We start from the raw sequence: 72,089 nt of genomic DNA on the forward strand, positions 1-72,089 counted from the left end.
CTTGTTCCACTGCAAATATCACCAGGAAAAAAAATACCTTGCCTCCTATCTCTGAGTTGTTATCTTATACCTCTCGAAGGGACCTGGTCGATTATCCATAATCCAGTGTCTAAACTGCCAACAGTAAGGTCCACTCTCATCATTTTGCACTTCTTTGAGGCACTTTAAAACGTAGAATTGTTTTCACTATACAGTTGTTGCCTTCTTTATTTTTTAATTTAAAGAAACTAGAAGAACATGACATACCATTTGGATGTCACTTCACGTCTTTTTAGGAACACAGGTTGTAGAAAATATGTTCATTAATCTAAGTAATTACCAGCAACAGCAGTCCCAAAGCAGGAACTGAGTGATCTACTAGAAAGAACACAGGACAAGGACTCAAGACTCCTGAGCTCTCATTCTGGCTCTATAGCCAACCAGTCACATGATTGGGGCAACAATACTCAACAATTGTCCTGGAACCCAAAAGGTACACCATGAATACTTGGTGAGTGCATGGATGAACTCAGCCAATATTTATTACATGTCCACCATATTCAAGACAGTGTTGTAGTTGTTAGGGTTACAGTGGTAAAGCAAAGATTTATAGTCCCTACTCTTATAGAGCAGAGATTCTGACTAAAGACAGACAACAAAACAAGTGAATCAATGGTGTGGCAGATCTGGTAACCATGCTATGGAGAATAATAAAGCAGAGAAAGGAGGTGAAGTAGGTTGAATTTATGGTTTATGGTTCCTGCAAATTCATGTGTTGAAACAATCTCCAAAGTGATGGTCTTTGGAGGTGAGGCTTTGGGAGGTGATCAGGTCATGAGGGTAGAGCCCTCATAACCGGGGTTAGTTCCCTTTTAAAAGAGGTCCAGAGAGCTCCCTCACCTCTTTTGCCATGTGAGGAGACAGGGAAAGATAGCTGTTTATGTACCAGGGAGGAAGCTCTCACTAGACATTGAGAAATAAATTAATGTTTTTTATAAGCTACCCAGTCTATGGTTCTATTAGAGCAGCCCCAACTAAAACAGGGGAATAGGAAATACCAGGCAAGGAATAGTTACTGTATCATATACGGTGGTCTGGAAAAGTTGACATTTGAGTAGATGCCTCAAGGAAGTGAGAAAGAACACTGAGTCAGAGAGAACAGGTACATAGGCCCTGGGCAGGAGTGTTAATGGCAGGTTCAAAGAAGAGTAAGGATTTGTATTTCCCTGATGATGAGTAATGTTGAGCATCTTTTCATGGGTTTGTTCACCATCGAGATATCTTCTTGGAAAAGCATCTATTCATGTATTCTGCCCATTTCTTAACTGGGTTGTTTGTTTTTTGGATGCTGAGTTTGAGAAGTTCTTTATAGAGTTTGGATACTAACCCTTTATCGGATATGCCATTTATAATTATCTTCTCCCATTCTATAAGCTGCCTTTTAGTTTTGTTGATTGTTTCCTTTGCTGTGAGGAAGCCTTTTATCTTGATGAAATCCCAATAGTTCATGTTTGCTTTTGTTTCCCTTGCCTTTGACAACATGTCTAGTAAGAAGTTGCTCTGGCCAAGGTCAAAGAGGGTTCTGCCTATATTCTCTAGGATTTTCATGGTTTCCTGTCTCAAATTTAGGTCTTAATGATAGCGAACAAACTGAGGGTTGGTGGAGGGAGGCGGGTGAGAGATGGGCTAGATGGGCGATGGGTATTAAAGAGGACACTTACGATGAGCACTAGGTGTTGTATGTAAGTAATAAATCACTGAATTCTATTCCTGAAACCAATATTGCACTGTATGTTAGCTAACTAAAATTTAAATTAAAAACATTTAAAAAGAAGAGTAAAGACATCAATGTGGCTGCTGTGCAGAGTGAGGAGAGAGGAGGGAATTGGGAATGTGTCAGTAGCAAGATGTAATACCTGTAGGACAGAAAATTGACTTTCAGATTTAATGATATGGTGGTATTAGACTACCTTAATGGGAGTGGTTTCAGTGAGGTACTGGGGAGTGAAAATTCTAGTCTGGCTTTAGTCTGAACTAGATAGAAAGCTTTTGGGGTTGGGAGCAAAGCTAAGCAGAGAAGAATGATCTATCTGATTTATCCCAAGAAGAGGTTCTGAGGAAATAAGGACAGAAGCAGACAGGTTATTACAGTGATGCAGGGGAGAGATGATAATGGTTTAGACCATGACAGTGGCATTGGATATGGAGAGAAGTGGTCAGATTCTACATGTATCTTGAAGGCGGTAGAATTTGCTAACGTGTTAGAAGTTGATTATGCAAGAGAGAGAACGCAATGGTGGCTTCAAGATTTTTGTTGTGAGCAACTGAAAGAATGGAGTTTGTCATTAACTGACCTGGGGAAGCTTTGGGAAAGGTAGGGTTTGGAGTGGAGGCGGCAATATCAGAACTTTAGTTTTGTTTATGCTAATCTGAAGACAGCCACTAAACATCCAAGTGGACTTATCAAGTAGGAAGCTGCCTATACAAATCTGAAGTTCATACAAGAAGTCGAGACAAGCAATGTAACTTTGGCAGGCATCAGCATACAGAGAAAATTTAAAGCCACGAGACTAGATGGCATTATTTCAGGAGTGAGTATAGAGAGATGAGATAAGAGGTCTGAGCACTGAGCCCTAGGGTACTCCAATGTTTAGGGGTTGGGAAGATGGAGGGCATCCAACAAAGGGAGCTAAGGAGAGGAAGAGGGAATAATAGCCCCCAAACCAAGAGAGGACAGTGTTTCATGACGAAAGGAACGATCATATGTGTCAAATACTACTGACAGATTTAGAAAGGACAGAACACTGACTGTTAGATTTAACAACATGGTAGCCATGGGTAAACTTGATAAGGCTGGATTTAGTGGAGTGCTGAAGTGAAACATTCCAACTAACTGCTGGATACTGTACATATGGCATTCTCTATAGGGCAGTGTTTTTTTTTTTTTTTTTTTTTTTTTTACCTTCTTTCAGTTATGCAGTAATGACTGCAACAGGGTATTTATTTGCACTTCAGGGGCTCATCATCACACCAGGAACCACAACCGTAGGCAATTATGTGGTGATATAATAGAAATATTTACAAGGTGCAATAGAACCATTGATGTTTGGTTTGTTTATTGTATTATTGTGGACATACTGGTTTTTAATATATTTGATGGGCTTTGATCCATTATAGTCATTTTTATTGTTCAAATGGCACGTCTTCGGTTGGTGGGAACCCCTTCAAGGTGGCTCCTGAGTCTTTGGTAATTTCCTTGCCTTCTGGTATTACAAGAAATACCAGACTCCCCTTGTATATATCCTGCTTCGGAGCTGAGGTCATCCATTTCTCCAGTGAGCGTCTGCTCTTTCCAGTGGCTAATAGTAGTTAGAAATTATAATGTGGGCACTTGAGTCCATCTTGCTACCAATGCTTGCTCATTTTTTTCCGAGGCATTTTTAGTGGAAAGAACTAGAAAATACATATTTTAAGAGAAAATACATTGTGGGTTCATAACGATATTTCTAATTTAATATAGGATTATGTAGTTTCTACTTAACTTCTTTGATTTGATATCTATATCTGTTTTTTCACCAGAAAAAAAAAAATCAAGGTTTCTAATGACATTGACATTAGGTTACAAGGCATTCAAATTGCAAAGTGAACCTGAAAGGCCCTTCCTTCTATAGATCACTGTGGGGCTGAAGTGATCTGAGGACTCTAGGGTGCACAGTACTGTTTGGCATGTCAAATGAGACACCCGGTTGGAAGATGGACAGTAAGAATTTTGAAGGACACCTATCAAGGTTGGTGTAGGTTGTTTATATGATTTGGAGCTAAATGTGTTCTTATGCAAGTTTCATTTGGAAATTCATGGATCGTATCAGAAGGAAGGGCCATACTCTGAATTAATGGAAAAAAGGGAAATTTTGCTGCTTATCAAATACTAGGGGCTTTACAGGAAATTCATGCTTTTCAGTGTTTTCTTATCCAGGGCTGGGTTTTACGGAGTTGGAGGTATGGAGTCTGTTTGTATGTGCATGTGTGTACGTGTGTGTATGTGTGCATGTATGCGTGTGTGTGTGTGTGTGTGTGTGTGGTGAGGTAGAAGCAGGATGGTATAGGGGATTTAAAAAATTCCTCTCAGTGCTCAATTTACAAGCATCACAGTTTAAAAGGTATGATTACATGTGGCCCCTGGCTGGAGGTGGTAGTTAATAGCTTTGTAAGACCAGCTTATTAATATTAGCACATAGGATGGAAGGGACATATTTATTCATATCCACTTTGTTTTAGGTTTATTTATTAATATTGAGAGAGAGAGAGAGAGAGAGAGAGAGAGAGAGTGAGCACATGAGCAGGGGAAGGGCAGAGAGAGAAGAACAGACAGAATCCCAAGCGGGCTCTGCACTGTCACCCCAGAGCCTCATGTGGGGCTCGAACTCATGAACGGTGAGATCATGACCTGGGCTGAAATCAAGAGTCAGAAGCTTAACCTACTGAGCGACCCAGGCGCCCCTCTTCACATCCGCTTTTTATCAGGTCCCTTTGCACACCACATATTTGTTACCAACCTCTAAAGGGGAAGAAAAGCAGGCCGTATCCTGATTTTGTTTTCCCCTTTTGATTTGATGGTCTTACTACGTGTGGTCTTACTGCTTACCCCTAATTTTGGCACAGCTGGTTTCTTGGGAATCACAGTATTTGGAAAAAGATAAACTAGAAATCCTTTTGACTAATTCATAACTCTTTAGAGTTGAAGGTTGTGGCCAGATCACTTCATGGAAGTGCTTTTGAAGAGATTCTGCAGTTTGGGGTGAACATTAGGGATAAGAAAAGCAGGCCATTTCTCTTGCTGTCCTTAAGTGGTCAGTTGTATTAGAGGAAAGTTATAACGCACAGTGATGGGTTCTCTGGATTAACACCAGCCTAATTTATTTGTTTCCAACTGCTGTTGTGAGCTGAATAGCTTATAATTCGTTTTGGATGTACTGGGGTTTATCTGAATTTATTATTCTATTTGACCTATTGACACTGATTTACATCAGACTAAAAACGGAAAGCTGACATCCAAAAAATAATTTCTCAAGCAGTAGTCTTGGAAACAAACTAATGCTTCCCTCTAAAGTGATTTCTTGGCTCACACTTTTATTGGTGAAGGCAAACTCAAAATGTTTTGTTAGAGTACATGTCTGTTCGACAATATCTGTCTGGATAGTAGGCAAACGACGTTTACAGAAGAAAATAGAAAAACAAATCTAATTTCATTATACTTTCAGTCACTTTCCTTTTCCCTAAAAGAAAGGCCACTTATCCATCTAGGTGATCTGAGTTCAGGTCACGTTGCTCTATTTATGATGAGTAAGACGTGGTGTTTCCCTACACCACTGAGTTCAGAATACGCTCCGGGCTTGAGGAAAGATGAAGAAGTAAGTACACTACTGGAAAATCTCATCTCATCGCTCTCACTGACTGTAATCTATGGATAAAAGAAAAGAAATCAATTCAGGAAAGAATTATAAAACCACGCAATTTGTTAGAGGGAAAATTTTTTTGAAAGCTTCCAGATAGTTGGATTATTTATCCAGAACAAGAGAAAACTTAAGGCTGAAAGAACAATTGCTTAAAATTATTTTAGAGAGTATTTCTTATAGATGTTTCACTCATTCAATAGACATTACTTGGCCACGTGTGCCAAGCATACAATGGTGAATAAGGTAGATGAGGACCCTGGCCTGAAAAAGTTTTGCCTGGGAGAGCCTCCCACCCCCAAATCAAATAAGGAATGAATAAATCACAAATTGTGATAAGGGCTGTGAAGGAAGCTTGCAAAGGGCTCAGATAGAAAATAAGAGAAAGAGTCCAATAGGAGAGTCCTTTCTTTTCAGTCTCAGCTTAAAATGTCCCCTTTAGAATGGGATATCACCTTTAGAGGAGGTAACATTTAAACTGGGATCTGAAGGGCTCTTGGGTGGCTCGGTTGCTTGAACGTCTGACTTCAGCTCAGGTCATGATCTTGCAGTTCGTGAGTTTGAGCCCTGCGTCAGGCTCTGTACTGACAACTTGGAGCCTGGAGCCTGCTTTGGATTCTGTGTCTCCCTCTCTCTGTGCCCCTCTTGCACTCTGTCCTTCTCTCTCTCAAAAATAAACATGAAAAAATAAATAAATAAATAAATAAACAAACAAACATTAAAAAAAAGAGAGAGAGAAAATAAAATAAAAATAAATAAACTGAAACCTGAAAGAGCTAGCCATGCAAAAAGTGGCAGGGAGTGGTGGGGAGGAAGCGTTCTAACTTCTCTGTAAGTGCAAAGGCCTCGGGGCAGGAAAGTGGTTGGCTTTGAAGGCCCATAGGAAAACTACCGTGCCTAGACGATGGAAAGCAAAAGGGAGAGTGACTCAAGATGTGGAAAGCTAGAAAAAATCTACATCATGCAGACATCATAGCTCATGTTAAAGATTTTGGATTTTATTTCAAATATAATGAGAGCTTATTGACGAGTTAAACTCAAGTAGTGACATGATCCAACATACATTTAAAATATTACAATTTTATAAATATGGAAGTAGAGAGACCAACCAATAGGCAGATACAATATCCAGATGACAGCAGTTCTCCTTCTTAGGGAGAGGCATGGAAAGGAGAAGATGCATGGGTTTGAGAGACACAGTGGAGTAGAACCCAGAGGTAGAACTTCCTGTTGCATTGGGCATGAGAAGTGAGGAGAAGGAAGAAATCAACGTTCTTTTGAGTTATTGGGGGCTGGTAGTACTCTGCATAACAGGGCATACTCAGAGTGGTGGCGTGGAAAGCAGGTGTGGTGAGAAAATGAAGTTTTATTTTAGATACGTCAGGTTTTCTATGTCCATGGGATACCCACGCAGAGATGTCAAATAGGCTGTGGTAAAGAGAAATGTGGAGGGGCGCCTGGATGGCTCAGTCTGTTAGGCATTCCAATCCTTGATTTTGGCTCAGGTCATGATCTCAACAGTTTGAGTTTGAGCCCCACATTGGGCTCTGTGCTGACACTGTGGAGCCTGCTTAGAATTCTCTCTCTCTCTCTCTCTCTCTGCCCCTCTTCCACTTGCACTCTGTCTCTTTCAAAATAAATAAATAAACTTAAGAAAAGGTTAAGATGGCAAATAAAAAAAGAGCAAAGTGGAGCATGGCCCGGGGTGGGGGCTGGGTTAATGATATAAATGTGGAAGTTAGCAGCTGCCTCAGTGCTGTGGGATTGGATTTCATCCGGTACGAAGAGAAGGAGGGAGGGAAAAGACCAAGGCTCCATAGAGCACAATAGAGGCTGGGTCAGGAGCCACAGGACCCTAAAACAGGCTGGTCAATGAAGCAGAATGAAAACCAGGACATGGGGCACAGGAGTCATGGGGAGAGAGTTTAAAGGAGGGGAAGCTGGTCAGTCGTGCTGAGTGCTCGTTAGCGGTCTCAAGCACAGAGTAAGAACTATTGAGTTTGACAACACTGAGTTTTGGGTGATCTTGACACAGGTGTTTCAGTGGAATGGTAAGTCTAGAAGACTATTTGCATTAAGTTGAAGAATTAAATGGGAAGGAAGGTCATGGAAGATAACCTTCTGTCCTACTCTCTTCAGACCCGATATGTTCTTGATACATGGAATAATTTTATGACAGTCAAAATCAATTTCCTCTTTAAAAGAAATGTAAACTCTCTCTTTTTTTTTTTTTTTTGAAAGCATTTTAAAGCTACTCAGCTCCTGACGTATCTGGAATGCTTAATGGAAAGTCAAGCTACCAATATTAATTATGTTATGTGACCTAGAATTTAAAATTTGCCATCAGTCACTAATTGTAGAGTTTGCCTGCCTTACCCAAGTCATCTCCCACAAAAATTTACATCTGCATTTAAGTGATTACGAGCTGGTAAGGTTAGAAAAGATGCAAAGGCATAATCACCAACTTCCAAGGAATTTACAGTTTAAGTTCAAGCTGCCACCCAATATTTATAGAAAGCAATTCTATAGGTAATTCTTATAATAATCTCAACAAATTCCTTGTTGTCCCTAACATGGTTTATTATATATAAGGAGACTATTCTGCATGACCAGCAAATTAAATAGAAGGTATTTGCAGCACTCCAAAATATATTTTGTAAATATATGATTATATGCATCTTAGTAACAACTTTTCAGAGGCAACAGGATGAGAAAACAGACAGGAGTGAAAATTAATCAAGAGTTGTCTCTTTCCTCCTCCTCCTCCCTTCCTCCTCCTCAGTCTGTCTCTTTCCCCTCCTGTCTAAACCCCATCTCTCCTATGACTTCAATTCCATCTCTTCACACTTTCTCAGATTTTTCTTCTCTCAAATATCTCCCTTCTTCTGTATCTCCAACCTCTCCCTCACTAGCAATTTGCCTCCATTATTAATGTAAACTCTCTCCAGACTCTCGTGTGTTGATAAAAAAAAGTTGAATGCTTTACAAGTCCCTTAAGCGTAAGAAGTGTCAAGTTCAATTCACGTAAATACTTCTGTTTTCACTTCTGGCACACACACATGCACATCCTTTAAAATAATTACAGGCTGCCCTCCAATAATCCTGTTGGTGCTCTACAGTTAAGTTTGGAGGGGAGGTGGGTGGGGGGGAGGGGATGGGCTACATGGTGATGGGCATTAAGGAGGCACTTGTGATGAGCACTGGGTATTAGATGCAAGTAAAGAATCATTAAATTTTACACCTGAAACAAATATTGCACCGTATGTTAACTAACTGGAATTTAAATACAAATCTGGAAAGAAAAATAATAAAATAATTACAGGCTGGGTTTTCCTTGTGTGGCATCACCCATGCTCAAAACCTAGGATGGGGGTGGCTGGGTGGCTCTGTCAGTTAAGCGACCAACTCTCGACTTCGGCTCAGGTCCTGATCTCATGGTTCATGGGTTTGGCCCCTGCATCAACGCAGAGACTGCTTGGGATTCTTGCTCTCCCTCTCTCTCTGCCCTTCCCTGCTTGCATGCATTCTCTCTCTTTCTCTCAAAATAAATGAATAAACTGAAAAAAAAAAAAAGCACTGACTCTTTTCCCTTTCATTCATCACTAGGTCAGTTTATTTACCTTCTTTATATCTCTATAGTCCAGCTACATCTTTCCAGAATAATCACCCTAGTCTAGGGCACAATATCTCTTACCTTAATCACTTATGACCCTTTAACTGGTTTCTGGGACTTCACTTATGCTTTCCCTCCATTGTCCACAGTGCATCCATGGCGATCTTTCTAAAAAAAAAATTTTTTTTTTTCAACGTTTATTTATTTTTGGGACAGAGAGAGACAGAGCATGAACAGGGGAGGGGCAGAGAGAGAGAGGGAGACACAGAATCGGAAACAGGCTCCAGGCTCTGAGCCATCAGCCCAGAGCCTGACGCGGGGCTCGAACTCACGGACCGCGAGATCGTGACCTGGCTGAAGTTGGACGCTTAACCGACTGCGCCACCCAGGCGCCTCCATGGTGATCTTTCTAAATGCACCTCCTGGATTAAAAGCCATTAGTGTCTCCCAATTGCTACCCAAGTCAAGTCTGAACTCTTCAGTATATAAATCCCTTTCTGAGGTGGCTTTTTTTTTTTTAAAACTCACCTATCATTTTCTCCTTGCCTCTGTTGACACACACACACACACACACACACACACACACACACCCCTTCGGTGGTCATACCCTCTTTAATCTCTGTGCTATGTACATGGTGTCCTCTCTCCTGGAAGAACTTTCCCTGTTCTTGTCCTCTTTTGGCTAGCTTCTACTCACTCTCAGACTTCAGCTTAAATGTCTCTCACCCTAGGAAGCCGTCCTTAAGTGCCATTGATTCTGGGCTCCTCTGTGTTTTCCTATCAGAGTTCTTACCAAACTCCATGTCATGGGATTGAGTTTTGGTCTACGGACAAAAATAAATGAACAGCTGCGCTTATTTAAGATTTATTACTTTGTTTTCTCCACAATCTTTTAAATATGTACTAAGACAATGAATTTCCAAATTGACTACAGTATCAATTTAAGCAATTGAATTATAGCTTTCCTGGTCTGAAAGTGTACCAGGATTATGCTTATCCATGGATTCTTGGTTATACTATGTTTCAACCTCTTGGAAAAATCATTTCTGTAGTACCACCTATAATGTATTGAGATGAAATTCAGTTTCAACTATCCTTCAGTTTTCTTTTCCACCATGTCCTTTGGTTTGCTAAAGAGTTTAAACTTGCAAGAATAAATTTAGGAAGGCACTTGAATTCGCCTGTTTATTATATTGAACATACTGTAGTTTTAAAATCTGCTTTGGGATTTATGTGCTTAATAGATTAGTCAACACGACCAAATGCTTCCAAATTGCCTGTTTAGTAAAGTAACCTGTTTATACTTCTGTCAACTCCGAAGAACCCAGATACTCAGCATTAATAAATATCACTGTGATTAAGAAGCATAAAAAATCTAACCAGAATGGCTACAGAACTTATGATTCAAGATGTGTCCACATGCTTCGCTGTACTTCTATTCCATTTTTTAAAATTAATTTTTATATTTATTAAACTAGTATATGTACCTAGTTTCCTGTAATAATGCTTATAATGAATAATAGATGCTTCCTGCCCCTACCTCAAATCCTTTGGTCTCATGAATGCCACACCCCTAAAATAATGACATTTTTTTCTCATTTTTTCATAGACTTTTCTTATTTTTCATGTTTTAATAGTTTTCCCTTCATGTTTCTAAAGAATATATGCTTACTGCTGTTTCTTTATTTCTAAATTGGATGCTGTCTACAGACTTCCTGTTTCTCTTTACTTTTTATTTTTATTTTTTAATTTTTTAAATATTTATTTATTTTTGAGAGAGAGAGAGAGAGTGCGCACGCGTGCGTGCAAGTGGGGGAGGGGCAGAAAGAGAAGGAGACACAGAACCTGAAGCAGGCTCCAGGCTCTGAGCTGTCAGCACAGAGCCTGACGCCGGGCTCGAACTCACAACCCGCGAGATCATGACCTGAGCCAAAGTCAGACACTCAACCTACTAAACCACCCAGGCACCCCTCTCTATACTTTTTAAATTGTGAAATATAACACATATACAGAAAAGGGTGTAAGATATGTATACTTAAAGAAATATTAAAAATAACAAAGAACTTTCTGACCCAAAATGTCAATAGTGCTGAGGATGAGAAGCCTCTTGTAGAGCATGCCATTGTGTGGATCAATCCCCAAATTTGGCTCTTTAAATGATTACTGATGGAGTTTGAGTTTTTCTATTTTTTATGGAAACAAACAATACTTCTGTGAACATTCTGGTATCTATTTATTGGTCATAAATTTTAGTCCTAGGCTAGCATATCTCCAGCTTTCCCAGATGGTTCCCAATTGTTTTCCAAAGTGGAGATTAAATTTTTATCATAGAAAACTAAGATTTCCTTTTCTTGCATCACTTTCCTTCTCCCTTTTCTTCCAGTTTATTTGTATAACAAATCTGGTTAAAACAAACTTCCATGTTTATTCTGGCAAAGAAAATTTGCTTAAATCCAAGTCATGTATCTATGATTATATATATATATATATATATATATATATATATATATATATATGTATTTTTTTTTCCCTACAAGAGAAAAACTTTTTATGTGTGTGTGTGGGGGGGGTATTAATAATTGCTTAGTTACTTTTTGTTTGACTTTCCATGGAACCGTCATTCGTTTATCCTTGTGCTTTCCTGGAACGACAAAGTCCTATAAATATGGTAAGATAGCAGTCAGTCTCTGTTCTGTTTTTTTCCTTGGAACTATTCTTTCTTTGCTCTTCTGCTCTGACCCAGACTGACCACCTTGTAGACTGGTTGAATATAAGCCACCTGTCCCTGCCATCATCTTGCAAATCGTTTTTGAGTCTTTCCTGTTCTGGATTCACCTGTTTCCTGGTTTTCTTAATTTCCTCCCTTAGTTTGCTTAAGCATCCTTTGGTAGAGTAGCTTTACATTCTACTTTTCCTCAATGTCACCTTCAAAATTCTGTTATTATATTTTATTTCTGTGAACATATTTTCAATTAACCAAGGTGCTTTCTCAATCTTTGAATGCTTCTTTTGTTCACATAGCATTCTGTTTTTGCTTCTTGTTTCTTATTGCTCTTGGAAAATTTATTTTAATTTTCTTGAATTTAACTTGTTCCCCCTGTGCTTTTTCTGTTTTCTAAGTTCCCCTGTTGTTTGTTCGTTTGTTTCAGGTTCTGTCTTTAACATTAGACGATTTCTTAAAGGGTCTACTGGCCTTAGTCTGCTAATTCATATTGAAAAGTGTGGCAAATTGGAAATTCTACTTATGTGGGCAGAATGAAGCAGGCATACAACTCATTTTGATGAGAACCCTCCTCACCCCTGTATTGACACCTATGGGTATCTTCTTCTTGAACTGATTTTTTTTTCCCTGGAACAGAATCTTCAATATTTTGCCTGGGGTGTCTAAGGCTGCTGGTTGCTCTTTTGGTGGGATGAGAGGTAAATTCTGACTGCCTATGAGGCAGACGTTTCCTTAATCCTTTGATTCCAGTAAGAGACCTCATTTCCACCTTCAGCCTGTCCTCATTGTGACCAAGTCCATGGATAATCTGGCACAACACTCTAGAGAATAAGCCACCTGTCTTTTAGCTGGTTAGGGAACAACCACCCATTGTACAGGCTAGAGATGGATGCTAGAGTCTAATCTTTTAGAGTTTGAATCAATTCTTTTATTTTTGGCCTCACTTCAGACCCTGGCCTCCAAAGGTACCTGCCACCTCCAATTCCTGAGTCGCTTCTGAGATGTGAAACATGGGTACCCTGCCTCCCTGGCAGACATTTAGCAAAGAGAACTGAAATCTGAGTAAGTTGTCCTGTACCATCTGGTGTTTATCTTACACAACGTTAGTAACATTTCTAGTCATCTTGTGTCTGCCTTTCATCTCTGTCCTCGTGGGTTTATACCATTTTTTTAATATTTTTTTTTGTCATTTTAATGGAGTGTTTGGAAGGATGACGAGAAAAGCATATATGTTTAATACACTATTTTTAACCAAAAGCTTTACCCTTCGCTATTGTTAAGGTAACATGATACATGAGATATATATACAGTATATATATCTATATCTATATATATATATAGATATATATACTGTATATATAGTAGACATTACTGAGTGAATAGGAGTTGAGGAAATAGAGATACATCATCATCACACCATCACACATACGTGCAGTAGCTGCGCTGGATGAAATTTCTGACACGTCTCGAATTACCAGTTTCAAAGGTAGCTTCTCATTCTCCCATTCCTCTTATTCGCATCCCATCCATGTTTTTGCTCGGGCTCCCCTGACTTCCATGGGACGGGTTTCTCTTGCTCCCTGCAGCCTCCTGAATTTCTCTGCCCACTCCTCTTGCCTTGGTGACCCCTGTTGTTTTATTTCTCCATCTCTTCTTTCCTTTTTTCCCCCCCTACTTTTTCTGATTCTCCTTGAGCATTTCATTCATCCCCTCTAATTGGCGTCTCTAAACCACTCGAAGCACATTTTTGTCTTTTACCCAGATAGACGTAAGTTTCTCCACGGATGCTCCATGGTACCTGAAGCTCATTATATCCCAAACAGAATTCATTCTATCCTCAGAACTCTTTCCTTCTCTGCAGTTCAATTGCTGTCTCTCTTTTCCCTTATTATTTATCTAAGTCAAGGATCAGCACATTTTTTCTATAAAGGCCAGAGAGTAAATATTTTAGCCTTTGTGGGCCGTAGGGTTTCTGCTACAACTACCCAACTGTGCTGTTGTCGTGAAAGGCAACTATAGTCCATATGTAAACAAATAGGTGTGACTGTGTTCCAATAAAACTTTACTTACAAATACAGGCCAGCAGGCTGGATTTGACCTTGAGCCATAGTGTGCTGATCTCTGATCTAAGTTCATGATCATTCCAGCCAGAAACCTCTAAATTGAGCTTTATTTCCACATCAACCTGGTCAGTGTGTCTGGATGACTATCTTTTCAACAGACCAAACCTGTTTCTACCATCCCCACACATTTCCTGTCTCAGACCCTCAGCTTTTTGACCTGTCAGTTGCAGGAGTTGTTTATCCAGTCTCACTGCTTTCTGCCTTGTAGTCCTCTGATCCTGCTCCACACTGCTTCCAAAGTAGTCTTACAAACACCCAACTCATTTTGTTATTCCTTGTTTAAAATACTCCGGGCTTTGCAAATATCTACACTCTAGGACTTCCCCAAGTTTAGGTCCATAAGAGCTATTTGAAGTCTTTGTTAAATTAAATACTTCTGGGCCTCACCTCAGAGGTTCTGATTGTAGGAATCCAAGTTGGAGGCCAGGAATCTGTGTTATAAACAAGACATCCCAGATGAGTCTGTGGTGTGCAGTCCTCAGACGTTTGAGAAACACTGGTCACGGGGGAGGGCAAGCCCCACTGTGTAGAACACGGCCGCTCCCCCTCCCGGCTTGCCTATCTCTCCAGCCCTACCTCTCATGGCTCTCCCTCAGCCTGCTAGCACTCAGGCCCTTTCCCTGAACTGGCCATGTTGCTTTACCCCTTTTGGTTCTCCCACTTGACATTTAGCCAGCTGTGCCATGGATTCTTTGTTTGACAAACTTCCTTTAAGGTCAAGTAACTGACTCTTCTGGTGAGTTTCCCTAAACTTCCTGATTCTTACCATGCATGTATCTATATACCAGTACCTATAACTTGTTAGCTGCCTTGTTTGTCTCCCTTATTAGACTGTAAATTTCTAAAAGGCAGCGATTATGTCTTCTGCATTTGTGTATGCCTATATGTTAGAGGTTACACTGAAATTATATAGTAAGTACACTAGAAATTTGTTGATTTGATAAAAGAATTAGACTGGGGATATTAATATATATTTTAATAACATTAACCTGAGATAATTAAACTGAGGCTCTGAGATGTTCACTGACTTGTTTGAGGTCACATTGTCAAAACAACTAAGGACATATTTTTCCTTCCTTCCTTCCTTCCTTCCTTCCTTCCTTCCTTCCTTCCTCCTTTCCTTCCTTCCTTCCTTCCTTCCTTCCCTTTGGTGATTTTTCCATTACACATGCTGCCTTCTTAACATGATGCACTTATTCCCTGTGCTCACATGAACCTTGAATCCTGGAAGTGTCCAGTGGGATTTACCAATTTGGGTATATTTATTCAGTCTGTTGATTACTTAATGTTGTCATTTCTGAGGATGACTAATGACCGAAAGCAAGTCATTCAGAATCATTGCTCTTATAAAGAGCTTGGCCTCTGCGCTGTTTGGATTTCTGGCCATTTCCATCTTTTGATTTTCTTCCAAGAATCTAAATTATATTTATTCTGCCTACTGTCTATAATAAGTTGTGCATGCATTATTATTATTGTAACTTGACAAGTGACTGTTCAAGAGAAGGTAGGATCTTGTTGGTGACGGCTTAAAGAGAGTAACACTTATGTTCGCTCTTCCTGTACTTCTCACATAGCCCCTGGAACTCTGAACACCTATATCTCAAATGCTCAGCTGAGATCAGGCAGTTGAAATCCAGCAAAGGTCAGGGATCGCTCAGAAGGGTCTGGAACACTAGGCTGGGTTTAACATCATTGTATGGGAAAACAGTAAATGCTAATTCTTGGTTATTTTGGTCAGAGAGAGAAAGAGACACAACACATGAGCCTTGAGGGCAGTGAGTTTGTGGTTACTCAGGACTCATTTCATTTTGCCTTGTATGAAAATTTTGTTATTATTTCTTTCTCCTATCAAATAGGAAACTTGCATTTTATTAATTTCATCCTACTTCACACATAGCAAACACTCAAAAGAAGCTTGTGAAATGAAGCGAGTAATCCCAAAAGCTCATTTCAACCTTTCCCCTTTGACCTTTGGTCCAATAATTATCAACCAGTGAAATGCTCCAAAGGCAGGCAACCAGGGATAGGAAGACAGGAGGGGCCATCGCAAACTATCAACCAGATCATCAGCCTTGGAAAATTGAATGTCTTGTGTGTATATCTGGTTATTCACAACAATAAAACACAACCATAATGCAGCCCGGAGACCAGAAATTTAACAACTCTTATCCTTCCATGATCATTGTATGCTTAACATAAATAATGTCTACCCATAACATTTGTATAACCTTTAAACACTTAATCAATTGGTATTTAATAAATTATTGCCTGCACAGTGAAAAATAAGCTGGTCTTTTTTTTAAAACAATTTAACTTTTTATTGATTTTGTTTACTTAATAAGGAATCAGCAACTACAGTAGTTGCCACTTTAAGTGACCACAAGAAGACAAAATACATAATTATTTTACATGTTTATATTACAATTTTATAGAGTTAACTACAGCATACCCATGTTTTGCTGCAACCTGAATTCCTTTGGCCATATTGGTTTTAATTATGTCCAGAAATCATATTTGCTTCTTACCAACTTTTATCAGATGTTAACATTTTCAAATCAAACATTTTTAGAAAAGCTACTGAAAGCAATTTCGTTATAAATAGTCCATGTACATACTCTTTGCGTGCGGTTTCAAAATTTGGCAAGATGATTACAGACCACAGTCTGATATGGAAAAGGAAAGGGTATTGGGATGTAAGTGAGGAGGAAGAACCAAAACTCAGTACATGGTAATAAAAATGAGCTAAAACTTAAGTGGGAATAAAAAATATATTAGTTATCCAAAGTTAATTTAAAATCCAAAGTTTGAAATGTCTTTTGTGTTGACAAGTGTCTGAGAAAGTGATTGGGAAGAAACTAATAAACAAGACCGTGAGTGATCTGTAAATAGAATCCATGTGGCATGTGAATTAATTATTGTCATTTCTTTTTGGCCACATCTTGGGGTTTTGGTTTGCTGTATTGTCACATTAGATGCTGGCAGAAAACAACATTGCTAGCTCATTTCCAGCACGTGGCCCAGGGTTACTAAAGGAAAAAAAAAAAAGTAGAAACTCTGCTATATTTTAAGACAGAGTTAAAGCTCTTGGGCCCAATTTATTCCTGCAGTCACTCTGAGAACATTGCACTGTGTTTTGCTGGAACAGAATCAGGACCTTTTGCATTGATGTGACGGGGCAATGACGAACGTCAGGCTAAGAATGGGAATCCGTCCCTGTGGGTTTCCTCCCACCCCACCTCATTTCCTCTCTCTTCCGTTCTCTCTTGTACATAGTTTCACACACATATCATCCCAAGTTAACCTAAGGCGCTTTGCTGGGGAGATGAAAGAATTAGGCAAGAATGCACAAAGAAAGAGGTCCTTACAGTCCCCAAAAGCACTTTTGCCTGTATGTGACAAAAAAGCACCACATCAAAAACTGTTTTTTATTAGTTATTTATAAAAATGATATAAAAATTAGTAATAAGCTTTACAAGCAGTTGTTAAATTGATTAATTTGTGTGATTTCAAAAAACAGTGTTTTAATTATCATATTACACCTACGCCAGAGACCATTTTGACTGCAGCAGGTGGGAGAGGACCCTGCTTTCTCCTGCGCCCTGTGGGCCCCGCTCCAGGCAACTCACGTCCTGTCCCTTAGGTGGTTACTGGCATCTCTCCATTGTAAAGGTACTAAACGCTGGGGCTGGCCCTTTGTTGAATCATCTGCATGTCCTATAATTGTAGCTAAGTACTTGCAGATGACAAAATAAACAAATAGCGTTTCAACTACAGTAGTGAAAGGAGAATATTTTAATAATCTTGAAAAAAAATCATAGGTAGCATTTTCTTCGCAGAATACATGAGTAGGAGACTTCAAAGCAGTCTTTTGGGAAAGCATTCCAAACCTTCTGTCTCCTTCCCTTTGTGACATTTGGCCTTATCTGAATGGAGAAAGATTAATGATTTTCAAAAACCTCAATCTCTCTGATGCTACCTCCTGATCCTTTAATTATGTTTCTAATGTGAAAAAAAAAAAAAAAAAAAAGATACACCAGCTAAACTTGCTTTCACATTTTATAGTCCAGCCAATGGTTTGACACCATGAATTAAGAAAAGGTTCTTTTAAAGGATTTTTTTAAATTTTAAATTGAGCCATTTAAACTTTACTTAAAGATTCCATTTTACAGTGACACAATTTTCCTTTATATCAGATTCACATGAATTTAAAACATAAACCTCTTGAACAGGAATTCAGAGTGAGTTCAACCTAAACCTAAGCGGTGCAGGAATGTACTGGAAGTTATTAAGAGCTACACTGGAGTGCTGGCTGTGTAAAATTAAGTGCTTTCACGAGGAGGCTTTCTTAATTCTCAAGGCTTTTGTTTTCTCAGGCAATAAATAGCTCATAGAGAGTCATGGGTCACTGTGAGTGTTAAGAAAATCATCACTCTTACACTTTTACATTGTTTTGTGCAAGCACACAGTTGTTTTGTTTTGGCAAACGCCTCCTTGTTTTAGTGACTTCTGTCCACAATAAAGAAAATGAAATTAAGTGACTATTCCTTCTCCTAAGATGAGCTGTATTTATTACTGGAGCGGAAGTTGTCATATCCGTGATCATTAGCTTTGAACTTCAGGCATGACTGCTTTTCCTCCAAGGACTGTTTTTCTTCAAATGACTGGCACCAGCAGCATAGGCATGACTGTACAGAGCAAAGTAACTCGTTAGCCGTTCACATCAGTTACTGTCATGACTCTTCCTACTTTCTAGGGTTCTGACTGTCTGGGCACGATCGGGAGTTCTTGGCCACTTCCTTTCCATGCTCTCTTATTTTTCCCTTTAACAGCATATAATTACACAAGTAGTATATGATAGTTTTTTATACTAGAAAATACGGGGAAAGAAATGTATATCACTAAAACTCACCTTTTCATTAAAATTAAAAGGGAAAAGCACTCATTCTTGATATTTACTCTTGCTTACTTGAGAAATTCTCTTAATATTTGATAAATATATAACTCAAGACTTCTTCCTATGCAAGTAGAAATATTACCACACACCATACATATAAACACACGACCGTGTATGTGCATGTGTGCATGAGTGTGTTATCTTAATAAAATTGTACTATATGTACTACTCTGTAGCCTGCTTTCTATGTCAGTGAATTTAATGTTGTATTGATGTTTTTGTCAGCCACGTGTTATGCTCGTGTGCCTTTTTAATACCGTCACACAATGAACTTAGAAAGTACATTAATGTCTCGGTTTGATCCATCCAATTTCTTTTCTTGGATTTTTTTTAAATCCCCAAACTTTGTTCATACTGTTTGCTTTCTGAAGATCTGTATGTATAAGGAACTGAGAGGTCCATTGTTTTCTGTTCTCTAAAAAGAGGGAGTCGATCTTGATGAATGTTCTCTTCTAGCTCTACAATTCAAGAGCTTATGAGTGGGCAAAGAACTTAAGACTGATTTAGATGTTTTGAGGAAGCTGAGTTCTTTCCAGTAATGAGCTACCAGGGACAAATGGATCATTCCCATATAAGGGAAGGGAATATGTCATTCATATTAGATTGTCGAAGGAGTGAATGAATGGATGGATGTTACAATGCAAGTGGCCAAACGAAGAATAATACACGTATTCCATATCAAGTAGCACAACTCTGCTCTACAAGCAAGGTGGCAAAGAGGAGGTAGAACCTGAATTAAGTGTCTCCATTAGACTTGCTATTCTCATGTCCCATATGAAAAAGATACTAAGTTAGTTATAATCCAAGCCATGCTGCCTTAGTCCAAAACCTACTGAAAATGGGAACAAGGCATTTAACTCATGTTTAGCTCTTATCATATGACATCTGTCAGACATCAATGCATGTCCTTTTTGTTAATTTTCTGAGCATTTCTCCAAGTACAACTGACTGGTTGAGGCAGAAGGGAGTGGTTGATGAGGATTTATAGGCAGAAATCAAGTAGAGTGAGTTTTGAGCAGAAGTCATATTTTAAAACATTATCTGTGATGTAACGCAAGGGAATACTGTAAAATAATTGACTAAATCTCTTTAGATATAAATCTGAATTGTTTGGAAAGGTTATGTTTGATGCCAGGCTAAAAAAGAGCTTTTTTATTTTGAAATACTCTCACCTTAAAGCAGTTTTTGAATCTTTTGCTCACCAAATACAGAGCTATAGGATTAATGCAGGAATTCAGGGAGGCCATGTTGATGCCAATGTAGTCCAACACCAACAAAAAGCTGTAAGAAACATTCCAAAACATGTCTTTGTTGCTTTAAGCCTATATTCCTTGCAAACTCCTGAGTTTTGGGGGAAAAACATTACTCATATACAATAGTTTGACTTTGTCACTGGTCTTTGCTCATAATGATCTCTCTCTCTCTCTCTGTCTCTCTCTGTCATCATGCCCCTCCCTCCCATGCCCAATTCTCTCTTTGACAATAAAATCTCATTCGGAAGTGCTGAGGCTGGCTGAGAAGGCTTTGCAAAGTGCCAAGGAGAATCGGAGCTTATATTTTCAATAGTGCCACCCACTCAACATTTCGATCATTTTATGATTGAATGGAGAGAGCTCTGCCTCTCGATTCTCAGTGTTCTTATTAGTCTGCTTTATTCCTTCCTCTACAACAGGAGTGAAGGGGGAAAAGTGAGAATCATAACTGCTCCCTAAAGACCAGCAAAATGGTACTCTGTCTCTGCAAGGGACCAGTGTAAAAAAACTTCTGAATGGCGTTTACCTACAAAAATCGGTCTAGTTTACTTTTCTTACCTCAAAAGTTCACATCTATTAGGATCATTCTGATCATAAAGAGTGAGCTTCAAAATCCTGCTGAGGTGAAGGGGAAGCCAGCACAGGGCAAAGACGAGGACCAGGCAAAAGACCGTTTTGGCCACTTCCCGTCTCTGTAATAAAACCATAGTCAGGGACTAAATAGAGGATTCAGATAATCACAGTGTTCCCACTTCCCAAACAGAATATTTAATATTGTTTACAAAAAGCCAGTGGCATTTGTACAAATTCAGAACATCAAGCTTTAAATCGAATAGTTGATGTGAATTAGAAGTAAAGTGACTAGAGATTCACCTTAAAAAGGTAATGGATCTTTCTAGATCTTTTTAGATTACATAGAACAGAATTATCTCTCGATAGATAATATAAAAAATATTCTTTGTATTTTCAAAAATACTGGAAGCAAGAGAAAGGAAGTATGGTCTAGTGTATAATAATTTTAATTTGTTGTCATTGTAATAATTTTCTTATTCATAATTATAATCGTGAGTCAGCACATATTTCTATTTTCTTACCTGCTTTTTTCTTTTTTTTTTTTTAAATTTTTTTTTTCAACGTTTATTTATTTTTGGGACAGAGTGAGACAGAGCATGAACGGGGGAGGGGCAGAGAGAGAGGGAGACACAGAATCGGAAACAGGCTCCAGGCTCTGAGCCATCAGCCCAGAGCCTGACGCGGGGCTCGAACTCACGGACCGCGAGATAGTGACCTGGCTGAAGTCGGACGCTTAACCGACTGCGCCACCCAAGCGCAGCTTTCTTACCTGCTTTAAGTGGTCATTTAAAGCAATCTGCATGCCACTCTTCTTTCTCAACATTTCACAGGTCATCAGCGTATAAAAAAATGCAGTGATGGCCAATGGCAAGCAGAAATAGAAACTAAATAGCCACCAATCTTTAGCTGTCTTGTAAAACTATGGAGAAGAGAAAATTCTATGAGTTAACATTCCTCTGTAAAAAAGTCTTCTACACCACACGTTAAATTAAAAAAAAACAACAACATACTCATCTACTTCTAAAGTAGATACATTTCCTAAACACTATAGAGAATATTTCAGGCCACATCTATTGAACAAATAACTAAATACTTATACTAAGTATAACAAACATTCCTTAAAGGGCATTTCAATTCTCTAAGGCAGTGTGCTGTAATTCTGCTCAAGAATTGAGGCAGTTGGGCAAAATTAAAAATATTTGGTAATTCAAATATTTTTGCCTTCACATAAGCAAATTATCCTTAAGCAAAAACATTCTTAAGGTACTCTTTCTGTGAAATACCACATCTGAATATGTGAAGACATCCTAGTGTTTAAGGGAAGCATTCACTTTTTAACAAGTGTGTTTCCCAGACAAAAACAGATGTGGAAAGGTCTGCATTAATTATTTAGCTAAGAAATGTATGAATCTCACTTATCAATTAGAAAATCAAAGCTGCTTATGACTTAGGCCTTTTTTTTTTTTTTTTTTTTTTTTTACTTTATTTCTGCTCTTTTTTTCCAACTGTGTTGGAGCAGAATTTATGTAATCTATGCAGAAAACTTTTTCCTTTTAACTAATAAGACACAAGAAGATAGCAATCTCATTCTCAATTTCACATTAATGTCCCTCTTTTTTCTTAAAAAAAATTTTTTTTAACATTTACTTATTGTTGAGAGACAGAGACAGAGCATGAGCAGGGGAGGGGCAGAGAGAGAAGGAGACACAGAATCTGAAGCAGGCTCCAGGCTCTGAGCTGTCAGCATGGAGCCTGACGGGGGGCTCGAATCCATGAATCACGAGATCATGACCTGAGCCAAACTCGGACGCTTAACCGACTGAGCCACCCAGGCGCCCCACTTCTTTTTTCTTTTAATTACCGGGATACATATAATCCCTAAAGTTGTATATAGTCTTCTTATATGTGAAATAGAAAATAACCATTGGTGACACCTGCATTAACACCTCTTAATCCATTCTGTTGGGAAGAGTCTTTTATACTGAAGATCTGTCTTCAAATACCAACATTGCCCTTTTCCCCCATTTCCTGATTCAACGTTCTTGAATAAATGGCCAGGACGAAAAATTCTTTGCAATGGCAGCTTTCCCTTTAGATAGAGGGCAGGCTTGCCATTCAGAATCCTTCCACATCCGGGCATCTCCTACTTGATCACTCACTGAACCATCCACTCCCTCTGATGGCTGCTGTGTTGTCTTATGAGGAATACGTAGTAGTTGGCAGTCCTTATGGAGGAGATGAGTAGAAAAGCTATACGTCCAAATCGATCCTCTCATGTGAACTTGCTTTATCTGTATCCCTGAACACCAGGGAATTCTTGTGGAAGTTGTGACCTAGCTTTCCGCAGCATGGGTCATTAGTCACCGTTAGCCCCCCGGTCCAGAGGCTTACACTCTTAATTTATGCCAAGGACAGTCATAAATCAATAGCTTCCCAAGAAGGGAAGATCAGGCGGAAAGTAGCTAAATATTTATAAGGCAAGAACGGAAAGGAAAGGAAAAGGTAAAATTCACCTGCATGAAGGCTGTTTTCTGAGTGGGACGAAGCAAGCAGATTCGCAGGTAACGCCCTTTGTAGTCGATGGTTATCATATCAAAACCCACGGCTTCAGGGACTGCCAGAACCACAGAGACCACCCAAATTAAAACAATTTCGACTGCTGTCCATTTTGGAACCCCGATTCCTTTAATTCGACTCCAAGAAGCAACGGCTCGATATCTGAAGTACAAAACAGAATTATTTGTCAAGCTGCAGAGCCTGCTTTTATTGAATTACATAGTTTAGTTTCTAAGGAACATAGCAATCACTAGTATAGTGTTCAGGATATACCTGGCTTCAATATACGCTCTTACCTGTCAATACTTAGAGCACATAGACTCAACACAGTGATTCCCACGGAGGCCTTCTGGATAAAAGGCACCAGCTTACACATCTCAACTCCAAAGGGCCAGTCCTCGGCAAGCAGCTGCATTGAGAAGACATGAAGCTCTGTAAGCAAGATTTTCACATGGTGCCCTCTGAACTGCATTACTTAGTGGACGGTAATTAACATGCAGAGTTAGATAACCAATTCCAGTTCTTCTTCTTTTCCTCATGGATTACTCCTTTGAAAAGCATCAGTGTTCGATATATGGATCAGGAGAGCGGTTGGGAATAATGAAAATGCAGCCAGTTCAGGAGAATTTGTTATGCATACACAGTAGCGTAGGATCTGAAACTCCACCATGGGGCTAACTGGGGCCGATCTTGTAAGTTCCCCTTGGAAAACTGAATGTGGTGCACTGAAAACATCTCTTCTACTGTCGTGGAGCCTCACATGCTCAGGTCATGGCCAAACCAAAATATAGATGATAAATGTTAAAAACAGATGACAAATGTGTATTTGCATATTTCCACTTTACTGTAGTCAACTTGAGTGCCCAGAAACTCAGCGGGAATACGCACACTGCTCCTTGAACACCCTAGACACACTGCTGTGTTAGGGCTGTACTCCAGGTGTTTCCTTATTCTGGAAGGCTCTTTCCCCACAGATCCACTGGGCTAACTCCCTTACCTCCTTCAGATTTTGCTCAAACCTCATCTTTTCAACATAACCTACTTTAACCCCATTATTAGTACAGTAACTAGCCAGGTTCCTGTCTCTCTTACCCTACTCGACTTTCCTTTTTATCCATAGCACCTGTCAACAACTATGGCATGTATTATAACATTTACTTGTTTGTTTTGTTCAGTTTTTGCTCTCTTGAATCCCTAGAGTATAAGGCAGAATATGGCCTCTGCAACTGCCTAATTCAGTTCCTGCCATGTTGTGGATGCCATATTCAAACCCCTAAAACATATAGGCACTGGCTCTACCATGAGTAAAAAGACATAAGTTCTTGCTATTATACATATATGTCTCTCCTTCCGGCTTTCACAATAGATGTACAACCATCTATTGTGAAAACCAGTTAATTTCTTTCTTAGGACAACTGGGTGTGCCCACACTGGCTAATGAATCACTTTAGGTGAACATCTGGATTGAATGTTCCTGAGGTTTTGAAAATAAAGAAAAGTATTTCAAATCAATGTTTTTTTTTAAATGTTTTAAAAAATAATCTTCCAAAAGTGAAAACTATTTTGAAACACAATTGAGTCTTTCTGTCCTTTCACTTTAGTGAAGTTTCTTTGTGGAGTCGGTCAAGATGTGTGATTGTTCCAAAATGGCACCAAAGGCTGAAATGTGTGTCTAGTATGAATACGACTTCGAGCTCCAACATGAGACCAATTTCGTTTCCAAGTTAGATACAAAAAGTTACTCTGACATGTAGGACAGATGTTGACAAGCTTACCACAGACATGCTTCATCTAGGGTCCTGAAGATCTACAGGGCCAGGCAGGTAACACAGAGGGGTAGAGAAGCCGGGTATAAAGAAGTCATTGGTGTCAGGAAGATAATAGAGAGTGGTAGGGTGTGGGGTAAACCCCATCTAAAAGGGGAAGCTGCTTAAAGACCATGATATGATTTTTGCCAAGGAATCCCACATTAAAAACCAACAACAAAACACAACTCTTGATTTTAACTAAAAAAATCGAATTTTTATATAAAACCTCATAATTATAAAAGTTTTTAACTCATTTTAAAATTTGTTTTTTAACGTTTATTTATTTTTGAGACAGAGAGAGACAGAGCATGAACAGGGGAGGGTGAGTGAGAGAGGGAGACACAGAATCTGAAACAGGCGCCAGGCTCTGAGCTGTCAGCACAGAGCCCGACGCGGGGCTTGAACTCACGAACTGCGAGATCATGACCTGAGCCGAAGTCGGCCGCTGAACCAACGGAGCCACCCAGGCACCCCAACTCATATTTTTAAAAAACACTGTCAAATAACATTGTATCAAAAAAAATATATCTGTAGATCAGACTACTTGTGACTTCTGGATTAGTCAATTGGGTCAGAATTCTGCTTGTTCATTCATTCATTCATTCATTCATTCATTCAATAAGCATTTATTGAGCATTCACTATATGCCAGATACCATTCTGAGTACAGGGTGCATATCAGTGAATAAGGCAAACTCCCTGCTCTCCTAGAGATTACAGGCTAGTGAAGGAGGCATATAAAAAAACGCACACAACTATTTAATATGGTGTCAGTCATATGGTTATTGCCATTATATGAAGAGGGTATAGTGGGATTTGGAGTAATTTCTTGATAAGCTTCTCCAGCAACATCTTTCTGAAGAGGCAACATATGAGTAAGGGATCTGACTACAGTAAGAAAGTAAGCCATGCAAAGTGCATTCAGGGCAGAGGAAGGATCAAGTGCAAAGGTCTCGGCATAAGAAAATAAGCCTAGTGTGCTGACCTTACACAAAGAAGTCTATCAAGACCCAGGCCAAGTGTCTAAGAGATGATGTTGTAGAAGGAGTCGTCTGAATAATTTTCGAGGAAGTACATTGTCCGTTTTTAAACAGGGAAATGGCATGGTCTTATTTATGGTTGAAGAAGATCACTGTCAGGGGAGCCTGGGTGGCTCAGTTAAGCGTCTGATTCTTGATTTGGGCTCAGGTCGTGATCTCACGGTTCGTGAGTTTGAGCCCCACATCAAGCTCTGTGCTGACAGTGTGAGCTTGCTTGGGGTTCTGTTTCCCTCTTTCTCTCGGCCCCTCCCTGCTTGTGCTCTCCCTCTCAAAAATAAGTAAACATTAAAAAAATAAAAATAAGTAAAAAGATCCGTGTGGATGCTCAATGTAGAATAGAATGTGGGGTCGAGAAAGGAAGCTTTGATGAGAGATTGTGGTCAGCTGGACCCGGTGGTAACCTGGGGCTGAACGAATGGGTTGCAGACCAAATATATTTTTATATTTGAAGGTGGAGCCAGGAGGATTTGTTATGGTTTGGATATAAGACACGAGGAGTCAGGGAACTAAGAGGTTTGTCACATGAATGATGGAGCCATTCAGACTCATTCCTCAGACTCAGGATGCCTTAGGTCTGAACCGGCTATGAACTTAAGATACTTTAAAGGAACCGCCAATTGCCCTTGGAAACATAAGAATAAAAAAGTTCCAACCAGTTCCAAGGACTCTACCAGAACAGCTTCTTATGAATTATCCAGACAATATTTCTAATTCTGATTGCTCTTAGAGGTATCAGGAAAAAAAAAAAAAAAAAAAGAAGAAAGAAAACAAAACCAGCAGTTATGTGGCACTTGCAAATGGGTTAGGCTTTATTCTAAGCACTTTGCACATACCATATCATTGACATCTCTGAAGAAATCCTAGGACATAGTACTACTGATCCCCATTTTACAGATAAGAAAACTGAGGCACTTAGAAGGTTATTAACCTACTGTGTTGGTTTTAAATACGTCCACAAATTATTTGCTGCTCTTCCCTTCACAAGGTGAAGAAGCCTCGTTTCCCTTTCCTTGAATGAGGGTTGGCTTTAACAATTTGCTTTCTACGAACAGAATGTGGTGAAAGGGATGATGTGTGATGTCGGAGACTAGTCACAAAAGGCATATGGCTTTCTCCTTGTGGTCTGGTGGATCACTCATTCTCAGGAGACCAGGTGCCATGTCAGGAGGACACCCAAGTGTCTGTGGGCAGGCCAGCATGGCGAGGAACTTAGGCCTCCTGAAAACGACTAGCAAAAATTTGCCAGGGGCACCTGGGTGGCTCAATCGGTTAAGCATCCGACTTCGGCTCAGGTCATGACCTCACAGTTTGTGAGTTCGAGCCCCGCATCAGGCTCTGTGCTGACAGCTCAGAGCCTGGAGCCTGCTTCAGATTCTGTGTCTCCCCCTCTCTCGGGCCCTCCCCCACTCACACTCTGTCTCTGTCTCTCTCTCGAGAATACGTAAATGTTAAAAAAAAAAAAATTGAAAGAAAGAAAAGAAAAAAAGGTGAGACTAGCACAAATTTACCAGCTGTATGAATGAGAGATTCCTCCAGCTTTAGGCAAATCTTCAGAAAACTGAAGCCCTTGGCAAATACCTTGACTGCACCCTCATGAGAGACACTGGACCAGAAGCACCCAGCTAAGGGGTTCCTGAATTCTAGAGCCACAGACAAGGTATGAGATAATGAAAGTTTATTGTTTCAAGCCACTAAGTTTTGGGGTTATTTACTATTCATCATTTGACAAGTAATATATCTGTCCTTGCTTTACTCACTTGGTTACTTGTCCTGGTAACTTGGTTTATTACTCACTGAAGTAACCGATCCACGTTTGAACCCACATGGTCTGATTTTAGAGTCTATATAGCGTTTTGGAGAAACCGACCATAGAAAAAAGATTGTTTAGAATTAAATCAATATTCGCATTTTGACCCATACCTATGTGTCAATGGTAAAAATATCTAGATGCAAAATAAAATCTCTCCTAATCATGTAGCCATTTCATTCACATAACATCCAAAAATTAACATATTTCCAAATATCTTATTTGCCTCAAACTATTTCCAGATATGCAAATATTAGGATCACCTAGGTGCAGGCATCAGATGAATCAAGATGAATGAGCGTCCAGGCCACTGAAGGGAAAGAAGTCTGGCCAATGGAAAGGAGCCCTGTACTGAATCCAGGCCCTGTTTTGAGGTTACTATTGTTTTTGGCTCAGCCCAGAAACTGGAGGATTGTTCTTCATACCACTGGGAGGCCTGCAGCTCAACCTCTGACCCAAGTTATCACAGGGGATAGGGAAACACAAACTGAAAATTGTAACCATTCTCTTCACGTTCGACACAGAGATAGTCAGAAACCGAATCATAACTGAGGGCTTACAATTTTCTAATCTACCCTTCCAAAGGGAAAGGAACTGCAAACCAGGGAGCATTAACCTTCATCAGCTTTTTTAGCTTTGCAGGCTTTCAATCAGGCCCGAATGCTGCTGGTCCTGGAAGGCCACAAAAGATGAGAGACAAAGTGCCCACTGTCACTTCTGTTATTTTGTAATGAGAAGGGTGACTTTGGCAACCCCTGCCTCTCTCCAACCAGAAGGCTTTGTGGAGACTCTGAGAAGCCAGCTACCCAGTGGCAGAAACCATGCCCACTTCTGACGCTCATCTTGGTCTTAATGGCTTCCGGTAAGTCTTGGGCAATTTAGTGCTGGGAGCTTATGTAAAATGCAAAGACATCAACCCCTTGCTTAACGGTGAACAAAACCCCAAGTGGAAGTGAGGGAAGATTTACTAAAGTTTAAAAACAAACATCACTCTCAACCAAGGTGCCATCTTTAAATTTCAGTGGAAGAATGTTCTTATAGATTTTTGTGATAACTGGAAATTAATTATTTCACTCTTTGTTGACAAAAATCCTGACATCCAACACCTAATTTGAAGTCCAACAATATAGCTTTCCTCTTGTAGGGGAAATTGATTCTTTTTATTGCAAGAGGAAGTAATTCTAACTTTCAACCCAGCAATAACACATTCTTATTCCTCATGTTGAGTTTTTTCTTTGGACTTCACTCCATTCAATTAGATAACTTAAGGGCAAGATCTGAATACTGAAAACAAATCAAGCACGCAATCAGACAAGTCTCTCTAATTGCAAAATCAATGTTAGAGTTTGTATTGTTTCTTGGTCTCTGTCACAGGAATTAAATGTCTAGGTTCTGCTTAAAAGTAAGTTTGAATATATATTACCTACCACTAATTAAATGTGAACCAGTTAGAAATTACTCCCATAACTGTTACTGGTTTTCATATTGCGATGACTCAACCAACCAAGAGCTTTTGACACTGTTAGATCCTACAGCGTGGTGTCCATTCGACACATTATAGCCCACGCTTGTGCTCATCCCCTTCCCCTATGGTTTACACTGCTTCCCGAGAACGTTTCTTTTGTATGAATAAAAACAAATAAGTAAATCAACACTAGACTGAAAAAAGACGTGATCGTACCGATTATAAGATTTCTACTCAAGGATGACCATGACTGCATAACTTTATGTTGGAATGGCTGTTTACGAAAGAAAAAAGGCAATAGCATACAGGGGCACCTGGGTGGCTCAGTCGGTTGAGCGTCTGACTTCGGCTCAGGTCACGATCTCATGGTTTGTGGGTCCGAGCCCCGCATCGGGCTGCCTGCTTCGGATTCTGTGTCTCCTTCTCTCTCTGCCCCTCCCCCACTTGTGCTTTGTCTCTCTCTGTCTCTCAAAAATAAATAAGTGTAAAAAAAATTTAGAAAAAATACAAATACATTATTTTTCTATTACATTTAACAATTATTTTTATATTATATATTTTTTTCTTAATTTCTAAAAGGATAAATAGCATGACTAGGAAATAAATATCCCCGTTTTATAAGTATTGTTAATGATTCCTACAAAATCTCTCCAACTGGGAGATTTACATTTTTCATTTCTCTTTTTAATTAAAAATCACATTCCTGAGAAATTAAATGGAGAAAACCCTGTTAATACATACCATTGTTAATGCCCAAAGGAATTAAGCCCCATAAAGTCAGGAAATTTGAAAGTTAACCGTCTTGCACTAATAAATGTCCAATCGCTTCATTAACCTTATATACTATTTTCTTTTCCTATTTTTTAAATCAAGAGTATATACTGAGTTTTAACTATTTACTTGTTTCAGAATACTCTATCACATTTTTAATGTCCAGCATAGTGCCTGGCACACAGTGGTCACTCATTAAATGCCTGTTGATTAACAGTGAATGAGTGTGCAATGGATGAATGCATGAATGCAATCATAAGGCAGACATCTTATGATAAAACTATTGTCATGAACTTTCAGTTCTCATATTTGGAACAAAGTCTTTAGAGAACTGAGATGGCTACGCATTTATTGTTTGTTTGCGTGTTTGTTTTTGTATTGTCTATTCCATGCCCTTCCTTCCTCTTTCCAGAGGATGATGTCTTCTTGACACATGGAGCCAGGGCCCTGAGGGACTGCGGGGTGATGGTTGGCTCTTCTCTTTTTGGAGTTCCGCCTTCCAAATAGGCTAGAAAAAGTGAAAAGCAAAAGTTCCTCTCCCATCCTGTCGCTCCTACTCAAAGCTGCCAAGGAAATGACTGACATAAAACAGAACTTACTGTTTCTCAATATCTAATGGGATCCTACCAGGAGCTTTAGTTGTAAATTTGGTGGAGATGGCTGCCTAAGCATGGAGATGCTGTAGGACATGATTGTTTAAAAGGCTGGGTGAGCAATGTATTTACAACAACAACCAGGGTTACTTTGCCAGACGGCTGTGATGAAGTGCGAACATTTCTTTCAAATGACTGGTATTATAGAAATGTTTTTACAGTGAGAGTCAAAAGAGGGAAATAATGGAGTGGTTGTGTTTCACAGCTTTGGGAAAGGGTGTATTCTTCTGCTTTTATCTCTGTTTCCTGCAGCAGATAAGAATTTTTCTGCATTTGAACTGGCATTTTAAAGATAGAGCACGCTTATTAAGGGATTTTCATTTCTTTTTTAATCGTACGTATGGACAGAATTTAAGGTAAGCTGCTGGTCAGGTACACAGAAAATATTTTCTTGACGTATGTCGTACCTGTGCCCTTGGGGACAGGTATCAATTACAAGTTCCATTCTGCATCCATTAAAATGCACTTAATCACCTAAAAATTAGGTCGTGAGGATTAGAAATATGTGGGTCAGAAATAATGCCAGCATAACCCCAGGGGTGACACTTCAACAGACCACAGTGTGAACAACGCCCCCTGGAGTTGGGCGAGACAGAGGTTCTGTCTCCAAGAATCTGTTGCGTGCACACCCGCAGAACAGAGGGTTTTTCCTGCTCTGGAAACATTCCTATGACTTGCTTAAATACAACATTGACTCCATGAAGGTGAATGGAGTTTCCTGAAACAAAATCTCCAGAAGCAAAAAGAAAAGATTAAAAAAATATATCTTAGGAGAAATTTAAGTTTACTTTAAATATATTCTCTGCTAGTGTTACAATGAAATCTATTTCCAAGTCTGTAACAGGTCAATAAATAGATTGCTACTCTCCTATTATTCGAATTTGAGAATAATCCACAGTTTGTGCTTACAAACTCACTGACATGTTATGTATTCTGAAGAGTCCAACTAAGAGCATTAAGAAATGCTGTTTACAGACCTAGTAGATTTTTTGATTCATGTAGTTGAACTGTATCTTCTATGATCACTGTGACACGTGAAAAAATGTCAGAATTACAAGCCGATGGTCTCGCGGCTCAGAAAGAGACTCTGAAACTTCATGAAGTCAACAAATCTTATTAAATCATCTCATGTCTTACTTAAACCTAATTCTATCCAGAAAATATCTTTGGGACACCGGTAAGCTACTATGAGAAGACATTTGATTACCATGCAATCTCAAAGCCCTTTAAAATAATTTGAAAACACTGAGCGAGGGGGAAGAAAGATACGTACAACATAAACATCCAGAGGATAGTTTTCCTCCTTTCTGGAAACTACAATTGAGCTAAAGAGGACAGAAGTAGAGAGAGGACACAAATCAGGGGGCATGAAAGTGGCTGTGAGTCTTAGGGACAGAGAATTGCTCGACAAATTCTCTGTCAACCTTGCTAATAAATTTCTGACTCAAGCCTGAGCCTCTTTCTTGCTCTTCTACCACCACACTTGGGCTATTTTCTTCGTTTACATTTTCCCCAGAGGGTCTATAGGGGGAAAGAGAAGTAATCAATCTCTAAAATAAAAGCACTGGCAAGAGGAAAGGACAGAAGTCTAAAATTAGAGAAGTTGTTGGGTAAGGTGTACCCGATATACCACACTGAGCTGCCTCCCAAACGTAACCAACCTCGTCAAAGTCTTGAAAGAGATTGTTTCACATCATAAATTACATCTTGAATCTTATTTAAGCTCAGGCTTCATCTGTCAACACCCTTTGAAGCACTTAATCATTTATTAGCATTTGGCATGTTTCTCTAAAAATAATCAACTATAGCATATTAGCCACACAGAGATCACCTTATATGGTTTTTCTTTGCAAAATGAAGCACGTGGCTCCCTGGCCTTGAGACAACAGGGTCTTGGCTATGTCATCCTCTTGTATACCTATGGAAATATCTTCATCCTGAACAACTCATTTAAAGTGAGCAAAGAAAAAATGTAGAGCCTTTGATAGATAAGCCTGGGCATATTGAAAGTAACATTGCCATGACATTTTAAGAGGCTTGGATTTATGGAGTGGCCAGTGGCAGATCAAAAGCAAACGCAAGGACCATAGAGTTAACCTAGCGAATCTTTCATTGCCCAAGGCCAAGAGTTTGCCAACCATTTTGTCACAGGAATCCACGTGTGTAACAATAAATTGGGAGTGTGAACTCTTGAGTTTCCGGATTATTTGAATTATGTTGACCTATTATGTAACTATGGCCAATGTTCTCATACAGGAAGAGGAACAACTTCACCCTTCTTTTTCATCTGAACAGTTATAAAAATTATGATTATCAAAGTCCCACTGTCCTTATGTTTTATGTGTAACATCTTTTGTCCACAAGCATCTGTCTGGTACTGACTGTTGCAGGCACGACACTAGGTGGGTGTTGGGGTATTAGTTTTATCTGTTAGTTGATTCTAGGTCATTCAGAGCTAATAGCCTATTAATACTTTTTAAAAGCTAACACTTTACATGTGCTTAATTGGTGCTCCTTAATTTTTTTTTTTTTTTTTTTTTTTGCTTTAAATAAATGAATCTCAACATATCTAGGTTCCACTTTGGGTTCAAAGAGCTTCTGCCACTAGAATATCTCTAAATATTATAAAGTGTTAGTAAAATATCTCAGTTACTTAACTGGAGATGAGGAGTGTTATTATCTTGGAAGAAATCAGACTCCCCCATCCAATGATACTTTTACTTCTTATGTTGCTCTATGTGCATAAACCTCCACTTACCGATCAGAAAATTATAACTTCAAAAGTTAAATCTGATGGCGTTCCACTAACTTTTACTTATAACTATGAAACTAGTCAATTGCACATAAACTTGTTAATTACTAGAAGTAGTCTAAGTTTGGAAGTGAGGAAGGTAAGTCTGTTCAGAAAGATAGGGTGTCATAAGCAGAAAATGTCTGATTACCTGACAAGGTCACTTCACTCAAAACTCATTTGTGGGTTCAGTGAAGCAACTCCACATTTTTACATGCCAGCATTTAAATGTCAGGTATACCCTACCTTAACTAGTTAAACATTAAAGATCAGCGATTTTGCCTTTCAGAACTATGAAGGCAGGCTCATTGCCTCTAATAGTAGCTTATGAAATCTTAACAGCAAAGCCATTCAAAGGCACTCCACCACCGCCGGACATCTGATTACATGTGGATCCTTATCAAACCAATGTCCATACCGATAACCTGTCTTCCAGTTCACAAGCAGATTCGTTTGCAAATGCAGTTTGCTTACACATAAAGGAAGTTACATTTGAGATTTAACCGTATTAGCTCAGTTACCCATGCCCATATAGCACTGAGAGTGAAATTGTTAAATGAAATCCAGAGATAGTTTAAAAACTCATTATTTGCTCAAGAATTTTTAGTTGCTTGAGAAGTTAAAAGAAGTTAAGTAAATTTTAACTTGAACTTGCCACCAACCTTTGTTAAATATCACTGCTAAACCAAACGAAGCCAAACGAACTAACTAACCAACCAATCAGCCACCAACAGCATAAAGCCTTCACGGCATCCAGAAGTATACCCCTGCTTTGCTGTTTGTACACAGCTGGGACAGCTTTGACATCAGTGCTACCGCAACTTACTAGTCAGATAGGTTCTCATAGGCAACAGACATATCGGTTACCCCATTCACCACAGTCTATACAAGGAAGGACACAACTAGCCTGTGAGTAAGAAGAGATTCATCCTCACATCATATACTTATAAATACTGGCTTTTGGTTCAGGTACATGTATATAGACCATGTAAATATTGGCATGGTGATCCATGTATATACTAGAGATAGACATTAATACATGCATATCTGTATGGAGATGTTATATAAAATAGTGACCCAAACTAAGAGTACAACCATAACTTTGGGGCATAAAATAGAGATATCTATCAAAATCACAAATACACATACCCTTTGATTTAGTAATTGTAGTTCTAGAAATTTTCAGATATTGTCACACATGTGTGCAAAGCCATTTGTATGAATCTATTACTTGTAGTCACATTTATAATGGCAAAGCTGAAAAAAAAAAGCCCAAACAAATTTTCATTCTTACACACACACACACACACACACACATTTATTTTTTTCTTACTAGGTGCCAGGCACTGTGCCAAATGCTATTTACCTGTCTATTTATATGTGTTTATATGTGTATACACCTGTTGCACAGAGATATAAAGATACATACATACTTTTAAATATCCGCTTTGGATGACTGCCTTTTCCATTTTCATCTGGATGGACTTACATAATGTAACATGTTAGAGCCTTAGCAGACACTGCTGGGAAGGATAAACCAGACTCTTCTTTTCAGCATATTTACATGAATATGCATATGTGAAGTACTTCAACAGTTTCCTTTGTCTGGGTTTCCTATGATACCTCTGTGGCCTTCATCATAGGATTTCCTCTCAGCCATAGGATACCTGGTGAGAGGACTGATTCTACCTGAAAGTTTCCAGAGACCTAGTCTCTTGAGGTAGAACAGATCTATATCCTAAGGGTTGTCAGCACCTCCCTGTGAAGTCCTGTCCCATTCTACAGCAGTATCAGAGACTATGACATTTTGGGGTTTGTCAACTTTTTTGAATGCTAGATTTACTGAACTCCAGATTAATGTAATAGATTCACATTGATGTCCCTTGGGTGTGCCAACAGATGGGTTAGGTGGGCTCTATGAAATTGTAAATGTTGTGTGTGTGTATGCATGAATGACATTTTTTTGCATTTTAACATATTATAATTATTATACCATATTAATTATAATATATGTCAATTGTATATAATATATACAATTAAATGGATCCTGAAAGATAATTGTAATATCCCACAAAAACAAAATTAGAGATCATTAGTTTAGGGGTGCCTGGGTGGCTCAGTTGGTTAAGCGTCCGACTTCAGCTCAGGTCATGATCTCAGGGTTCGTGAGTTCAAGCCCCATGTTGGGTTCTGTGTCTACAGCTCAGAGCCTGGAGCCTGCTTTGGATTCTGTGTCTTCCTCTCTCTCTTCCCCTCCCCTGCTTGCGCTCTGTCTCTCTGTCTCTCTCTCTTAAAAATAAATAAACATAAAAAAAATTTTAGAAATCATTGGTTTAGAGATTAAAGTCTCCCAATTTAGGATAAGTTTAAATGGCATTCATAATTCACTTAAATTACTTTGTGTTAAATATAATACCTGATTATGCTGGGGTTCTAAATGCATTTTTAAAAACTTACTTATATGGTTGGGCGCCTGGGTGGCTCAGTTGGTTAAGCATCTGGCGTTGGCTCGGGTCATGATCTCACAGTTGGTGAGTTTGAGTCCCACCTCAGGGGAGCACGAACCTCACTTCGGGTGAGCTTGAGCCCTGCTTCTGGTGAGCCCCGCTTCTCCTCTCTCTCTCTGTCTGCCCCTCGCTCACTTGTGCCCTATGTTTCTCTCTTTTTCAAAAAAAAAAAAAATAACTTACTTATATGGCATCACAATTATTTAGGAGAATAAGTGGCTTTTAACTAGTCTGAATTGGGTGTTTTTTGTAAAATAAAGCCTTTAAAATAACAGTGATATTATCCATATTATGTACTACAGATCATCTGAAGGGGAATTTCAGGAGATAGAAATCTTCACATGACTCAGATTGAAGCTGGAAATGTTTACCAAGTACCCTGCCGTGTGGCAGTGTGTCCTGTAATCCCACCAGGGCATGCAAATGAGGTTCTAAGAATACTGCATGCGAGAGAAGGGAATGCTGGGTCTGAGCTCACTCAGTGCAGAGGGACAGGGAAGGCCCCAGGTCTAGGAAGACTTAGAACCTTCCGGGTTCTAGGGCCCAGATGGCCCGGGTCAAAGCCATAGTTTCACCACTGTCCAGTGGTGTGACATTGGGCAAGTTACTTCCTCACCTGTCCAACATGGAGTTTTCCTATAAAACAGGGATGACAACAGTACCTCCTCCCTGGGGTTTGCTGCAATGATTTAGTGATACTGACCAAGAAGCTAGTGCATAATAAATGGCAGCCATTATTATTATATTATGCTTCAAGCGGCACATGTTTACACACAAGATAAAAATAAACTAAAAGCTAGTATGTAGCATTCCACGCGTGCAAACTTGGCAATGGGACCTTATTCTTTGTGATGGATGTGTTTATGACCAATATAGATGACTGGGGGGCCAGATTTGTACTGACTGTTTACTTCAGAAGTAAAAGCACAGTTTTAACAGATTGAATGGCTTCAGGCAAAATGATGCAATTTCCTAGGGAAATCATAAAGAAAACTGAAATGAAAGTAAAAACTGTGTGCCCTCCACGCCCCCCACCCCGGGAGTCAGATATTCTCTGGTTTATCAAATGTAATCATGTGATGCAGAGAAAGTAAGAAAGTCCTCCCCAAGGAGACCTTTCACACAATTCTATGCAAGCCTAGCAAAACTGGATTGTAATCTCCCTTTTCAGAAGGCTTTTTATTTCACTCATTTAAATATTTTGCAACATCCACTCTACAGTTTCTCAAGTTAGTTTTGATGAATTGAATTGAAATTCTTTTGTCAAATTGGAACAGTCAGAGTTGGTCGTTGGGGCTGCTTAAGAAGTAAGTGCATCACTTCTGGCTCTAACAGAACTGTGACTGCATCTAAGGGACCATTTTCGATTGCACCTCTCCCAGGAAACACTCAGACTTCATGAGAACAAGTTGCCATGCAGCATTTTAGGATTTCTTCTATTTATCCCGCATTTGTGGGAGTGTTTCCTTCCAGAGCCTGGATCTTAATCCGAATCCTATATCTACACTTCAGAAATTGCTAGAATTCCCTTAAAGTATGGTTATTTGGATTAGGATTAAAGGCATGTCTTATGGTGCTTCCTGCCACAAAGATCAAAACATCCCCTATCACCCCTTCTCAGCCTCCATGCCACATTTTCCCCCTTGTACTGAGCCCTGGATTAGCTTCAGGCAAATTCCCAAAGCACATTCCCTTTCCCTTACACTTTTGGTTCTGTTCTTATGTGTGACTTTCTACTGCTGATCATGACGGGTAAGCAGTTTTAGATCCTTGCATGGGCTTTAAAAATTTTCTGGCTCTTTCACTCAGGCTCTTTTTCTTAACACCACAATACCCCAGTAGCTGGGCACTAACAGCCTCATTGTAGAGTTGAGGAAACTAAGGCCCAGAGATGTCGGGATGTGTCTAGAGTTCCAAAACAACCTGGAGTCAAATAGTGCGGGGGGTTTATGTCCTGCCCTAGCTCTCTGTGCCCCGTTCCCTGTGGTAATCACAATCAACGTTAGCAGCTGAAACCATTTAGAGACTTCACGCCGAGTGCTCTTTGGTTTGTTCTCAAGGTAATCGATGGGGGTACAGCTTGTACTTTGGACCTGACAGATTTGGGCTTGAATCCCACCTCCATCTCTTACTAACTGTGAGGCCTCGAACATCTTGTCGATCATCTGTAAAATGGAGAAATACCTACTTGCGGGCTGTCAAAAGTAGTAAAGGGAAGTAACCCATCCTTTCCAGGGCTTGGCCCGCTGTAGACACGCACTAACGAGCAGGTGCAGTGCAGTCATTCACAGCAGGTGAAGCGTGTTGGTGTACTCTCTAATCTGGTCTCTCTCTTCTAGCCCATTTGTTTCCTAAAAAACCCAATTCCAGCTCCTCTACTTTTAGGGCCCTCCACAAAAATGCCTCCCAAGGTTAGTGTGCATATGAATCCGTATCTAAAGATGCGGATTCTGCTTTTGTAAGTCTCGGCTGGAGTTGCAGTTCTAACAGGCTCTCTGGTGACATCAGTCCTGCCAATCTGTGGACCACATTTTTTTTTTTTTTTTTTTTTTTTTAGAGACAGTGGGCCCAGTGAGCTAGGCTTAGGGACTAAATACTTCAGGACCAGTGGTTCTCAGAGTTTACAGTTCATCCTCATCACGTGGAGGGCTTGTTAAAAATACATACTACTGGGCTCTATCTCAGAGTTTCTGAAATCAGTAGGTCTGAGGTGGGGCCATAAAATGTCTTTTCTAACATGTTCCCTCCCAAGTGATGCTGATCCTGCTGGTGTGGGGATTACACTTGCTCGAGGCTTAGCCTAAGGTTACTGAAGACCAGTAGGGAATTTGTTTCCAATGCTAGCTGACTTTTTGGAGGCTATGGATCTTCTAGAGTAAGCATCCCCCAAAGGCTCTTCCGTCTTCCTCCTCCTACCTAGGCACCCTCCCGTCAAAATTGGCCCTTTACCTTGTAGACAGTGATGGGGATGTCAATGATGATGTGTAGCAGGTCTCCCAGAGCCAGGCTGGCTATCAAGATATTAGGGCCGTTTCGCATGCACTTGTTCTTGTAAATGATTCTCAGCAGTGTGGAATTCCCGATGATGCCCAGCACGAACACTAGACAGGACACCACCGTGTTGATATACTTGAAAGTCTCCTTGATCTCAATGGATCTCTCGCACGGAGGAGGCGAGCGTGGCCGGGCTCCGGTTGTTCTCCCTGCTTTAGGCATCTGCGGGGGTGCAGAAGTCGACGGCACGCTGGCGTTGGCATCCTTCGGCCAGGAAACCTCGGCGGGGGGCGTCATTATCTCTCCGGGTCCCGGAAGTGGCAGAGTGGCCCTGGTCGATGGGAATCCCCTCTCTTCTCCCTGGACCCCCGCCACGCCGCAGGCGATGACCAGCGCCAGCAGGGCGCGTCCGCGCAAGCTTGGCGGCGGCCGCATGCTGCTGCCTGCTCCAGTGGGCGTCGGGTGGCCGCTCTGCAGCTCTGAGTCTGGAGAACCGCAGGGAAGAAAGACTGGACGCTTGGGGCAGCTACCCCAGCCACGCCCCTGCAAACCGCTAGCACAGAGCGCAGCCGCGCGGCGAGCGTCCGCGCGCAAATGTAACTCAAGTTTGCGCGCCAGTGCTAAACCGGCGCGCGTGACACTCCTGAGTCGCTCGACTGTCCTTCCCGAACCAGCTTTCCCTGTGCTTTTTTTCTCCCTTGCGTTCCCCCGGGGGATAAGTGACTCGCAGTGGGGCGGGGCATTCTGGAAGGGGTGTGCCAGAGAGAGAAGGCTGGGTGTCTAGGGCTTAGCTTTGAGCTCTTTGGTGCGTCCCGGGGAAGCACAGACGTTCTGGCTAAGGGTGCGTGGGGACTGGGGGGATCAAGGCACCCAGAGGCCAAGGGCATATGCCAACCTCTGCATTTTGCTCCGCAGGGAACGCGGACACCCGGTGTCTGAACGTCGTCAAGACTCCTCCGGGTGGTGGAAGCCGCTACTCCCCAGCCGCCTGCGCTCGGATCGCCCCGGCGCCCGCCGGAGTGCGCCGGCTGACCCACATAACTCGTGCGACTTGGGGGAGTGTCAGCATGAACTTCGAAGCGTCTGTCCCCTCTAAGTGGCTTCAAACTTTTATTTGCTCTCCTTTACTCCAACCTCATTTTAATTCATTGTATCTATGCGTCTTTTTTTTTTTTTTTCTTTAATGAGGTTTAAAAGTAGATATCCCCAAACTCCTAACCCAAGCTGAAGCCCCAGGACAAGGTTCAATCACTAATTTTAACTCAACACCAAGCCAGAATGTTTACCTCGCGAATGGGAAGCACCGGGAGCAAAGCGATGAGCGGGGACCTCCTTCCCGGGACGCTCGGCTCGCAGGTCGGTTCCAGCCCGCTCTAGGGGGCGAGCACGCCTCCCTTCAGGGCCGGGCGGTCGGGCTCTGAGGAAGCGCCTAGGGAATGCCAGACCAAGTAGCCTCCACAGTTGCTCGAGGTCTCTGCCGTCCCGAGACAAGTACTTTTATTCATTCGTCCTTTCCCCATCAATCACCGCCAGACTCCTCCCGCGCCTTCCGACCGCTCTGCAACCTTTCCCCCTGGGCGACGCCTGGACAGCATCAGCAGGAGCTGCCCGCTGGCCAGGGCAGTCCCCGGCCGGGGACGCGTCCGAGAGCCTGCTGCTTGTCAGCGTTCTCGGTTCTCCAAACTACCAGCCTAAACCAAGGACAAATTTCCACGCACCAGACTAGAACAGGGTTCTGTATTGAACGAGTTAACCTGGACTTTCAGTGCGGAAGGCGACTTCTCTTGCCTTTAAGTACCTATCCCGCGGTGATGTAGACGACCTGGTGGATTTGGGGGCTGTGCTCTTTGCTGGTTTTGGTTTGCCCTCAGATTTCAAGTCCACGTCGCTCACAACACAGAAAAGCTCTCTATTCGTTCTTCTCAAGCCCTGGTGCTGCCCTGGGAGAGGACTGGCATTCCTCCTTCATTTTTTCTAGCAGTGGCTACTCTTTCTTCCTCAAGTGCCCTCAAGTGTTTTGTTAGGCCACCTCGGGGTGGGGTGTCCTACCCCACTGTTATTCTGTCGGGGGATTTGATACCTATAGGGTACATATAAATAATCAGAAAGCTGCCATTCAAATTCAAGGTGATTTCTTTTATCAGGCAGAGCGATAAAATCCTTTCCGCCCATCTATTCTTGAACTCCCTTTTTATGGGGGTAGAGAGAAATAATGGTGAGTGGCAGTTTTAGCTGAAGATTGTATGAAACAGGTCAGATATAGGCTGTGCAATGCACACTGGCTCTTCCTCTGCTGGACTCCACCCAACTAAATCCCTGTTCAATCTGTAACGTTTCATGCCCAGGAGGAACCATTCCGTGCAGAGATTCACGCAGAGACTAGGTGCTTCATTCATGGCTTCACAGCTAATTGATAGCATAGCTGGGGCAGGAACCGTAGACTTTTGTTGTCTATGCAATGCTTCCTGGGGAACTGGAAATAGGATGCCAATTTCTATTTAAAAGGGTGAATTTTTGGGGGGCGCCTGGATGGCTCATCTTTGGCTCAGGTCATGTTCTTGCGGTCTGTGAGTTCGAGCCTGGCATCAGGCTCTGTGCTGACAGCTCAGAGCCTGCTTTGGATTCTGTGTCTCCCTCTCCACCCCTCCCCTGCTCGCGCTCTGTCTCTCTCTCTCTCTCAAAAACAAATAAACATTAAAAACATTTTTTAAAAAGGGTGAATTTTAAGTGTGAAATATGGTCTAAAGAACATAAGAAAAGCAAGCGTCAGGCGAAAGGAATGAGAAATGCGGTCTAGGGTTGTGCGTGCTAATTCCAAACCTGGCTATTTTGGGCGTAGTACTTATCCTCCCTGTCTGGGTAAAAACAATGTCAGCGTTTAATTGCTTCATAGCTGAGCTGAGTAAAAATATAGAGTGTTATGCGAATGAAGAATTATATGGGTGCGTTTGGGAGTGTGAATATTCGCTGCTTTGGGTTTGCCCTTCTTACCCGAGACTTCTTATACTTCATTGTTCCTGCAGGGGAAGCCCCTTTCCTTCCATGTTCACCATCACCTGCATTCACATTTGCTCCACCCGGTCCACACTAGAGTGAATACCCCCAACAAAGTGAGTCAAATGGATTTTTTAGTTTCCCAGTGTATACGAAAGTTATGTTTACACTATACTGTAGTCTATTAAGTGTGCGATAGACTATATCTATTCTATATCTAAAAAAAAAAAGTACAGACCTTAATTGAAAAATACCTTATTGCTAAAAATGCTAGTCATCACTGGGCTTTCAGCGAGTAGTAATCTTTTTGCTGCTGGAGATGTCGATGGTTGCTGACTGATCAGGGTGGCGGTTCCTGAAGGCTGCGGTGGCTGTAGCAAGTTTTTAAAAATAAGACAGCTGGGGCGCCTGGGTGGCGCAGTCGGTTAAGCGTCCGACTTCAGCCAGGTCACGATCTCGCGGTCTGTGAGTTCGAGCCCCGCGTCGGGCTCTGGGCTGATGGCTCAGAGCCTGGAGCCTGTTTCCGATTCTGTGTCTCCCTCTCCCTCTGCCCCTCCCCCGTTCATGCTCTGTCTCTCTCTGTCCCAAAAATAAATAAACGTTGAAAAAAAAAATTAAAAAAAAAAAAATAAATAAATAAATAAAAATAAGACAGCAATAAAGTTTGCCACATCAGTGGACTCTTCTATTCAAGAACAATTTCTCAGTAGCATGTGACATTGTTTGTTAGCATTTTATCCACAGTAGAACTTCTTTCAAAATTGGAGTCAGTCCTCTCACACCCTGCTTTACCAACTAAGTTTATGGAATATTCTAAACGCCCTGTTGCCATTTCAACAATGTTCACAGCATCTTCACCAGGAGTGGATTCCATTTCAGGAAACCTCTTATTTTGCTCGTCCATAAGAAGCAACTCTTCACCTGAAAAAATTTTATCCTGAGAATGCAGCAATTCAAATGTCGTGATAATGAAAAAGTTTGAATTGCCAAAATGGGATAGGGAGACAGGAAGCGAGCAAACGCCATTGGAGAAATGGTGCCAATGGATTTCTTGACGCGGGATTGGCACAAACCTTCAATTTGTAAAAAATGTAGCATCTGCAAAGTGCAATAAAGTGCGGTGCAGTAAGTCAACGTATGCTGGTAATCTAAGCCTCACTGAGATCTATCCCTTCTCTTTCAAGACTGTTAAACACAACTGAGCACTTGATCGAATTGAGACTTCCATGGGTCACTTCTGAGTTCATGTTAATCGATATCCTTTCCGGGACAGGATAGAATGACAGGTTCTTTCCGTACCATCACAATACCGGCCACCATTGAGAGCAAGAAATAATTTTATGGATCTGATCATTACATTTTAAGGTATTTAATTATATTTTACTACTCTAGTCATAAGTTTCAGGAAGAAAACCAAATAATTTTAAGGTAAACATACATATTCCACATCTGGGATTTAAAATACGATATTGGTTACCTACCACCTACACGGGGCACCTCATTTCATAGGATCTCATTTATGTCCTCAGGAAAGTCTTTGAAATAGATATTGTTTTTTTATGATAATATGGGAAGTGAAATAGTCTCAGAAATTCACTCAATCCACATAGCTGGTTAGTTGTGGAACTAGGATTTGAACAAGATAATCTGGTTACACAGACTATGCTTTTGATTAATTTAATTACATAGAGTCTAAAGATTTTTTTATTTTATTTTTTAAATGTTTATTTATTTATTTTGAGAGAAAGAGAAAGAGAGAGAGAGAGCATGAGCAGGGAAGGGATGGAAAAGAACGAATCCCAAACAGGCTCAGCGCTGCCAGCACAGAGCCTGATACGGGGCTCAAACTCATGAACTGTGAAATCAGGAACAGAGCTGAAATCGAATCTGACACTTAACCGACTGAGTCACCCAGGGTCCCCCCAATTTTTTTTCTTATTTTGAAAAAACAGTGTTTTAGACCTCAGTAATATCCAACTGAAGCTTAACCTGAAGTTGAGTGAAAATATAAAGGTAGCCATGTAAAAGATTTATTATTTGATCCTCATGAAGCACCTTAATCAAGTCACAAGAAATGGAGTCTCAGTTTCCCCTTTTGTAACATGGAGGGAAAGGATTAGATGATGTCTAAAGTTACTTATTCAAAAGTGTCAGTCTGGGGGTGCCTGGGTGGCACAGTCGGTTAGGCGGCTGACTTCAGCTCACGTCATGATCTCGCGGTCCGTGAGTTCGAGCCCCGCGTCGGGCTCTGTGCTGACCGCTCAGAGCCTGGAGCCTGCTTCGGATTCTGTCTCCCTCTCTCTCTGCCCCTCCCCCACTCATGCTCTGTCTCTCTCTCTGTCAAAAATAAATAAACATTAAAAAAAAAATTAAAAAAAAAAAGTCAGTCTGATGGGCAAACTGACTCTGGAAAGGGACCCAAAGTGCAGCAAGGTGAAATCTTGTGCTAGACTTTTTTCCCCCCTTCTTTTTATATTCTCTACTTGTGCCTTGGGCGATACTATCACAGATACAAGGTTTGTTCACCTTATGACTTAAAATCCCATGCTGATAAACTTTATTTATAACTTTACCACTAAAGCACTGTGTAAATTTAATTTGTAAATATATGCAAAAAAATTGTATCACATTTTAAGAATCCTGTCCTGAAAATTTTTGGGTGTGAACTGATTTTGAATTTAGCATTTGTAAGAGATTTCTGTTGTTTTTGTCGTCGTTGTTGTGTACTTAGTAAATGTGGAATCTTTTACAAAGTTGCTTTTATAAAGGTACTTTTTCAAGTGTCCTAGGAAGTGTATCAAAATCTCATATTGGCTAAGATCAGCCATCAAAGACAGAAAAAGGCGGTGAAGGACCACGTCCCACTATCCCTTTTAAATTACTTTAACTAGAAGGTCATGAAGACGTGGTTGAATGCACTTCAGAATTCATTCCTCAAAGAGGTTTGCCATGGGGAGCTTGCCCAAAGCAAACCTTTTCCCCTGGTAAGAGAACAAAGAAAAGCCCTTTTAGCCACAAAAAAGTGAATACTTTCATGTAATCCCCCTGATATGAATGTACCCTTGGAAATCTACCTTGCATTCCTTAAATCATGAATGCTGAGGGACAAGGTGTGTGAAAAACACAGAAAGAGTTGGTTCAGTTGCTTCTCCACACATTCCCTGAGGAACAGATCCAATGATCAAATAATGGTTGAAGTAAGGGAATAAAGATTAAAATGGCTGCACAAATCAATAGCAAACAGTCGGAACCTTTCTTTTCTCGGATTTTTCTCTTATGATTATGTGACTATAGCTCTTGGGCCTTAGGGGTAAGGATACTTTAAAAGTTCTTTTCCGATTAAGGTATACTTTATATACAGTTAACTGGATGGGACATAAAGTGCCCAGTCCGAAGAGTGTTGACAAGTTCACCCCTCTGGGACCCATACCTCGTGGGCCTTTTTCAAAATTCATTTATTCTTCGAAAGCAGTGAAATTTGAATCGTTGGGATTTGGGCACTATTCCTATTAAGATTTTTATCAAGACATTGTCCTGCTTTTGTTTTATACAGATTATAATTTGTTTTATACAGATTATAATTTGTTTTATACAGATTATCAGCTGCCGTAACCGAAACAAAATTCATAAAGTAGAGGCGTACTTATAAATGAAAGAAACTAAGATTTGAAACTTTATTCGTGGTTACTCGATCGTGCCTAGTTCTAGTCCATGCCCCCGTAAGTCACGAGAATTTGATAGACTTGTAGTAATTAGAAATAAGACATAGTTCTTTTCTGCTTATAAGAAATATGAGAAACAGGAAGGCCACACTTCCTTTGTTCTATCTGAGGAAAGAAGCCTAGTTTGCTACTTCACCCTGTGGTTGACTTTAATTAAAGGTTTGATGAAGGAGTTTGCTCTCCTGCTTATGGCTTAAGTAATTTTTGTATTTCTTTCTTTGATGTCGTTTTAAATACCAGCATGGGCAAAAGAAAAAATGAGGGTAACGTGGTCTATGAACTCTTTCAGCCCGTTCACAAGAGCTCTTTGGCACAACTGTTAAAATGTATTAGAAATTCCAATCTGAGCAAGCACGCAGCCCAACCCGTGCTCTCTTGGTCTGTCGGTGCACGCGTGGCGATTAGGTAAATTACTTTCAGCCCATTCAATCGTGGACCAAACACTATCATTACTTTTTATTAGAACAAGTCCAGCAGGGGTAAAGCACTCCTCTAGACAGTTGCTATTTCGGATGGGAAATGGTTTATGATGAGTTTATGGGTCATTTCTACCTCTCATTTTTACCTTTCTTTCTTTTCTTTCATTTTTACCTTTGATTTTTCCTTCCTTTAATTTTTATCTTTCTTATTGCTGCTCTTTCAATACCCTGATGGAGTGTCCCAAAGAATGTGAAATCCTCAAAGGCGGTTAGGAATAGAAGAGAAAGAGAAATTTGGAGATTTAACAATCTGCTGTTGAATCAAGGAGAGTTGCCACTTCTTCAAAGAAAGGAAAAGTTCTCAGCAGTACCGTATAGAATATGCTAGAAGGCACAGAAAAGAATTTCCACGTCAGGTCTCTTTTACTTTTTAAACAATTGTATTTTATCAGTGAGATATTTTTATTTCATTTCTGCTAATAGTTAAACTTCGGATTTGATGAAATCTTTTTAGTCAAAGTCTGCTGACATCTTTGAAAAGTTTCCTAATTTGAAAAACCTAGTTGTAGGAAGATAGAACTACTTGAACCAAAATGTCAAGGGAAACAGTGGTATTCTTGAAAGCTTCTCTACTGTACAGTAGACAAATCCTTTGATTTCCAGCCTCACCTAAAATAAATAGCTCAGCTGTGGCATCTCTTTGTCAAGGTGGGGGATCATCAGGGGCTTTCAGAGCTGTGCCCAATGTTTATCGGGCTGTTTCTGGGGATGTCTCTTAGAGGTGCATACACAGGAAAGTGCCTCTTCTCTTTCAGGCCTTCTAGGAAGAACACTTATTGCTACTGCTTTTAATTCTGTTGGACGTACACTCAGAGGTGGGATTGTTGGATTCTGACATGGCTTCATCAACCACGGATTATCCAAATGAAATTGTTCACGTAATCTTACAGGAGATGCACAGGAGCCACACTTCCCTCAAGGGCAGCCAGGTGGTGCGAGGCTAGCATTTGAGGGACCACTGCGGAGGTTGGGGTGTACCAGTAGTAGGCAGGGAAGCGGGCAGGATACAGCAATAGGGAATCCAGAGAGCGGCTAATCCTTTGAACATCGACGTTGTTTTTGTTTTTTTTTTTTGTGGTGGAAACACACATAACATAAAATGTAGCACCTTGTGTACAGTTCAATGTGTAATCCAAACTGCTGACCTCCATATCTTTTTCATCTTGCAAAGCTCAAACTCTGTCTCCTTAGAAAACAACTCCCGTGTTGTGCTCCCTGTAGGCCCTGGTAGTTACCATTCTACTTTGTTTCTATGAATTTGACCACTTTAGATAGTTCCTACAGGTGGAACCGTTCAATATTTGTCTTTTTGTGACCGGCTGATTTCACTTAGCATAATGTCCTCGAGCTTCATCCATATGGCAGAATGTGACAGGACTTCTTCTCTTTTAAAGGCTGAACAATATTCTGTAATATTCCATTGTATGTGTGTGCACTATGTTTTGTGGGTCCGTTCATCCGTCTGTGGCCATTTGGGTTGCTTCCACCTCTTGGCTATTGTGAATAGTGTTGGACTGAATGTGTGCTATAGACTGGGTGATTGTGAGCCTCTAAAAAGTGTATGTTGAGGCAGAGTCCCCAGGGTGATGGTGTTTGGAGTTGGGGCCTTTGGGAGGTAGAACCCTCATGAATGAGATTAGTGTCCTTATAAAAGAGACTCTAGAGGGTTCCCATGCCCCTTCCATCATGGGAGGACACAGCAAGAAGACGGTGGTCTATGAAGCAGGAGGCGGGCTCTTACCAGACATTGAATCTGCAAGCTTTGATCTTAGATGTTGCAGCCTCCAGAACTGTGAGAAATGAATGTCTATTGTTTATAAGCTACCCAGTCCATGGTGTTCTTGTTGTAGCAGTTCCAACGTGAGTGTGCAAATATCTTTCTGAGAACCTGCTTTCTATTCTCTTGGACGTACACCCAGAAATGGGATTGCTGGATAGTAAGGTAGTTTTAATCTTTTGAGGAACTGCTCTACTGTTTTCCATAGCAGTGTACCATTTTACAATGACAATATCTATATTGTCATAAAGATGACAATGACATATCCAATGACATATCTATATTGAAGTAAACTACCTTTCAGGAAATAGTTCATAACATCATTGCACAGAAAAATACGAATGGTTAAAATATAAAATGACATAATAAATCTATCTCGAAATGTGTCAGGATTGAAATTGCTGTTTTCTTTGCCCCCTCTCATTTCTGACTCTTGTACAATGGAGAGGATTGATGCCAAGCAAATGAACAAATAAATAAGTTAATTTCCGATGTAAATTGCAACATCAAACCTTGCTCTTCTAGAGCTTACATGAGAAAAGAAAATCTTTTGATTGTGGCAACAGGAAGGGATTTACCCTTGGGCAGTGTGGCCTGTGATTGACTTGACAACATGGTATGACGTCAGGACTTCTGGGAAGATTTACCCCTTGTCCTCACTGCCCCTCAAATGCATACCTTTCCCTGTGGCTTCCTGAGGTCTGGAATTCCACATTCAGGAACTAATGGGCTCATGATCGTTTCTTGAGAGCAAGTTTTTTCCTAATAGGAAAATTGCTGGGTGGGAGGTGGGGTGGACAGGGCCGGAAAACGAATTCCATTCTGCAATCAGACAGTGGCCGGGTGATGTGACAATGGAGTTTGAGAAGAATCCTGGAGATGCTGTGTGCCATATACCAGGCAAGCTGGGAGGATATAGCAGAGGGGAGCTGGGGATGATCCATACTGGCTCCAAGCCCCCCACTAGGCCACAGTGAAGTATCACCTGGGACTGTAGCCATCTCAAGGTTTGACTGATGGAGGATGTACTTCCAGCTCACTTAGTGGCAGGCCTCACCTGACCCACTTCCAAGCCCACTCATGTGGCTCTTGGCAGACCACAGGTCCTCACTGGTCAGAGACATCAGTTTCTTGCCTTGTGGGCTGCTCCAGAGCATAGCTCACAGCCTGGCACCTGGCTTCCCTCAGAGAGAGCAAACGAGAGAGTGAGAGTGTCCAATATGAAATTCACTGTCTTTTGTCAGCTAATATTGGAAGTGACATCTCATCACTTATTCTGTATTCTATTTATTAATGCAAGACACTAGAGCTAGCTCACACTCCAGGGGAGGAGATTGCACAAAGGTATGGATACCAGGTTGAGGTATCCATTGAGGCATGGTTGAGGATTAGACGCTTGAACTATATCCTGCCTTGTTCTGGATTGGTGTGGGGACTGGACAGACCTGAAATTACACAAGAAGGGTGTTAGCTGACCCATTGTGGGGGAAGGGTGAGGACTGGGAAAGCCTGTGTCTAGGAACTAGGTCAAGGGCCACCAAGGGTGGGGGTGCTCGAGGCAAATTTAAGAGAAATTCCCCCTTCTTGAGAATTTGGTAAGAGACTAGTCTTGGCATTTAGTAAATTTGGCAATCAAGAGCTTCATGGAAATGTTTTCATGGTATTTTTTTCAATTTCAAGTTAGTTGAAAAACTACGTGATGGTTATCACGAGAGCACTGGATAGAATTTATCTTAAGTAAAAGCTATAATTCCCTAAGACTGTCACAATTTCTTTTCTTCTAGCACCTTTATCCATCCATCCATCTAAATATTCATGGTGAATAATCCCGATCTTGTGAGGAAGTCAAGTATTTATTAAAAAAAAGAAACACTGTTACTTAGGTATATCTAATCTTTTATTTGCAAGCAAATAAAAAAGCAATTGAATTAATCTTTTATAAAAATCTAGAGGGTAAATAAGATATCACTTTAGTATATGTATGTATATATATATATACACATATATATATGTGTGTGTGTGGATTTAATATTCTATGTTGCTGAAATGTATCATATTTTCAAAGCTGTAACGTTAACCACCATTTTATGTCAAGAACCAAGTGACCTGATCTTTGGTGGTCTTCATTTACCAACAAGAGATATTCTGAGGAAATGTTTCATCTCTTTTGTTTACCACAGGGTGGTTTCAGTATTGTTACCAAATATTTTATATATTTTTTTTCATGACAGTTTTTTTTTTTTTTTGGTATAAAATTAGCTAGAGCACATGATATTTTAAGGAGCTTTGTTTTCAAGGGGAATGTCTTTTCCTGAAAATGTTTACCAGTGGAGGCATCAAGAACGTGTTTGGCTTAAAATTAGCTCGAAAAACACACATTTAAGTTATTTACTCTAAAATATATAAATGCAAATGGATCTGCCTGAAAAACAAAAATGCCCTTTCTCCTTTGGAATTCCAGACATAACACAGCTTCTGCGAAGTCAAGAAAAAATCAAGTCTGAGAACAGTGCTGTCTTTACCTTTACTCCAGGGAAAAGCTGAATTTGCTCTAGGGATAAGAAGCAAAGGCAAAAATGTCATTGTGTTAGTAACATTTTCACCAAATTATTTAAGTATAATTTCCTAAAGATTTCTTAAAATATTTCTAATGCTTAATTGAACAATAACCATTTTCCAACCCCCAACTTTTAAATTAATTTCTATAAGTATCAAATTTACTTAGAGCCTATTCCATTAGTAAAAGATGAACTAGGATCCAAAGTCATAATTGTTGATTCAACAATAAGCATTTTCGGTTGAAAAACCCAGTTATATTCCAACATGTATCAGCTTTCAATTTTAGGTGCAGACACTGATGAAGGTCAAAAGTTAGTGATTCATTTCCTGCACTTGTCACTATGCTGCTTGTTACAACAGATTTCTGGAAGTGACTGACAAGGGAAATAATCATGCAAAGGTCTTGTTTGTATGGCATGAGTAAATATAATGTGGGCCCAATACCATGAAGTGTTTTGATTATTAGAAATTCTCATAGAAGTCACTCATAGCATATGAGTGAGAGAACCAAAATATATAGGACTCTATCTTCCCAGACAGTCACAAATATGATGCAAGGGGAAGAGAATAAGATAAACATATAAAGATTGGTCATGGTAGGATGCACCTTTCCATCCACACATACGTGTGAATATTCTTTTGATATTTAGCATTATATTGGCTTCAGCTTGGTCTTACAATATAGCTTCCGTTTTTTTAAGTGACCTTTATTTTTTTTAAAGCATATTACAACAGACTTTCCTTTCTGTGGCTAGTATTTGCTATTAATTTTTTAAACTAAGACCTATCTATGTTGGAGCAATGAGGCATCAATTGTCTTAGTTCTGATGTGGGCTAGATATTTGTTAAGGCCCTGAAGACTGAGTTGTACATGGCAGGTCAATTCTCTGAAAGATTTCTGATAACAACTTTCCTTTTAAACCTCTGAACTAAAAACAGAAGAGGAGCATGTCTTTTTCAAAAGAGGTGGCCTGGAAAAGAGAAGAGAATGAACCTTGGTTATTTATTTAGCTGAGAGGCCTCATGTGACTCATTTTACCTCCATGTATCTCTTGGGTAAAAGGGAGAATAAGATAGTGCCTCCATTGAAAAGTTTAAATTCTACGATGGTTGTAAACATTCAGTACAGTGCCTGGAATAAAATGACTGTCTAGGAAATATCAGAGATCATTTTTATTAATATATTTTCTGGTTCCTCAAAAGTAGATATTAAGGTGGGTACACTTGTTAGACTGCATGATAGAGTCTCTTTAGTAAAGGCTTGTTTCTAATAGACTTGATGTATTTTGAACTGATGGGTAGGTAAGTCTGTGCCATCGTTTTTGGCCGTTGTGCCGGGTTACCGTTTCTTGATGAGCAACTATGCAATGATCATGAAATGAGCAAGACTGACCACCTCAGTGAATGTTCTACTGGTCTTCAAAGATGTGGTCAAGGTCTTTATGACCAACTCAACAATAACCAAGGAAGCCAAGGAAATGGAAAGCAGTGAAAGCCAGTTATGTAAGTAGCATATTTTGCATCAGTTACAGAGCTACATAGACTCAGATGCCTTGTTAATTTCAGCAACTTCTTAAAATGTACTATCATGCATGAAGTGTAATCCCAATAAGCTACTTTTGGAGAGGATTATATAGATAACTGGAACACAACAGTATCCGTTCCAATTTATACGTCAGAATATTTCTTCTTAATTTTATATTTAATATTATTAAATATCTGTAGTGTGGCACCACAAATTAGTATAAATGATTTCTTCATTCTTTGGGTGTTTGTTCTCAGGAAGACAATAGTGCTGTGATGGAGAAATGGTTTCAGATAGAAACTTCCACAATGGTGGACACAGACCATCCACATTAGGGCATGTCAGAGATGAAAATCATGTCAGAAATTTTGATAGTTTGTAACTCACTAACTTCTGAAAAATACATACAAAACACTATTTTTAAAAATCCAGCATTTATTGATTCATCTGTTATGTGCCAAAATGGAGCTTTTAGCAACTCTGAGCTGTTCTCAGAAACAAGGAGACTTTGCTAAATACATGCAGTGCCTAAAGTTTGGTCTTTGCAGAGTTTAACATGCACAGCTGGGTCTTATTATTGGCACCAGTGGAATTTGTAGCACTCTCTATTTTATAACACTTCCACACCTACTTTTACCTTATAAGGTAAGATCCAAACTCTAAATGTGTATTATACACAGGCCTATATTTAGCAGCAAAATAATGATTTTTGCAAGCCAAAGAGAAACAGAAATTCTGCCCCCAGATGCTGTTTTTGACAAGCAGCATCTAAATAGTTGCTGCCCAATGTCATGGTAGTTGATGACTGAGATGATTCCAGCCTGTTTTCCTACAGCCACTATGTAAAGCCAGATTTCTGTTTTGTAATACAACATCTAAAATACTTACATGCATAACTGAGACTAAAATGAGATGAAATTTTAAGTACCATAAGCACATTGATGAAGTGGCTAGTTTCATTAGACTTTATGTTTAAAGTCATGACCCCAAATGCGACTCTCTTCACAGTGTTGAGGAATTTCTCAAATTTTTTATAGCAAGTCCTATTCTTAAAGAGCCCAAAACCTTTTAATCAACCTGATTATAATTGACATTCTTGGAGAAGCTTTCTGACCCGTCCGAGTTTCTTCCTCTCTGGGAACTTTCTTGGACATACAGGGTGAGATCCCCCCAGTGTCCACTGTGTACCATATGGCCCAGCCTTGGTGGCCATCGGTGACTGATGGGGAGAAGCAAGACCAAAGCTGTCCTAACAATGACTCTCACAGTGTCATTGTGGTGGTTGTTGTTGTTGTTTTGGTTTGTTGTTGTTGTTTCGAATAGATCAGGGAGATAATTTTCTCATAGGAGACCTTGGTAGCTTCCATCAAATGACACCAGTCAGTGCACAATTAAGATAATCTAGCCAACTAGTCAAGAGCAGTGGGGAAGAACTTTTTTACCTTTGAGTTTTTCCATATGGCTTTTTTGAAGCCTAGAAACAGCCCTCCCTTTCCTTAGATTGGGCATAGTGAAGTCTTCTTTCAAAATCAGTTTTGTACAAAATCACAAAACTACAAAATTAGTTTCAGCGTGGCTGAATTATTATTCAACAAATATAATAATCCAAATAGTTATGACTGATGCAAAAATCATGAGTAAGAGCTGTAATAACTCCCTATGTAAAATAAATCCTATTCTAGTACTTGTCTCCTCTTACTCTAATTATACTTCTATTTGATTGTCTATCCCACTCCACTAGAATATGAGCTTACACAGGTAAGAGCTTTTTCTTTCTTGTTCGTCACCAAATTCATGATGCCTAGAATAGTGACAGGTGCATGGTGGGCTTTCCGTACATATTGGTAAGTGAATAAATTGCCTAAATTTAAAGGTAGTATCCATTAGCATATCTCTTTTCTGGGGGTTGGGAGGGGGTATTTATCTCTGAGAAATATTAGTGGATTAAAACCGAATGTGTGTGTTTGTTGTGATGCTGGGTTGCCCTAGTCGGGAGTTGGGAGTGCCAACAGGCAGCACAGCAGGGGTGGCATATGAATGGTAGCTTGATTACCAGTTTTTAAATTACATTTCGTACCTGGGGGAGAAATGGTTTGTTACACTTTTTCTTTGTAACTTGTCCTTTATCTAATAATTATTTTCTTTGATGCTTAAGTTCCTAAGAAAATTCTTATTCAATTGGATCTAATTCATGCATTCATTTCGCTCATTCACTTATTTATCATTCTGAGTGTCTGCTGAGACAATTTTGAGTGTCTCTTGGGCCCATAATTATTCATGTAGCTGTTCCTGATTAGATGCTACTTCTTTACCTGCTTCCTTTCACATCTTTCTCTCTGTATCTACTCTACGTTAGAGAACATGCCCTGCCATTTGGGGCAATCATTTCTTTTTTGTTTGTTTTTAAGAAATTATCTTTTCATCTTTTTTAAAGTTTATTTTATTTATTTTGAGAGAGTCAGAGAGAGAGAGCGACCACAGGAGGGGCAGAAAGAGGAAGTGAGAGAGAATCCCAAGCAGGCTCTGCACTGTCAGTGAGGAGCCTGATGTGGGGCTCAAACTCAAGAATGAACCATGAGATCATGACCTGAGCCAAAATCAGGAGTCTGATGCTTAATGGACGGAGACATCCAGGAGCCCCTGGGGGGATCGTTTCTTCTGGGAAAACCCGGCTTGAGAAGGGATTCTACCTGGTCCTAAGTGCTTTACACAATCAAAAAACCAATAAAACAAATGTAACTAGTTATAAAGATCTCCAATTATTATAGCTAATAAACCACACACAGATAGTTTTTGTTTTTGTTTATTTTTAATATCACTCTGTTTTCTGAACTTGGGCAATGGTTGACTAGCCAATCAATGGATGCAGTTCTTGTAGACCCTTCCTCCCCATCTCTTTGTTTTAATTACGTATTCAGTAGATGAGTGTTAACTATCCACATGCCCCATAGGAATAAGATGATGAGGCGGGCATGGTCCAGGCTGCTCAGGAGCTCAATCGTACTAATGTGTCCTTGGTTGTATCTTCATATCTCTGCTGACATTTTATGTTGGAACACTTCTCTCTTGGTTAGAAGCTTCCAGACTCCCACAGCCATTAGATCTTGTTTATTTCATAGGTTTGACAAGGATTTTTCTGTCTCTTATTGTTGGCTGTGGCATTTTGACACGTGTTGAGTTAGATGATGCTTCTTTCCAGGACTTAATTATGTGTATTCTTTGATCACTTACTAGAAAGTCAATCTATCTCCACGACAATCAATTTACATAGTGCTAATTATGTTCATATTTGGGAGTGTCTTTGTTATACCTTATATTTTAAAATTTCTTTTGGGATTTTTAGGGGCTCCTGGGTGGCTCAGTAGATTAAAGGTCCAACTCTTGATCCTGGCTCAGGTCACAATCACATGGTTTGTGAGATCGAGCTCCATGTCAAGCTCTGCACACTTGCTCTTGCTGTCTCTTAAAATAAATAAATAACTTTTTAAAATAAATAAATAAAATTTTCTTTGGGATTTTTAGATTTTGAAGGTTTTATCTGTTTCTTCTTTACCTTTGGTGGAAAATATGTCCAATCACAAATGCGGTGCCTTTGATCAAGGTCCACTGTGAAAAGTAGGTGACTATGTTTAGGGTGTTAGGAGGGAACAGAGACCTGATGTGCCACAACATTTTAGGACATAAATGATATTTGAAGATTCTGGCCTTCAACAGAGATGCCAAGAATTCTACTGTCATGGAACTCTTGTGAAAATTCCTACGAAGACTTACATTAAGTAATTTTCAGATGGGAATTTACCTCATTATTTTATTTTATTTTAAAATTTTTTAAATGTTTATTTACTTTGAGAGAGAGTGAGCCTGAGTGCGGGAGGGGCAGAGAGAGAATTCCAAGCAGGCTCCCCACTGTCAGAACAGACCCCAAGACAGGGCTTGATGTCACAAACCCATGAGATCATGACCTGAGCCAAAATCAAAAGTCAGACTCTAAACTGATTGAGCCACCCAGGTGCCCCATCCCTTATCATTTAGGATTTATTTTGAATTCTCAGATCACACTCTACATAGGTATGGCCCACAATACAACTAGATTCTTTCCCAGACACAAAATACAACAGCAAATTGTCCTTGACTTATAAACATTGAAAATAAGATTATTTAAACATCTGAACAGAACAAACACAAAATGGCATGGAATATCCTCTTATAAAGCAAATATTTAAAGAAATATGCATGTAGGAAATATTTGGAATCTGGTCAGTAATCCCTATCTGATTAAGAAGACTTCACCATGATCTTATCACTACTATCCATCAGCATGTTTGTTTATTAACTCACCCTGAAACATGTCTTTGTGCCAAATCTTTGACACGATTAGGATTTACCTCCCAAGTCTTCAGAACAATTTAGCATCAAACTCCCTTCAGACTGCTTCTTGGATTGTCTGGGTTACTTAAATAGATGACATTTGTTTGCACTTCTGAGTATCTGATCTTTAGTACTTTCCCAGTATCATCTCTGTTCTTTCTTCCAAGAGCTGCTTTCTCAGTATCTAAGAGACAAAGGAAGAAAATGAGAGGAAGGAACCACATGGGTTTTCTCTACCCTGAAAATATAAGATTATTTGTTATGTCTCCTTGAAATAAAGTAATTTCCATGTTATTAAATAGGAGTTAAATATCCTGTCATCATCTAAAAATAGTTATCTCTTTAAATATAATGGTTAGGGTAGTAGCTCGGACCATTCAATAAGAGCTCTCTTTAATTAAGAGACATTAGATCACAAACTAATTTTTATTCAACTGTGTCCTGAAAGATTTGATTGTTTCCTTTATGAAATATAAGACAAAATAATATCCATGTCCAATTTTAAAATACAGACATAACTATCTTGGTGAATTAGATTATCAGAAAAATGTGAAGAGAGAGCCAGTTGAGAATAGGGTAGGGATAGATCCAAAGGTAGGGACTAAAGTATTGAAGTTTAGACACTGTCTCAGAAAAGGAAGGCTGAAGAGGGTACAAACATGAGGGGATGAAGCCAGGATTGGGGGGACTAAAGATGCTCAAAGATGCAGAGGATTCTGCAGTGAAGTGGGTATCAGAGACAGCTTGACCTCTTTTGCAATCTTTTCAGTGTCTCTCCCTGGATCCAGTTTATCAGAATATACCTACATACTGACATATGAAAAAGACATGAGGATCACCAATCAACCAATTTCTGTTGCTTATTTAACAAAGTTTATTTTTAAAAATAAGAGTAGAAATATTTCCATTTATTGAGTGGGATCTCAATGATGTATCAGTCACTTAATTTCCTTATGTGTATTGCTTTATTAAAATCTTATTTAAAAAACACAATGAAGCAGGTATTTCCCCAGCATTAAAGATGTAGAGACTGACGCTCAGAGAGGGTAAGTCTGTGCCTATGGCCATAGGGCAAGTAAGTGACAGATTGAGAACCTGAGAACAAACCCGTCTGACACCAATCCCATGCTCTTAACCAAATGTTTTGATCATACTCACATTGACACTACATGTCAACGTCTGTTCATGGCTTCCTTGTCTGTCTTCCACTGATATCCTTATTGGAAAAGACGATGAATAAAATCAACACCAAAATTATTAAGTGAATCTTTCCAATGATTGATGTTGGTTAAAGCGTTTTTTTTTTTTTCAATCATTTTTTAGACATTAACTTTATAGTTTATAACATTAACTTTAATGTTATAATTACACAAATTTAGAATTCAGTTCAAATCTTTCCAAGATTAAAACAAATGAATAAATCAGAAAGCATAATGACTTTTGGAAAACATCCAGGTGTCATAAATCTGTCATGACCAACTAAAGGATACAGCACATTAAAGAAGCAAACTTTCATGTTTTGCCAAGCATTAAGACATGCAAATTTCTCTTGTGCTGCATTATGTACATTTAAGAAATGTTGATGACAGGGCTATTTTAAAGGCTCTGCAATATCCTTTTTTGGAAATATTTGTTTCTGTAGCAACTTCAAAATGTTAACAACTCGTATGCCGATTTTAAAACACTTATGATATCATGCAAAGGTTGAACTTCAAAATTTAACTTGTGGAACATTTGTTCTGGTGGACAGAGAACTAGGCACATTTCATTTGTGTGACCTTTAGCAAATTTTCTAATCTCTCCGAGCTTTAGTGTTATCACTTGTATATTTGTCGAAACAATACCTTCTTCAGAAATGTGTTGGGAGGATTGAATGAGGCCATGAATAAAAAAATGCCTTGTACATTGTCGATGCTCCATGATGCCTTTTGTAAAAAGTTGTTGAGCAAATTAAATGAATAATGATGCTAATGAATTTGCACACAGTGAGGACTCAACAAAGGTATGTGTTTTTCTTCCCTAGATATTTTAAATTATGATAGCACACTGGACTTAAAATTCTCATTCACAGACCTATGTTCTTCTAGAATGCACAACATGCTGGCACTGACCATTCGTACAGCTATTTATTCATTAATTTATTCATGCATTCATGACATGTTTATTGATTAATCACTAGATTTCAGGTATGTCTAACATTCAGACAAAAACTGACATATCGGTAAGTTTTTTCCTATTTATTGAAGCTATCTAGATAGTCGGGAAGATGCTGACTCAAACCAATTGAAAAAGGAAATTGAGAATGGAGGCAATTTCAGAAATACTATGATTAAGCCACATTATGTGTTTTCTAAGTCATATAAACATTTTCTTAACAGACTCTTAAATTACCCTTAAATTATTTTGCACAGCTTAAATTAACGGATAATATTAGTTGAGCAAGTATTATGCGATTGCAAAGATCTGCCTGATAGGAGTTGTCATTGCTCTCATAAAAGTTCTTTCTTTGATGGAAATGGTTAGCCTACCATTTAAGGCAACATCAGTCTAAAATACAAATTGATTCCTGACTTAAGCAACTGCTACATATTGTAGTTATTACATTCTATTTAAACACTCCTTCTCTTACAAAAGCTATTCTTTGATTTAACTTGCCTGAAAATGTATAACACTCTGTCCTGTACAACAATATTTTGCCATGTGGATACAGTAATTGAGAACAGTGATTTACCTAAATTATCTCTAGTATACAGTCAGACTTGAACCTATTAGATTTTCCATCTCTCATCATATTAAATGTCTATGTAGGGCCTTGAATGTTGTTAAAATCCATGGCATTAAAGAAATCTGTTTGGAGTAATCTCCATAATGGAGGCTTCTTACACACTCATGATTTCATCTCTTTCTTTCTAATCCTTGGAACTCATCTATTGCTTTACTGAAACTCTTGTTTAGCCTAATTAATTTTTCATGTGAGTTTACTGAGGTAATTTTTCCCAGTTTAAATGTTTCCCAAATAGTACTGCTTTTGATTTCGGTGAAACTTCAAAAGATATTTATTAGTTTTACTGTTCTAAAATTTAGTCACTCAGCCATGTTTGCTCTATTTAACAACTTAGTGGTCTAAAGCATTTTTATCTCATCCTCTCATCCTCTTCTCAGACTTTATCATTCCGGATTTATGATATCTAATTATTTTTGGCCTTTCCTCACAGAAGCCTCAATTTCCCCTTCATTATCTTATCTTTTCTTCCATGGAATTTTCCAGCTTCATTATTTGTTTGTTTGTTGACCCCAGCCATCAGAAATATATCCAATATTCTGGGTTATGATACAATATGTTTTTGTTTTTGAATAAGCAAATAGGCTTTTTTTCTAGAAAACTTCTAGAAATATTCCTTCAATTTTTTTCTAGAAAGTTTCTAAAAAGATAGTTACCAGCACTCTGCTAAATTTCTGTAATGTAATTCTTTTCTTTCACATTGAATCAAATTTGGTGGAGACACGGGAAATTTCAGAAAACCTGAGAAAATGAAATCCTGATACTCACTGGAGATGGTCAATCTCAGGCTGCATGACCACTTAACAGAATCTAAACAGTGCTCATGGAGCAACCAGTCTTATTTACTAATCATTAATTAAACAGACTACAAAGTGAAATCTCTAATATTTCAAATTCCCTGATCTTTGGATGCTGAAAGGCCAATCTTATGAGAGTAAACTTTGAGAAGATTTACCAGGTTATGTGGTAAAAGATTTACCAGGTTATGTGGTCAATAGAAAGACAGCAACGAGCCTCAGCATGAGTAATAATAACTCCAAGAGTAATATCACTCAAAGAATGTTAGAGAATTCTTGGCTCTGGATGTTGAACCCATCTACAATAGAGACTTGATTATCAGTAGAATCCATTCCCTGTCTGTATTCATCTAACACGTTGCTTTCGACATGTTGGAATTCCTAACTTTGAAATGATATAACTCAATGAGCCTTAGTAACTCACTGTTCCCAGCACAAACATGATATCTTTCCTTTATGCATTAGACTGATGATTTTTTTCCTACTATCTATAAGGAACCATGTATAAACTACTTCTTAGAAGAAATTAGGGGGGGTCTGGGTGGCTCAGTTGGTTAGGTGTCCAACTTCAGCTCAGGTCATGATCTCGCATTTCATGGGTTTGAGCCCCACGTCGGGCTCTGTGCTGATAGCTCAGAGCCTGGAGCCTGCCTTGGATTCTGTCTCTCTCTCTCTCTCTCTCTCTCTCTGCCTCTCCTCTGCTCATGCTCTGTCTCTCTCTTTTAAAAATGAAATAAACATTAAAAAATATTAAAAAAAGAAGAAATTAGAACTCACTTTCTAGAGGAGATGAAGTTGGTGGACCTGAATTTAAATAAAAGGCAGAGTATGTTAAGGGCATAATAGAGGTGTAAATAAAGGGCTATGTAGCTTAAAGACAAAGTCACTGAATTGAGTAGATTCATAAAGTTGTTTTAATTAAAAGGCAGAATCGGGGCGCCTGGGTGGCGCAGTCGGTTAAGTGTCCGACTTCAGCCAGGTCACGATCTTGCGGTCCGTGAGTTCGAGCCCCGCGTCGGGCTCTGGGCTGATGGCTCAGAGCCTGGAGCCTGTTTCCGATTCTGTGTCTCCCTCTCTCTCTGCCCCTCCCCCGTTCATGTTCGGTCTCTCTCTGTCCCAAAAATAAATAAACGTTGAAAAAAAAAAAAAAAAAAAGGCAGAAAGGAATTTCAAAAGGCAGAGTGGAAGAGATTTCCAGGCAGCAGAGGCTGCATGAATAGAAGTGCGAAGGCATATTTTAGTGAATAGCCAGTCATCCACTGAAACTAGGTATCTAGAATGAATTTAGCCTAACTAGTAGGCCATGGAGTCGATTTAAGAAGCCAGTAATAAAATACTTTTGCTCTAGCTGCCTCAGGTACAGAGGTGGAAGTGTTGGCGGGCTAAGGGTTCTGTGTTTTGATCGGGAAATTTCCAAGTGTGAGATCTTAGAAAGGATACAGCTGTGGCGTGACTGAGTGTATACTTTGGGGTTACTGTGAGCTCGATGCTCTTTATCTTAGAAGGGTGTTGAATTACAACCAGGGGCTGTGGTAGTGCCGTTGTCCTGTCTTGATACCTTTGCTCTCAGGGACTTATGGATTTCTTGACTTGGTTGTACGTATGATTTTATATAGCTAATTTTCAGTTTTAGCTCTGAAAACATATAACTCCTTCTCGCTAAGGCTAAAAGCAAAAAAAAAAAAAAAAAAAAAAAAAAAAAAAGACAAAAAACTCTAGGAAGATCTTGGGACGATCACTTGGGTCTTTCACATTAAACAAACAAATGGAGCTGTTGGCGGATTTCTAAGACTAGGCCATGCACTTATTGTTTCAGCTCCAATATTTTGAAAAGAGTTTGGAAGTCATCACTCCCATCCTTAGAGAGGAAAAAAAAAAAAAAAAAGGCCCCAAACATTGCAATTCAACAACTTTTCTAGAAGCCATCAGAGAACTAAACTCACAGGACAAACACACCGAAATGTGGAGAGGTAGGCAAATCTGCTTTCCTAGAGACATAGCCAATATCTGCTTTCCTAGAACAGGAGTCACATAAACTGGGGTCCTCATAACAACAGTGAATTATAACTGAGAGCTGTAAGAGTCAGACTCCCTTTCAGGAAGAACACTTAGGGAAGCCCACGTCAGTAGAGGATACAAAAATCAAGGATGCTGGAGGAGTTGGAAGTCTCTGGTACCTACAGTAATAGCAAGAGTTAAATAGAGCCCAACTTCTAAATTGATGAATAGACTATCTCACACTAAAGGCCTATTTCTCTCAGTGCCTATTATCTCCGACATTATTTCCAGCTTACAACAAAACACTACAAGGCCTGGGAAAACCAAGAAAAAAATGCAGTCTGAAGAGACAAAGCAAGCATCAGAACCAGATTCAGATATGACACGGTTGTTGGAAATATCAGACTAAGACAGTCGGTCATGCTTTGTCACTATTTGGCATTATTACTCATTCCTTGAGGTTTACATACCACAAATCCTGAATCATGTTTGAAGCACTAATAATTACAAAATAAGACTCTTAAAAGCCACAAGTATATGAATGAATGTACACACGTAGAAACATCACAGGAACCAATTCAGACGTTCTGCAGAGAAATCACATACCTGCTTCCCTGCAGAACAGTTGTTATCTGAAGAAAAAGCCAACATCTCCCTGGAGAAGCCAGACTAAAGCTCTAGAGTATAATCCTGTAGAGTTTGCTGTCCTAAGCTATTTTCTCAAACGTTGGGGTGGGGGAGGGTGTGGTGTAGAGGGGAAAGGGAAGGAAATGATGCATTTGGCATGTTGTAAAGCTAGATTTGTCATCACTTTCAATGGTTCAGAAACTTGAAGCCAATATAGTTATCAGCACATAGGAAAGGGTTTATATTTAATATTGTTTCCCCTGGAAACTTCCAGCCTTTCCAGCTAAGATTTGTCCTATTGCTCAGTTGTTTTGGTTCACTCTGATTTATTGCTGAGCTCATGAATCATTTGTCTCACCCATACAAGAAAAAAAAAAATTCTTTGTATTGATTTCCCTTCTATATCAGTGGCTGTGTGTGGCTCATTAGATGATAACTTCAGCTGTAGGCTGTAAGCCTGAGACTCCAGAGACTGATGTGCAGAGTACAATGACAGGAATTCAGGTTAGCATGCAACAGAGTTTCTATTTCCCCAGAGATACTTGTGTGGAAGACAAGGGAAATGCACTGACGTTATTAGCGATGTATTTAGAACAGCCAGTACTCCCACCCTCGGTTCCATTGTTGAACTGCCATTGTTATTTCCATAAAAATCACACTAGGCTGTTTCAAGTTTATACAAATGATTTACTTCCACACTTGCAAGAGTGAGAAATAGTTCTTTAAAACAAGCATTTATTTGAAAAAAATTTCAAACAGGTCCTATGGGGACAGGATGGAGAAGGCAATCTAAGACCATTTTTAAAAGCCTCAACATAATTATGGAAGCTTTTCTAAATGAAAAGACATCCTACTAAAGTCAACATCATTCACAACTCCAAGCATGACAAATTAAAGAATATTTATTTATTTAAAGTTTTTATTTATTTATTTTGAGAGAGAGAGAGCGTGAACAAGGGAGAAGCAGAGAGAGAAGGAGAGAGACTCAGAAGCAGGCTCTGTATTGCCAGCACAGAACCCAACACGGGGCTCAAACCCATGAACTGTAAGATCATGACCTGAGACAAAACCAAGAGTTGGATACGTAACCTACTGAGCCACCCAGGTGCCCCCAAGAATATGTGTTTAATTTGGGGATTTATTTTAGCCCTTTATTATCATGACCACATGCATAGTAATAACACTAACGATAATTTCATTGATTTAATTTTTTTTTTCAACGTTTATTTATTTTTGGGACAGAGAGAGACAGAGCATGAACGGGGGAGGGGCAGAGAGAGAGGGAGACACAGAATCGGAAACAGGCTCCAGGCTCTGAGCCATCAGCCCAGAGCCTGACGCGGGGCTCGAACTCCCGGACTGGGAGATCGTGACCTGGCTGAAGTCGGACGCTTAACCGACTGCGCCACCCAGGCGCCCCTAATTTCATTGATTTAATACTGTCTTTGCCTTCATCTGACAATGAAGAGGTTGGTTTTTATTGGATTTCCTATTAGATAACCATCTGAAAAAAATTAAGATAAACCAAATTTATTTTTAGTTTTATAAAACTTTCTGTGGTGAACTTCTTAATAGCAATTAGAAAGGAGTGGTTACTGGTTGCCAAAGAATACTTAACTAATTTTGTCCTAAAGCTATCTGAGTCTTAACTACTTAAAGGTGCCTTGCAAGTCACATTCAATAGTGCCTTCAGTGATCAACTAGTCTAATTCCCCTAAGTTTCTCATGTACTGGATAAAAATCCAGAAAGATGCAAGTAAGATTTGCTTTTGATTAAGCTACATTTCTTTTGGGTTCAAAAAAAATTTTACACTAGAGTCAATGGTGTGGTAATAACATACGTGGGTTTGGGAGTCTGAGAAATTTGGCTTAAATCTCTGCTCTAAAAATAAATTTTAACTTGGGGGCACCTGAGTGGCTCAGTTGGTTAAGTGCCCAACTTCGGCTCAGGTCATGATCTCACAGTTTGTGAGTTTGAGCCCCATGTCGGGCTCTGTGCTGGCAGTTCAGAGCCTGGAGCCTGCTGCGGATTCTGTGCCTCCCTCTCTCTCTGCCCCTCCCCTGCTCATACTCTGTCTCTCTCTCAAGAATAAATAAACATTAAAATGTTTTTTAAAAACTTAAGAAAAATAAAATTTACCTTGGGTCTGGACACACACAGAGCCTCCCTGAGGTCCGTGTTTTAATGAAACTTGGGGGCAGTTGCATAGTGCTGTGCTTGGTACATGATAAGGTGCTGCAATTCTCCTTGCCTTAAAATGATGGTGTTCTTTTTGCTTGTTTGTTTTTTCATAAGCTTTGATTTTAAGGAGCTTTTCGAATGTGTGATTGATAATGAGGGAATTTGAAGGAGTTCACATCTGATAGATAGCTTCTATTTTCTCAGTGAAGTGGGAGCTTATCAAGACTGTATAGTGTAATGAAGATTGAAATGAAGGTTTAGAATAGCTATCGTGCCCCTGTCTACATGAGCTTGGTATCTTTACTATACGGCTATTGATGCTCTGGTTTCTCAGGATTTGGGGCATTCACGACTCTCTAGTTTACCTAAGAAAACCACAGCCACATAGTTGGTGAGATGAAATCAATGCAAGTGGAAATCAGAGTAGAAATTATGCTTTCTTTATCGTTTACAATGTTTTCACAAAGCTGACAAAGCATACTTTTGGAGGTAAGACATAGTGCTTACCACACTGTTATTCATTGTATTCATTTGTGCCCTCATTTATTTAGCAAACACAACCTGGCAGTTCATTTTTTTTTCATCAGTGAATAATATCCATTGTACCAGTTTGTTTACCCATTCACCTATCGAAGGACATCTTGGTCGCTTCTATGTTTTGGCAATCATGAATAAACATGCATGTGTAGGCTTTGGTGTGGACGCAACTTTTCTATTTATCTGAGTAATTACCAAACAGTATGATTGCTGGGGCACACGGTAAGAGTATGCTCAGTTTTGTAAGAATCGCCAAAGTGTCTTCCAAAGTGGCTGTACCATTTTGCATTCCCACCAACAGTAAATGAGAATTCCCGTTGTTCCACATCCTCACCAGGAAGAAACGGTATTGAGAGTGAGAATGACAGCATATCTCAGAGGTGTCCGAGCACAATGAGACCAGGAGAGAAAGTAGGGGGCTTAGTAGCTGCATCAGGTAGAAAGGTAGTTAAAAGTGAACAGCGTGGGAGAGCTTGTCGGGCACGTGTCTAGGACTATAGTCTGTAACAATCCATATGGATGGATGAATGGAGAAAGCATTTTGAAGTCAAAGAGGTAGGAGAACGTAAAGAGTAAAGTCAGGGATGCTAAAGGAAGAGTTTACAAAAAAAGGGGCGGCTATGGGGGGCTTATTCAATTGTGTGTAGAAGTCGCTCGCAGACCACATAAAGGTTTTCAAGGTAGCCCACCAACACATAGATTCCAAGGTTGTTTACAAATTTTCCTAGTTCTCTATTTGAGCAACCAAGTCTTCAAGAAAAGCAAAAAGAACGGTAAAGCCCATATGCAAAAAGCCAATTTAATTTGATATAAATTCAAGTTCTATAATATTTAGTGTTTTTAGGTTAGAAATATTCTGCGTGAAGCAAAACTTGTAATGAGGACAGAGATCCGCTATTAGGTAACATGATTGCACTTTAAAGTAGAAATCCAATTTTACCCTTAATCTCGTGATGCCTTGGACCAAAGATGTTTTTTTTATCATATCAAGGGGCCCTTGTATTGCTCTGTAGATTGATATTGTACAGCCTGCTACATTGCTGATTTTCATGGATGTGCTGTAGAGGTCTTGGCCCCAGGCAAACTGCATTCCTTCGAGGTTAACCCAAGTAGGGCTTTATGGAAAGCACTGTAAAAGGGACAATGGCCCCAGAGTAAATGCTTAGGGAGTCAGCTAGCTCACCACTTTCTAGGCAGCCTTAGTCCTCAACGGGCAAAAGCATCTCAAAGGCCACTGGATTCCAAACTATAAGAGAAAGAAATAAGAACATCCAGCTTATATTTTTCATCATCTTTATCGTTTGTTTGTTGATCTTTCGAGATACTTTGAAACTGCCAAGATGTAAAACGCTACCTCTATATAATACCTTAAAACTATAGAATTTATCAAGTTTGGTTTAGATTTAGTGCCCGAAAGTGGATTGAAGAAAGCAAAGAACTCTACTAGGATCTTTCATTTTGAATATTCAAATGACCAATTCCTCAGTAATTGATACCACCAAATTGGTCAAATTAAGTAAATACCATGAACCTATTAAGATGAAAAATATGCACATATGTATTGTTAAATATCAAAATGTATAAATATATGTCTTTTATAATATGCTTATTTCAATGTTCAATGTTTTAATTCATGGTGCATATTCTCATTTCAAATAAACATGAGATGAAGACACTAATAAGCATTCAACAGTCCTAGCCACAAAGGTGAAATTTAGAAAAATTCAAGAAAATGACCTAAGTTTCTGCTATTTGGGATCAAAATCGCTATTTTATGGAATGTGTCATTACAGGTTAGAAACCTCCATCTATACGTAATGAAAATGCCTTGCAAGTACAGGCCCTGTGTAAACATGTATTCAATTGACTGTTGAAATAACAATAAAAATGGGGTTCAAGTAGTGGCTGAATTTAAACAAATGACAGTGTAAAAAAAAGTAGTCTCCACACCCAGTGTGGAGCCCAATTCAGGGCTTGATCCACGACCCTGAGATCAAGACCTGAGCTGAAATCAAGAGTTGGCCACTTAATCAACTGAGCCACCCAGGTACTCCAACTGATGTTACTATTGGCGATAACTTTAGGTGAATGTGAAGAATAGCATATAATTACTAAAAATCATCAGAATTAATAAAGGGGTATATTAATTCTGAAAAATGCTACATTATCTCCACTTGCAGTTGAAGACATTGGGATCTGAAGAATTCTTTAGCAGTAAATGGTGATTTGATGGCAGATCTAGGACTGCATCTGTATTTATTTATTTTTTAATTATTTTAATGTTTTATGTATTTTTGAGAGAGAGTGTGAGAAGGGGAGGGGCAGTGAGAGAGGGGGACAGAGGATCTGAAGGGGGTTCTGAGCTGATGGCATCGAGCCCAATGTGGGGCTGGAACTCATGAACTGTGAGATTGTGACCTGAGCCGAAGTGGGACATTTAACTGACTGAGCCACCCAGGTGCTCCCCTGTATTCGATTTTTATTGCTGCCATAATGAAGTGCCACACATTTAGGTTGCTTAAAACAGCACAAATATTGTTGTACAGTAAATCAGAAGTCCAACACATGTCACACTGGGCTAAAATCAAGGGAACAGCAGGGCTGTTTTTTTTTGTTTTTGTTTTGTTTTGTTTTGTTTTGTTTTTTCTGGAGGCTCTAAGAAAACTATTCCTTGCCTTTACTGGCTTCTAGAGGCTGCCTTCACTCTTCGGCACCTATCCATTTCCTCCATCTTCAAAATCAGCAAAGGTGAGTAGACTCTTTTTCAAGCCACATCTCTCTAACCCCTTTATCTGTCTCTTCTTCTACATTTAATGAGTCATGTGATTAGATTGATTCCACCCAGATCATTCAGGATGATTTGCAATCTCAAGGTTCTTAACCCTTATCACATCTACAAAGCCTCTTCAGCCTCACAAGATTACATATTCATCGGTATTAGAGATTAGATGTGGATATCTTTTCTTTTTTTTTTTAACGTTTATTTATTTTTGAGACAGACAGAGAGAGACAGAGCATGAACGGGGGAGGGGCAGAGAGACAGGGAGACACAGAATCGGAAACAGGCTCCAGGCTCTGAGCCATCAGCCCAGAGCCTGATGCGGGGCTCGAACTCACGGACCGCGAGATGGTGACCTGGCTGAAGTCGGACGCTCAACCGACTGCGCCACCCAGGCGCCCCTAGATGTGGATATCTTTATGGAGCCTTTGTAGACTACCACAATAGTGTCTTTATTATTTGAGTGAATACATTGTTTCCAGCCAATACGGATTCAATTGTAACAATATAATATTGATAAATCATTAAGCAATGAATTCTGTCACTAGAGAATGGGTGACATGTGTGCGTTTTCTTTTATTTTTATTTTTTAATGTTTATTTTTGAGAGATAGAGAGAGACAGACCTTGGGTAGGGGAAGGACAGAAAGAGAGAAGGAGACACAGAATAAAAAAAAAAAAAAGGCTCTGGGCTCCAAGCTGTCAGCACAGAGCCCAGCATAGAGCTCAACATGGGACTCGAACTCATGAACCATGAGATCATGGCCTAAGCCAAAGTCAGACGCTTAACCAACAGAGCCACCCAGGTGCCCCTGTGTGCATTTTCTTTAAATATGAATCTACTGGTCTGTGGAAATTTTGAGTCACTGTAAATTTCCTTTGAATTGCTGTGTTCTGCTCTAGCCTTGCTGAGAGAACTAAGAAAGAAATAGACTTTGAGAAGGAAAGGTCTCACCATAGGCTTGAGGTTTGGAAGGCAATAGGTTTATGTGATATAAAAACAGATTTAACAGACAGGTATTTTACCATATTTACTAGATGCAAGCAGTTAAATCTTGGCATTTATAGGCATAAGGGTGATGATTCTATTTTCTTATCCTGAAAGTCAATGTCATGTAGTAATTTATAATTTTATTTAGACATCAAATTCTATGAAACTGATAAGCAAAAGCATCACTTGAATCTCTAAGCCTTATTTTCCTGGTGTGTACTTTGGGGATAATAATATTATCTATGCCAGAAGGCAGTTATGAGAATAAATTTTAGAATGCATATAAAGTTCTCATAGAACCTTAAGCACATAGTAATTGTTCAATAAATATCAACTATTATTTGTATTGGCAAGTGAGAGATCCTGAATTAACTGTCCTGTAGGTATTCTTTCATACGGCTTTATGGTTGTTCATTCATATTCTATTCTATGTTTTATGGAAGAAGCCATATATTTTGGCAGAATCCATGAATTTAGGTAACTTTGAAGGCTTCCAAACAGGGCACATTGATCAGTAATATCTATTTGCAACCAGTGAAGTGTTGGCCTTTCAAAAGAAATCACCTGGGAGGGTTACAAATGGATTCACGCTAAGGCTTCTTTTTTGTTTTTGCTATATCGTTAGGGTCTGTGGCAAATTTAAAAAAAAAAAAAAAATCTGAGAGGTAGGGACTCCTGGGTAGCTCAGTGGGTTAAGTGTGCAACTTAACATGATCTCATGGCTCGTGAGTTCGAGCCCCACATCTGGCTCTCTGCTGTCAGTACAGAGCCTGCTTCAGATCCTCTGTCCTCCTCCCTCTCTGCCCCTCCCCTGCTTGCTCGCATGTGCGCTCTCTCTGTCTCTGAAAAGTAAATGGACATTAAAAAAAAAAAAGAGCAAGAAAAAAAACGTTTAAGAAAATTTCCGAGAGGTAGATTCAGATTTTGGAAAAAGCCAGGATCCACGTGGAGGTCATTTCTTTGAATGGAGCAAGCTATTAATATTTTGGACCAGTGATGAAGTGTGTATGCAGAGTAGCGAATCTCAACCCCATATTGCATATTAGAATCACCTGAGAAGTTTTGGAAATTGTGTATAGATCTTATTCCCAGAGATTTATATTCAGATTTCTGGAATTAGGAAACAGGTATGTGTATCTTTAAAATTACCCACAGGTAATTCTGATGCACGACCTAGAGTAAGAATCAATGCTTTAGCCCAGTGAAACCAGAATCTTCATGTTGGAATATTGGTGTCAGCAATTTTTAAGTTTCCCTAGGTTATTCCAAAGTGTGACCAATGTTGAGAACTTTTGCTTTGTACTAATAAGTTTAAATGAGATCTGAAGATGTTCTACAAAGCTTTTGAGCAACGAGGGGTGCCTGGGTGGCTCAGTTGGTTAAGCGTGAGACTCTTGATCTTGGCTCAGGTCATGATCTCATGGTTCGTGAGTTCGAGCCCCATAACAGACTGCGCTGACAGCACAGGACCTACTTGGGGTTCTGCTTCTCCCTCTCTCTACCCTTCCCTGCTTGCGCACAGTCTCTCTCTCTCTCAAAATAAATAAATAAACTTAAAAAAAAAAGTCATAAAAAAGCACTTTTGAGCAATGAGCCATCCTGAGATGAGCGCTGTGAAAGAGAGCTTCGTGTAAATGTGAAGGTTTATGTTCAAGTGTGTTTTCCAGAAGTTCACCATCGTTACTTCATGCCTCTGTGATCTGAGTGCTTTGCGTGGGATGCAGCATAGGATATGCATTTACAAGACGGCTGTGCATTGCCTGTAGCCGAAGGGCACTTTCTGTGGAGGCAAAGCATTGTTCAGACAAGGAGGAGGAAGTACATGATCCTGTGCAGGTACCTTGCCATATTGACGAAGGGACAGAGGAAGAGCCCGGTCCTCCTGTAGTCAAGTCTCTTGTCCGTCATCCTCCATTACGTGAGAGTCACACAGATTTGCTAGGACCTATGTGCCTGATGATCTTCTGACTGTTTGGCTCCTGGGATGCTCTCATGAATAGCAGGAGACAAAAATTAACACCAGAAAGAGAAAATAAATAAGTATTGAAAGAGAAAGGAAGATTCGATGACAGATGGATCCCCATAATCACCATGTGGATGATTAACTGCCCTTAATTATAAGAACATCATCACTTCCCATCAACTGGCTCTTAACCATTTTTCCATGTCCTGGACCTCTCTGAGGATCTGATGAGAGCTCTGGATTTTTCTTCCAAAAATTGCATGTGCCCTCAGGCACAAAAACATTTCTTTAGAGTCCTCCTGGAGTCATCACTAGACTGCCCGATTTTCACAACTCCAAATCACTGGCTACTTTTTCTCAGCCTCATCTCACTATAAGCTGTTGCTGTGCCAAATGTCCAGAGTCAAGAATATTTTGGTGGCTTAGTTGGTTGAGCATCTCATTCTTGATTTTGGTGCAGGTCATGATCTCGTGATTTGGTCTGGGAGCTAGAGCCCCATGTGGGGCTCTGTTCTCACAGTGTGGAGCCTGCTTGGGATTCTCTCTCTCTCTCTCTCTCTCTCTCTCTCTCTCTCTCTCTCCCTCTTTCTCTCTGCCCCTCCCCTGCTCACTCACATGCTCTCTCTCAAAAATAAATAAACATTAAAAAAATACTTTGATCTTAGTTTTTGCGAAAGGTAAGCATTACAAGTATGAACATTAGTTAAAAAGACTCTTTTCATGTTTCATTTAAATAAATTACTTCTTGGGGCGCCTGGGTGGCTCAGTTGGTTAAGCATCCAAGTTCCGTACAGGTCGTGATCTCACGGTTCATGAGTTCCAGCCTGGGTTTGGGCTCTGTGCTGATGGCTCAGAGCCTGGAGCTGCTTTGGACTCTAAATCTCCCTCACTCTCTGCCCCTTCCTCGCTCATGCTGTCTGTTTATCTCCCTCTCAAAAATAAACATTAC

General features: G+C 39.8%; 1 protein-coding gene and 1 long non-coding RNA gene across 3 annotated transcripts; both read right to left on the reverse strand.

Moving 5' to 3' along the window:
• Nucleotides 1–16,192: 16,192 nt before the first annotated feature.
• EDNRB (endothelin receptor type B) lies at nucleotides 16,193–40,704 on the reverse strand. 2 transcript variants are annotated; one of them, XM_045480028.1, is made up of 8 exons: nucleotides 40,348–40,704; nucleotides 39,017–39,546; nucleotides 23,523–23,635; nucleotides 23,184–23,388; nucleotides 21,440–21,589; nucleotides 20,656–20,789; nucleotides 20,017–20,125; nucleotides 16,193–18,575 (listed from the first exon to the last, which is right to left on the reverse strand). In XM_045480028.1, exons 2-8 carry the CDS (start codon nucleotides 39,494–39,496, stop codon nucleotides 18,441–18,443), a joined length of 1,326 nt encoding a protein of 441 aa, XP_045335984.1. In that variant the 5' UTR covers nucleotides 39,497–39,546; nucleotides 40,348–40,704; the 3' UTR covers nucleotides 16,193–18,440. The 2 variants fall into 2 exon arrangements, with proteins under 2 accessions (XP_045335984.1, XP_045335987.1); XM_045480031.1 differs by lacking the exon at nucleotides 40,348–40,704 and having other exon boundaries at nucleotides 39,017–39,761.
• A 15,717-nt stretch (nucleotides 40,705–56,421) lies between these two features.
• On the reverse strand, nucleotides 56,422–62,775 carry LOC123588271. The gene is made up of 2 exons (XR_006707836.1): nucleotides 62,669–62,775; nucleotides 56,422–56,669 (listed from the first exon to the last, which is right to left on the reverse strand). It is a non-coding gene; the product is annotated as an uncharacterized LOC123588271 (long non-coding RNA).
• Nucleotides 62,776–72,089: the final 9,314 nt, after the last annotated feature.

This window comes from Leopardus geoffroyi, chromosome A1, assembly GCF_018350155.1.
Source record: "Leopardus geoffroyi isolate Oge1 chromosome A1, O.geoffroyi_Oge1_pat1.0, whole genome shotgun sequence".
NCBI classification, from domain to species: Eukaryota; Metazoa; Chordata; class Mammalia; order Carnivora; family Felidae; genus Leopardus; species Leopardus geoffroyi.

Coding starts and splice junctions, on each gene's coding strand:
- EDNRB (XM_045480028.1), bottom strand. CDS start 39,496: ATGCGGCCGCCGCCAAGCTTGCGCGGACGCGCCCTGCTGGCGCTGGTC. Junction 23,636..39,016: donor TCCCCATCACTGTCTACAAG/GTAAAGGGCCAA, acceptor TTCTCAATGCAG/CTGCTTGCCGAGGACTGGCC. Junction 21,590..23,183: donor AGAAAACAGCCTTCATGCAG/GTGAATTTTACC, acceptor TCTTCTCCATAG/TTTTACAAGACAGCTAAAGA.